This window comes from Etheostoma spectabile, unplaced genomic scaffold, assembly GCF_008692095.1.
Source record: "Etheostoma spectabile isolate EspeVRDwgs_2016 unplaced genomic scaffold, UIUC_Espe_1.0 scaffold00570090, whole genome shotgun sequence".
In the NCBI taxonomy this organism is placed as follows: domain Eukaryota; kingdom Metazoa; phylum Chordata; class Actinopteri; order Perciformes; family Percidae; genus Etheostoma; species Etheostoma spectabile.
The window spans coordinates 44,393-114,389 of record NW_022605524.1 but is presented as its reverse complement, the minus strand read 5'-3'; the positions used below and the strand labels follow the sequence as shown (position 1 = coordinate 114,389).

Below are 69,997 nucleotides of genomic sequence, written 5' to 3'. Positions count from 1 at the left end.
CTGAGTTCATCGATACCTCACACAAGCCTATACGTCATACAGTCATTATCTGGGAAGGGGCGTGGCCCATCATATGGGGGTGGGTCAAACATCAAAATGAAAAAGGAAGTCTCTGCTGAGTTCATTGATACCTACCCAAGCCTATACGTCATACAAGTCATTATCTGTGAAGGGGGCGTGCCGCATCATATTGGGGCGGTCAAAACGTCACCAATAAAAAAGAAAGTCCTGCTGAGTTCATTGATACCTCACACAAGCCTACACGTCATACAGTTCACTATCTGTGAAAGGGACGTGGCCGCATCATAAAGGGCGGGTCAAACATCACCAATGAAAAAGAAAGTCCCTGCTGAGTTCATTGATACCTTACACGAGCCTATACGTCATACAACTCACTATCTGTGGAAGGGGCGTGGCCGCATCATAAGGGGCGTGTCAAACATCACCAATAAAAAGGAAGTCTCTGCTGAGTTCATTGATACCTTACACAAGCCTATAGTCATACAGCTCCTTATCTGGGAAGGGGGCGTGGCCGCATCATAGGGGGGCGGGTCAAACATCACCAATAAAAAGGAAGTCTCTGCTGAGTCATTGATACATCACACAAGCCTATACGTCATACAGCTCCTTATCTGGGAAAGGGGGCGTGGCCGCATAATAGGGGGCGGGTCAAACATCACCAATAAAAAAGGAAGTCTCTGCTGAGTTCATTGATACCTCACACAGCCTATACGTCATACAGCTCCTTATCTGGGAAAGGGGGCGTGCCGCATCATAGGGGGCGGGTCAAACATCACCCATAAAAAAGGAAGTCTCTGCTGAGTTCATTGATACCTCACACAAGCCTATACGTCATACAGCTCCTTATCTGGGAAAGGGGGCGTGGCCGCATCATATGGGGGCGGGTCAAACATCACCAATAAAAAAGGAAGTCTCTGCTGAGTTCATTGATACCTCACACAAGCCTATAAGTCTTACAAGTCATTATCTGGGAAAGGGGGCGTGGCCGCATCATATGGGGGCGGGTCAAACATCACCAATAAAAAAGGAAGTCTCTGCTGAGTTCATTGATACCTCACACAAGACTATACGTCACTAAGGTCATAATCTGTTAAAGGGGGCGTGGCCGCATCATGGGGGGGCGGGTCAAACATCACCAATAAAAAAGGAACTCCCTGCTGAGTTCATTGATACCTTACACAAGCCTATACGTCATTCATGTCATTATCTGTGAAAAGGGGCGTGGCCGCATCATAGTGGGGCGGGTCAAACATCACCAATAAAAAAGGAAGTCTCTGCTGAGTTCATTGATACCTCACACAAGACTGTACGTTAAACGGTTCAAATGTTATGAAAGGGGGCGTGGCCTGAGTGACTGGGCGTGGTCATAATACAGGGGCCGCCTCAGCATCACATGTAGACCACATATTCTAAGTTTCATGTAAATCAGATGATGTTTGTCATATAAGGCATATTTCCTGTTGCCAGATGGTGGCGCTATCTCCAAAAGTCCATATTGGCCTGTAGGTGTCCTCAGGCCTGGACTCTTGGTGTTTGTGGGAAATTTCAAGCAGATCCGACAACGTACACTGTAGTTACAGCCACTTAATTCTTCATTGCTAAACACTCAAGATGGCCGCCATGCCACGCCCACACCGTATGACGAAACGTTTTTCTTTTAATAACTTTTCATCTTCAACATCTTATGATGACACAGACCAAGTTTGAAGTTGATCTGATGAAATCTCTAGGAGGAGTTTGTTAAAGTATAGCACCTTGTCTTTTAGGCCTACTTCCTGTTGCCAATAGGGGGCGCTATGACTTTGAGCAAATTTCGGCGTGTAGATGTCTTCAGGGGCGGACTCTGATGAATCCTGAAAAGTTTCAACCAGATTTGACAAAGTACACTGTAGTTACAGCCATTTTAACAGTGATCGCTAAACACTCAAAATGGCCGCCATGCCACGCCCACACCGTTTAACGAAAAGTTTTTCTTTTAATAACTTTTCATCTTCAACATCTTAAGATGACTCAGACTGAATTTGAAGTTGATCTGATGAAATCTCTAGGAGGAGTTCGTTAAAGTATAGCACCTTGTCTTTTAGAACTACTTCCTGTTGCCACTAGGGGGCGCTATGACTTTGAGCGAATTTCGGCATGTAGATGTCGTCAGGGGCGGACTCTGATGAATCGTGAAAAGTTTCAAGCCAATTGGACAATGTACACTCAAGTTACACTCACTTCCTGTCAGACGGCATATTTCCTGTTGCCAGATGGTGGCGCTATCTCCAAAAGTCCATATTGGCCTGTAGGTGTCCTCAGGCCGGGACTCTTGGTGTTTGTGGGAAATTTCAAGCAGATACGACAACGTACGCTGTAGTTACAGCCAATTTCATCTTCATCGCTAAACACCCAAAATGGCCGCCATGCCACGCCCACACCGTATGACGAAAAGTTTTTCTTTTAATAACTTTTCATCGTCAACATCTTAGGATGATACACACCAAGTTTGAAGATGATCGGATGAAATCTCTAGGAGGAGTTCGTTAAAGTATAGCACCTTGTCTTTTAGGCCTACTTCCTGTTGCCACTAGGGGGCGCTATGACTTTGAGCCAATAGCGGCGTGTAGATGTCGTCAGGGGCGGACTCTGATGAATCGTGGAAAGTTTCGAGCTAATCGGACAACGTACGCTCGAGTTACACCCACTTCCTGTTTCGGTGGCGAATCGCACAAAATGGCCGCCCCGCCACGGCCACGCCCTATGACGAAAATTTTTCTTTTAATAACTTTTCATCGTTTAACATGTTAAGAAGACACACACCAAGTTTGAAGCTGATCGGACGAAAGCTCTAGGAGGAGTTCGTTAAAGTACGACATGTGGAAATGGGCAAAATCGCACTAATTTCGCACGTTCAAACAAAATGGCGGACTTCCTGTTGGGTTTAGGGGGGGCTACCATGGAGTTTTATGTCCGCCCTGCCATGATACATATGTGTACCAAGTTTCGTGAGTCTACGATAAACATAGTGCAGGGGCTGAATTTTCGTAATATTGTAGGTGGCGCTAGCGAGCCATTTTTGTGCGCCTATTCCCGAAACCATTAAAATACGTAAATTTTCACCAGACCTGATGCGACCGCCAAATTTGGTGAGTTTTTGAATATGATAAGTCCTCCAAAAAGGCAATTCATTTGGCGGAAAAAGAAAGAATAATAATTCCTTCAGTTCCAATAGGGCCTTCGCCGCCTGTCGGCGCTCGGGCCCTAATTAAAGCTGCAAGCAGCGATGGAGGGCCCTCGCGAACCCGCGCAAGTCGGGGTTACTGGCGGACGCCTCTCCTTGCGACCGCGCATTTGCGCGTCACTCGTACCCTGAAAATCGTTGCCAATGAAAAGTGAACTCCCTGCTGAGTTCACTGATACCTCACACAAGCCTATACGTCATACACGTCATTATCCGTGAAAGGGATGCAGCCATCATCTTCACCACTCGTTGTCTCCAGTCAGCTGGCTTCACCACCCGGTCCCATTCCGCCTCCACTCCCGTATCAGGCCTTTGCTCCGGTCCCTGGCATCCGTCTCCTCTCACCCCCTCTCCCTCATGAAATGACAAATGAAACAACACATCCCGGCGACAAGGGGATGGGTCGCCACACGGAAAGAACTACCACACCCAGGACGCAAACTCCGGTCTCCGAGGTGAAAGTCATGTGCACGTTCACTGCCAATCTGGATGCAACTCCAGCTGAAAGCTAGCCTACATAATTCAAGGTAAGATTTAGCTTCGCTGTTTGTCCCATAGTTATATTACATATAAGAGGAACCACATTGTAAAATAAATGTATCTGAAGCTACCATGTAAATTGTAACGTTAGCTTGCCACTTAGCTATGGTAAAACATGCTAATGTTAATTTTTTGCAAATCAAAGTTTACGTTTTCCTAATTTAAACATAAACAAAACACTAGCAGATGATTTCCTCTTTGACAATGAGTTTAAATAGTAAAATAAATACGTAAGGGGTATCTAATGCCCGACAAGGTGTACATTGTCAGGTATTAACGGCCGCGTAGGACGGTTGCCTCCGCCAAAGTTCATTACCTTACAATGGACAACTCCTCGGGCAATAACCCGATTATACCATAGTCACTTGCCGAAATATATATTTTTTTAAACATTAATTTATATCTTACAATCAAAATCTAGCAAGTTTATCTAAATAACTGTTTCTCTGGTTACGCCTGAGGGTTGGACTAATACCTGGGACAATCATTCCTATCCTATACGGTTCGTATGCAATGCAAATGTTGTTCACTCCTCCAGGAAATAGGAAAGACCTTAGATACAACTTGCCTTCTTTGGCAACGGGAGATAGCTATAGTCCACTCAGCTCGTAGAACCGAGACAGAAAGCTAAGGCTATGCTAGCAAGATCTAAAGTCAACAACTCTGTGTCCTCTCTGGGAACCATTACCTTATCTTGGTGGAGAGGTCTGTGCGTCCCTATGAACCTGAGGGCTGTGTTGTCTGGAGTTGTGTGCTCTTGGTAGTGTCTCCCATGGCAAAGTGGTCTCAGGTGAGGGGCCAGACAAAGAATGGTTCAAAAACCCTATGAGTGAGCAAGGCAGAGAGGGAGTGACCCTGCCCGGAGGAAGCCCGAGGCCACCGTCTGGAGCCAGGCCCAGACGGAGGGTTCATCAGCGAGCGCCTGGTGGCCGGGTTTGCCATGGAGCGCGGCCGGGCACAGCCCGAAGAAGCTACATGGTACCCTTCTTTTCATCCCATCGGACCACCACCTGTGGGAGGAACCGCTGGGGTCGGGTGCATGTGGCAGCAAAGGCCAGGGGCACCGACGGACCAAACCCTAAAGCTGGCTTTAGGGACGTGGAACATCACCTCTCTGTGGGGGAAGGAGCCGGAACTTGTGTGGGAGGAGGAGTGCTACCAGTTAGATCTGGTGGGTCTTACCACTACACACAGTATCGGTTCTGGAACCATACTCCTAGATAGGGGTTGGACTCTGTCCTACTTTGGAGTTTCCCAGGGTGTGAGATGCCAGGCGGGTGTGGAGATATTCACAAGCCCCCGGCTGAGCTCCGCTGCGTTGGAGTTTACCCCTGTGGACGAGAGGGTCGCCTCCCTACGCCTGCGGGTGATGGGGACTCTGACTGTTCAATTCAATTTTATTTATAGTATCAATTCATAACAAGAGTTATCTCAAGACACTTTACAGATAGAGCAGGTCTAGACCACACTCCAAAATTTACAAAGACCCAACAGTTCTAGTAGTTTCCTCCAAAGCAAGCAACAGTGCGACAGTGGCGAGGGAAAACTTCCTTTTAGGCAGAAACCTCGGACAGACCCAGGCTCTTGGTAGGCGGCGTCTGACGGGCCGGTTGGGGTTAGTGGAAATAACAAAAATAGAAAAAATAGTAGTTTGTAGCAGTTCTTTGTAGTAGTTCATGGCATAGCAGGGCACTGTGCAGCATTACAAGGCACAGCAGGACGTAGCAGGGCACCGCAGAGTGTAGCAAGATGAACATGGCACCGCAGAACCTGTAGCGGGACCATGGCGACAGCTGCTACCATGATTTTGGAGCATCCCTGATCCGAGGGAACATGCTGGGGAAAAAAAGAACATAAGGACTCCGGGGAATGACTCCCCAGAGCTAGGTTAGTAACACGCATTTCTGGGACATGGATGCACATAAATGAAAAGATGGGAAGATAGAGGAGAGAGGAACTCAGTGTGTCAAAGGAAGTCCCCAGCTGTCTAAAACTATTACAGCAAAACCAAGAGAGACAAGGTAAAAAGAGGAGCCTTGTCGGGCTAGAACTCTCCCCCAACCGGATCGGGCTGTATGCCAAGTCTCCCTTTAGTTTTATTATATGCTTGATTATATGATAGATAGATCTAACAACTATGACGAGAAGCAGGTGAGCCGGGTTAGGCGGACGCTGCGACTCCTCACTCCCTAACAATATTAATTTCTATGCCCTAACTATAAGCTTTATCAAAGCATAACCAAGAGAGACAGGGTAAAGAGAGGAGCCTGGTCAGGCTAGAACTCTCCCCAACCGGATCGGGCTGTATGCCAAGTCTCCCTTTAGTTTATTATATGCTTGATTATATGATAGATAAATCAGACAACTATGACGAGAAGCAGGTGGGCCGGGTTAGGTGGACGCTGCGGCTCCTCACTCCCTAACAATATTCAATTTTATGCCCTAACAATAAGCTTTATCAAAGAGTAAAGTCTTAAGCCTACTCTTAAATATGGAGACGGTGTCTGCCTCCCGAACCCCAACTGGAACCTGGTTCCACAGGAGAGGAGCCTGATAACTGAACGCTCTGGCTCCCGTTCTACTTTTAGAGACTCAAGGAACCAAAAGTAACCCTGCATTCTGGGAGCGTAGTGCTCTTGTAGGGTTGTAAGGTACTATGAGCTCTTTAAGATAAGATGGTGCCTGACCATGAAGAGCTTTGTAGGTGAGAAGAAGGATTTTAAATTCTATTCTAGATTTTACAGGAAGCCAATGCAGAGAAGCTAAAACAGGAGAGATGTGGTCTCTTTTCCTGGTTCCTGTCAAAACATGTGCTGCAGCATTCTGGATCAGCTGTAGAGACTGTTGTTTGTGCATATGCACCAAACGAGAGTTCGGAGTATTCAGCCTTCTTGGAGACCTTGAAGGGAGTCCTAAATCGGAGTTATTGTCTGTTTTTGGACTTCAGTGCTAGTCATGGATTGTCCATAACAAACACCATGTTCCAACATAGGGATGCTCATAAGTGTACGTGGTACCAGAGCACCCTTGGCCAAAGATCAAGGATCGATTTTATAATTGTTTTATCTGATCTGAGGCCGTATGTTTTGGACACTCAGGTGAAGAGAGGGGCGGATCTGTCAACCGATCACCATCTGGTGGTGAGTAGGGTCACAGGATGGGGGAGGATTCTGGACAGATCTGGTAAGCCAGACGGACTTTGTAGGGTGTGTGCCAAATACAGAGGTATCACACTTCTCAGCTTCCCTGGTAAAGATCCTGGATACTGCGGGAGGTGCTGCAGGACTATCGGGGGGGGGGGTCCCTTCTCAGGGCCATCCAATCTCTGTATGACCATAGCAAGAGCTGTGTCCGGGTTCTTGGCAGTAAATTGGACTCGTTCCAGGTGAGGGTTGGTCTCCTCCAGGGCTGCGCTTTGTCACCAATCCTGTTAGTAATATTTATGGACAGGATATCGAGGCGTAGTGGGGGTGGGGGGGGGGGGTTGCAGTTTGGTGGGCTTAGAATCTTATTGATGCTCTTTGCAGATGATGTGGTACTGATGGCATCATCGGTCTGTGACCTTCAGCACTCACTGGATCATTGGAGATTGATCGGAGAATTGGAGCAGCAGGTGCGGTATTACATTCAGTTTATTGCACCGTTGTGACCAAAAGAGAGCTGAGCCATAAGGCAAATCTCTCAATCTACCGGGTAGCGTTTGTTCCTACCCTCACCTATGGTCTTGAAGGCTGGCTCATGACCGAAAGAACGAGATCTAGGGTAAAGGCGGACGAAATGGGTTTCCTCAGGAAGGTGGCATCTCCCTTAGAGATAGGGTGAGAAGCTCAGTCATCCGAGAGACGCTTGGAGTAGAGCCACTGCTCCTTTGTGTCAAAAGAGCCAGTTGAAGTGGTTCGGGGATCTGTTGAGGATGCCTTCTGGGTGCCTCCCTAGGGAGGTGTTCCAGGCACATCCAGCTGGGAGGAGGCCTCGGGGAAGACCCAGGACTATGTGGAGGGATTATATCTCCAACCTGGTCTGGGAACGCCTCAGGTTTCCCCAGTCGGAGCTGGTTGATGTGGCTTGGGAAGGAAAGTTTGGTTGTTCCCTGCTGGAGCTGCTGCCCCGCTAACGTTACTGGATAAGTGGATGAAGATGGATAGATGGATAACACTGTGTACAGTTGGTCATCAGTAAAATAATTTGACAGTAGTTATGTATGTTTAACATCAAGACAAGTTAGCTATCCAGATATGTCATTGTCCCCAAAACAATATAATGACTTTTACAAACAATTTTATCTGTGATGTGTAACGTTAGTCCGGCCACACACTGGCAGCGTCGCATTTGTCAGCTGTGTGGCGTGTCCGTTTTTATTTTGACTCCCAGGTTAGAGCTTACACACTGCCTGCAAAGACAATGTCAGCAGTATTGACGGCAAAATAAGCTTAAGAATATTTTGTTCTTTCTTAAAAATCAATAAATGATTTATTATTTTTTTTAAATTATATTAAAACTTGCTTCAGAGAAATACATGCTGTAACAGAAATTACATAAACAGAAAAACATTAGGGTAATGTATTAAACTAACATGATGATAATTTTAATTTCTGAAGGTTTCAACTATGCCCTGCAGTAAGGCAAGGCCAGGAGAAAAGAAGAGTAAAAACATTTTCTTTTATTTACAGGAAGATCAGCCACAACAAAAAAGAGCCACACAACAGACAGAAGAGCAACAGACAGAACAAACCGGACAGACAGAAAAGCAACAGACAGGACAGACAGAACAGCAACAGACAGAACAGCAACAGATAGAACTGCAACACGTACATTTGCTTGTTGCCGAATCTGATTCAGAACAAAGACAGACAGAACGACAGGCAGACAACCACCAACAGCAGCAGCCCGACTAGAGGTTGAAGCCTTGTGTGGAGCTGCAACAAACAGATGCACCTTCAAGAATGAGTGGACCAAAAAATGGGCATTCATCCCTAAAGGTAGCCTCAGCACACATTACTGGTGTGCTGTTTGTCGTGTGGAAAACACACGTTGCCACCATGGTGTTTCAGATATTGTGCAACACGTTAAGAGCAAGGGCCACCAGGAAAGACAACGGGCCATTGAATTCACCACTACACTCAACAGATTTTCAATTTCCGCTCCTTCTGTTGGGGGGATGTCAGACCAAGAGGCTAAGGTATGCTATGTGTCATGGTCCTGTCCGGGTTCAAGAGTTTTGTGGAATATACTGTATTGTCATTGTTGATAGTTTTGACTATTTTACCGTCTTGTTTAGGTTTTGTATTTCTGTGTTGTGTTTCAAATCAGGGTTTCTTACTTTTATGTACGTCTTAATTGCCATTGTGGTCACCCGTGCCCTGTTGGCTCTGGTGTCTATTTAGACTCACTTTTTTCTTATAGCCCAGAAGGGCTGAGGTTAAATGACAGCAACATTAGTTCAGCACAATGTGCTGCTTGCGTTGACTGACCACCTTGGGCCTCTTCTTAAGGAATTTTCAAGGATTCCAAAACAGCCCAAGAGTACAAGTGTGCAAGAACCAAGAGTTCATGTATAGTTAACGAAGCACTGACACCGCATTTTCATGAGTTGTTGGTACAAATGAGGGAAGGGCCATACACCTTCTTCACAGATGGATCCATTGACACAGGTATTTCCCAAACTATTGAACATGAATAGTTTCTCCTTTTCCACAATAATCAGGCATGATATAGTTTTCAAATGTGTATAATAAGAATGGGAGGCTTTATAAGCTTACATACTGTCATTGCAGGAGTAGAAAAGATGAAACCCCTGACTATCTGGATGTTTATCAATGATACGGTTGTCCACCGCTTCCTGGGGATATGTACTACTAGCAGAACAAGGTGTGGGACAGCAGACATCATCTTCAGCAAGATAAATGCCACCTTAGCAGAAAAGGCTATCCCATGGCAAAACTGTGTTGGTCTCTCAGTGGACAATGCTGCTGTGAACATAGGTTCACAGAATTCCATTGCCTCCAGAATTCTGAAAGAACACTCTAGTATTTACGTTCACGGTTGCCCATGTTATATAGTCCACAACACCGCTAAAAGAGCTGGGATTGGATTTTTTGACATGAGTATAGGCCTAATTGTACTTTACATGCAACTTTATTTTTTGTCTTCTGATTACATGCATTAACTGAATATTTACGGTCTGATTCATATATTGCAGGTGTCCAAATTTGATCTGGAGGACTTGGTAGTTGATGTTGGCTACTGGTTCAAGGGTAGTACAAACCGAAAGGGGTACTTGACAGGTATGCACTTTTGACAGTAACATTTATAATTTTGAAATGTTTTTGAATACATAAGATTTATATGAAATGTATGCTCCATGAAGCTGATGACTATATGGAGATTCTCCTGCATGTCTCCGTTCGTTGGTTAAGCCTTGAACGTTGTCTGAACCGGATTCTTAGGCTATATGAACCTCTGGCGGTCCATGCACGTTTTGATAGTTTGTTTTTTTGTTTGTTGTTTCAAACCAAAAACAAAGAAATGGTTAAAAAAAAGAGCCGTTCTCCCGTTTTGGTTTCTGAATTCCAAAAAATGAAAAACGACTAAACCAAATTCAAATAATGGTCCTTTTTTGTTTTTTTGAAATACCTATTTTCATTTCTCCGTTTGAAGATCTACATTAAAAGAAAGAAAGGTGGGCCTAAGTGATCCAGAAGTAATAGTAAATATAGCCTATATAAATAAAAGCCAAGCTTTTAGAACAGGCATAATATGCAGCACTGACGTTATACCACAGTAACATTAGAAGAAAAAAAATCAATCAATAAATAGGCTTATATAAACCTGGACCAAAAGAAATATCTTAGCAACAGTAGTATTTTACAGTTATTTAATATCGTGCCTTTCCACGCACACATCACCAGTCATGTTTAATAAGCGCATGGTTTGGTTCAATACAGATGGTAATATAGGTTAAACTAAGAACTTGTGTGTGCAGAGTTGTTACTGTTAGCGCTATGTTATTAGGGATGAGCGAGTACAGCATTATCTGTATCTGTTTACCACATGAATTATCTGTATCCGTATCTGTACTCGGACTAGGCGGGGCCTAACCCGGAAGTGGGTCTGGTTGTCTTGAAATGGGCGGTGCTTTAACCGGTATGTTATTTTAAGCATGCAATTGATATGGGTTGATCATAAATTGTTATATTTATTGCTGATACTATTTCCATGACAGCATCAGCATTGAGCTTCATTGGTGTTGTTATGTAACAAACAAACTATATAGGCCTACAGTATATAACAAGTTTTGCAACAATAAATACAACAATTTGCTTGCAATTATTAAGTAAAATGTAATAAACAAGAGTTTTCATACTCAACAATATAACTTTATTTTTTAACTTTTAATTTTTCTATGATCAGTGTGATCAGGGGGAGGGGCGCTGGGACTAGCCTATCACAGAAAAGTGTAAGGGAGAGGTGCTGTGACTAGCACTGTGACTAGCCTATGGAGACACAGTCAATGGAGACTTATTCAATCCGAGTACAGATATTGACTCGCATTACTCGTATAATACTACAAAAGTGCTTTATCCGTACCGGATACTTGTTTCAGCCGGGTACTCGGCTCATCCCTATATGTTATATAATTAAATTAATATTTATTGTGGTTTCCATGTAATAGACCAAACTGTTCCCCCTTTCTACTGTGCTTTTGGTAACTGTTTAATCAAGATTACTGATACAGATGTGTTTATTGTTGTTCTTTGATTTTCGATTTTATTTGCAACATAGTTATCAACATCATCATTCACCCCGAGCCCAGAGTTAAACCTGCATGCTCTGACTGATGACCAGGTAGCAACAGTGAGGTCAACTTTTCAGTGCTTATACCAGAGGTTAGTCAGTTGTAAGTTATCTACAAACAAGTTCTATTCTGCAGTAAAATCAAGTCATTGCATTACCCTCTTCAAAGTCGCCTGTCTCATTAAAGGGTTCAACATTATAAACGAACACTGCGCTGCCAAACTTTGTTCAAAGATTTATTTTAGATTCTACTACAGAACCCAGGGTTTCAGAAGAACAAACATGTACTGCTTAATTACAGCAAAATGTGCCAAAATATGTAATCCTTCAGCCATAAAACAGTGGCATATTGGATTTTAGTAATTTAATCAATATACTGTAAGTGTGATGTAGCTTCAGTGAAGATGTAACCAGCAGATATAAAATATAGATGTTACTGTCACACAATATAGAACAAGAGGCTTATGACACCAGAGATATATAGGGGGATACAGGGGAATGTTTAGACAGGTAACATTTAGGGGTGATCCGAGTATCCGGCTGAAACGAGTATCCGGTACGGATAAAGCACTTTTGCCGAGTACAAGTATTATCCGAGTATTATGTGTCAATATCCGTGCTCGGATTGAATAAAACTCCTCAGCTGGCCGCGCAGTGTTCTGTGATAATCACAGCGCCCCCCGCCTACAAACCCGCTCGGATCAATCACACACACACAGAACATGGAGAAATGCGCTCTCTCTCTCTCTCTCTCGCTCGCTCGCTCTCTCTCTCTCTCTCTCGCTCGCTCCCGCTCCTTCAGTCAATTCGGTCCGCGTATCTGTTCCGTTAACGTTTAGGGTTTCTTCAGGTTTGTTTTTAACTTCAGTTTATAGTACTTACAGACATAGTAACCAGTAGATTTCTGGTGAACGTGGGGTTTGTAGTCCTTACATAGTACCAGTAGATTTCTGGGCTCGTGGGGTTTCAGACATGCTGCTTGTTTTAAGTGCAACTCCCGTTGCATCTCTGCCATCGGAGATTTTTTTTTTTTACTGTCAGCTGCCCCCCGCCCCCTCTCTCTCTGTGTCTCAACACACACACACACACACACACACACACACACACACACACCTTGTCATACCCCCAGTCATATTAATACTCACATTCCTCGAGGCACAGGCCGAGGAGGTGGAGTTGCAGCTTTCTTCGATTCTAGTCTACCAATCAGCTCTAAACCTAAACTGAATTATAACTCATTTGAAAGTCTTGTTCTTAGTCTTCCACACCCAAGTTGGAAATAACTGCAACCAGTTCTATTTGTTATAGTGTACCGAGCACCTGGTCCATACTCTGAATTCTTATCCGAATTTTCAGTTCTTGTCAAATTTAGTGCTAAAAACAAACAAGTTCTTATTGTAGGGGATTTTAATTTTCATGTGGACGATGACAATGATAGCTATAGTACTGCGTTTATCTCTCTTTTAGATTCTATTGGCTTCTCTCAGAGTGTTCATAAACCTACTCACCGTTTTAACCACACCCTCAATCTTGTTCTGGTGTATGGTGTTGAAATTGAACATTTAATAGTGTTCCCACAGAATCCCTTTTAATCTGACCACTGTTTGATTACTTTTGAGTTTATACTGCTGAACTACACGCCATTAGGCAAAACCTTCTATACAAGATGTGTATCTGATAGTGCTGTAGCTAAATTTAAGGATGTGATTCCATTAGCATTTAATTCATTACCAAGTCACAAAGTAACGGAGGACTCCTATGCTAATTTCAGTCCTTCCCAAATCAATCATTTTGTTGATAGGGCAGCAGGCTCGCTGCGAACAACACTCGACTCTGTTGCCCCTCTAAAATAGAAGATAATAAAACAAAGACGGTTAGCTCCATGGTATAACACTGAAACTCGCAAATTAAAGCAAATATCACGGAAACGTATAGGAAGGCCTCCGTAATGTGTTGGAATTTAAAATGTTATATGTGCTTAAAAATTGTGTGTGATTGCATTATACATTTAAGCTACAAAGGTAAAAACATTATTTCAGCATAAATGAAGACATGTTGGTCATGTATTAAGTTTGTTGTCATAAGTATATAGTTTGTTGTTTGTTACATTAAGATGTTTTGCAATACTTAGGTTTTATAATATAAGATGTTCTGCTACATTTTGTTATAATCCAGCTCTACAAATGTGTCAGAAGTTGAATTGATGATGTTAGAGAGACACATCTTGTCTCTGGTTCCAGTCCCTCTTTATGGCCCACTGATCTTTTGCTTTGCCAGTCGTGAACTGAGGGTCATAAACTTTAAGTCACATTCCAATTGAAAGATAACGAATAGGCACACACACACACCACTGTGGCCAAGAGACCCCACCCTTTGTGAATAAGACCAGGGGGTCCAGGAGTAGAGAGTCAGACAAATTTGGGGGAGAGCCGTGTTAGGTTGACTCTGTATTTGTCTCTAGGATATCCTATGTAATAAAATGGATTCACACATCCACATCTGAGATTTTGATACTAATTGAATGAACCCTGAGATGGAGCAGGATTTAGCTCCAACAATTGCCAGAGCAGCGTACTACTCGTCATTAATAGAGAAAAATAGGAACAACCCAAGGTTTCTTTTCAGCACTGTAGCCAGACTAACGGAAGGTTATAGCTCTTAGTAGTAAAACTTTATGACATTCTTCAATGATAAAATTATTACTAGTAGAAGCAAAATTCACCAAGACCTGCCTTAAACTGGCCCTGACTCTCTTAACTCAGGATCAGAAACAGCTGTAAAACCAGATATATGTTTAGACTGCTTTGCTTCACTTGATCTTTATCAATTATTTGTACATCCTGACTAGGCTACTTAATAGGGATGAGCCGAGTACTCGGCTGAAACGAGTATCCGGTACGGATAAAGCACTTTTGCCGAGTACAAGTATTATCCGAGTAATGCGAGTCAATATCTGTGCTCGGATTCAATGAAATTCTCCATTGACTGTGTCTCCGTTCTGTGATAGGCTAGTCACAGTGCCAGTCACAACGCCTCTCCTTCACACTATTCTGTGATAGGCTAGTCCCAGCGCCCCTCCCCTACACTATTCTGTGATTGGCTACTCCCAGCGCCCCTCCCTACACAGACAGACTCCCGTTGCTGTGTGCCTCTCACTCGCACACGGGACACGGAGAAGTGAAAAGCTCTCTCCCCTCCTGGTCCGCGGGGATTTTTCTGTTAATATTTAGGGTTTCTTCAAGCTTCAGGTTTGTTTTATACTTCAGTTTGAACTAGTACCTAGTAACCAGGGGACTTCTGGTAACCGTGGGGTTGGTTCAGACATAGTGCTTGGTAGAATGTTACTCGTGTTGCATCTCTGCCGTCGGAGTTTTTTTTTTGTTTTTTTTAACTGCCTGCTGGCTCTAACCAATTTTTTGAATGTCTGAAACTTTCTTGCTGTGTTTTATAAAAAAAATAAAAGGGAGTTGCGGTATAAATGAATAATATTACAAATTAAGATACACAAACACATTCCAACCCCCCGCCCCCCTCTTTCTTTGTTTCTCTCTCTCTCTCTCTCTCTCTCTCTCTATATATATATAGTATATATATATATATATATATATATATATATATATATATATATATATATATATGTGTATCTCTTACTCACTCACAGGCAAAGACACTCACACTCCAAAAAATTGATCACACTGATCATAGAAAAATTAAAAGTTAAAAAAATAAAGTTATATTATTGAGTATGAAAACTCTTGTTCATTACATTTTACTTAATAATTGCAACCACATTGCTGTATTTATTGTTGCAAAACTTGTTATATACTGTAGGCCTATATAGTTTGTTACCATGACAACACCATTGATCTGAAGCTTGATGCTGTCATGTAAATAGTTTTCTAATCAACAATAAATATAACAATTTCTGATCAACTCATATCAATTGCATGCTTAAATAACATACCGGTTAAAGCCCCGCACATTTCAAGACAACCAGACCCACTTCCGGGTTAAATCTGACCACTTCCGTTTTAGTCCGAGTCCGAGTGTGGATCTGGATACAGATAATTCACGTGGTAAACAGATACAGATACAGATACAGATAATGCTGTACTCGCTCATCCCTACTACTTAACACTCTGGGCCCTGAGGCCATTTTTACAGTTTAATTTCCGTCTGGATTTATTTTATAAAAAAGCTTGTAAAACATCAACCCTGTTGTCTACAGTCAAGATATGAACATCATTTTTTTTAGGACAAACTGGGTTATTGGAATATTGGGGTTGCAGTGAGGTCCCTTGCATGTTAAAAATGGTTGTAGGGCCTTAAAGATAAATAAATAAATAAATTAATCTTCCAGATATGTATTGATATCACAGACATATAAGTAAAACCTAAGCCATTTTCCATTCTAAAACACTTCTCATATGTCTTGGGAGTCACACTGTGAAGAAATAATCATTATAACTTATACAGTTGACAAATACATGCATTTTTTCCAAAAAAGTCAAGACGTTTTGCTCTCATGACATTTAGTAGTAGCCAATAATACATAATAATGTCATATTTATTGATATACACCCACAGCAATGTTTACAAGCAAATACGTATGTGTCTAAATATTGCATTATTTGGCATTCAATAGAGTCTATAGGCATTTTTGTCCCCTCTGGCCTTCCATACAAGAGGGTAACTTTATCTCCCATATATGGGCATGTACTTCCTGAAACAATAGACGGGACAGACAGGGCAGACGCGGAGGAGCAATCCAGCGGCAGAAAATGAGCCAAAACGCGATGAATTATGGACATAAAGTGGATCAATCTTGGATATAACAGTATGGATTTAAAGCCCAAAGAGGCTGAAGTTCCAGGCTGGATAGAAAACCCCCTGTAGAGGCTAGAAAGACCCGGAAAAGACCTCCGTAAAGCCGAAAACGTCAGGATTCAAACGAAACCGAAAGTGAGTAAATCGCTTGTATGTTTCAAAAGTTATTAAAGAGGTACTTTTTTACTCGTGGGCGAGTGTCTCGGGCTCAGAGGGTTAAAGAAGTGTTACCATTAGTCAACACCTCTCTACTAGATATAACCAATCTATCTTTCTAAACAGACTATGTACCACAGCACTTTAAAGTAATTGTAATTAAACCTCTTCTGAAAAAGCCCAACCTTGATCCAGATGTTTTAGCCAACTATAGACCTATATACAATCTTATCATTTCTCTCTAAGATTCTTAAACACATGGACATACCAGTATTCACCTCATTCAACCTCCTACTCCAGAGAGAACAGTCCTCAATATTTCTGTTACATGATGAGGTACAATGGGAGGGTGGGTGGGATTTTGGGGGCTTCTTCTTTTTTTGCTGCTTCTGAGAGCTTATGCAAGTTTCACACACCTGTGCCACCTGCTCATCAGATAAACATTCACACACACTCACACTCCAATGCGCAGCACCGGGGGCAACTCGGGGCTCAGTGTCTTGCCCAAGGACACATCGACAATGACTGCAGGGGCGGGGATCGAACCACCAACCTTCCGATTGGCAGGCAACCGCTCTACCACTGAGCCTGTGATAGGAAGAAAGCTGAATATTGGATTCACCACCAGGGTGAAGCTCAACAAGCTACTGGATGATGGAGAATTCACGGCAGAGCAGATGGAGCAATTGAAGCTGCCTTGGCGTTTCTGACCTATGCTGAGGACTATGCTCTAAAAAAACTGCCTCTACAAGAGCCACTGCTCAAGCATGCCAAGTTTGTTGATTTTCGGCAGAGGTTGGAATGTGGCGTAGAAGATGCCCCTTACTTTGTTGAGAGGTCAGGTTTTTTTTCCAGCAATTTCTGCTTGTTATTTGAGATTAAATACACCAAATTCAATACAAAGGCATTAACACCATAATTTTGACTCTAAGCACATGAGCCAAGTGCCTTTTTTTTCAAATACTTATTTGCTCCTTTGGGTTGATGACCATTAAGGATGAGCGAGTACAGCATTATCTGTATCTGTATCTGTTTACCACATTAATTATCTGTATCCGGATCCGTACTTGGACTGGGCGGGGCCTAAAACGGAAGTGGTCAGATTTAACCCGGAAGTGGGTCGGGTTCTCTTGAAATGTGCGGGGCTTTAACCGTTATGTTATTTAAGCATGCAATTGATATGAGTTGATCAAAAACTGTTGTATTTATTGCTGATTTGAAAACTATTTACATGACAGTATCACGCTTCAGATCAATGGTGTTGTCATGGTAACAAACAAACTATATACAGAACGTTTTGCAACAATGAATACAACACATGCGGTTGCAATTATGAAGTAAAATGTAATGAACAAGAGTTTTCATACTCAATATAACTTTCTTTTTTTAACTTTTAATTTTTTTATGATCAGTGTGATTTTTTTTTTTGGTTCTTTTTTTTCTTTCACACCAGGTATGTGTGTGTGTGTGTGTGTGTGTGTGTGAGTAAGAGAGAGACACAGAGAGAGAGGGGGCGGGGGGCAGCTGACAGTAAAAAAAAAAAATCTCCGATGGCAGAGACACAACGGGAGTTGCATTTAAACCAAGCAGCATGTCTGAAACCCACGTTTACCAGAAACCTACTGGTTACTAAGTATGTAAGTACTATAAACCGAAGTTAAAAACAAACCTGAAGCTGAAAAAACCCTAAACGTTAACGGAACAGATCTGCAGACCCTATTGACTGCCTGCCTGACGGAGCGGGAGCGAGAGAGAGAGAGAGAGAGAGAGTAAGTAAGTAAGTAAGTAAAGTTTATTTATAAAGCGCTTTTCTCAGATAAAAATCACAAACTGCTGTACAAAAGAGTAAGTAAAAAACAAGCAGTAAAAATGTATATAAATATATAAAATTAAAATGACACTAGCAAAAACCCATCAACCAAAAGCCTTCTTAAACAGACATGTTTTCAGATCTTTTTTAAAAGAGACGACAGTGTCTGCAAGACGCAAGGACAGGGGCAGGGCGTTCCACAGTCTGGGAGCAACAGACTGAAATGACATGTCCCCTCGGGTCTTATAACGGGTCTTAGGGACTGCAAGTAGGTTCTGGCCAGAAGACCGAAGAATGCGGTCAGGGGAATACAGCTTCAAAAGGTCCAGGATGTAATGTGGGGCCTGACCGTTTAAGGCTCTGAAAGTCAGCACTAAAATCTTAAAATCAATCCTGAATTTTACAGGGAGCCAGTGGAGGTCCAACAAGACAGGGGTAATATGAGACCTTCGAGGGGCACCTGTTAGAAGTCTGGCAGCAGAATTTTGAGCAATTTGCAATTTGTTTAAAGCAGACTTATTCAAACAGGTAAAAACAGCGTTGCAGTAGTCGAGTCTTGTTGATATGAAAGCATGAATTATCATTTCCAGATCCTTCTTTGACAACATTTTGCGAATTTTAGAGATGTTCCTAAGGTGAAAAAAACAATTTCGAACAAGCTGTTTTGAGTGTGTCTCCAGGGACATGGCCTGGTCAAACACAACCCCCAGGTTTCTGAGGCTGGATTTGACAGAAGGACCCAGGGAGCCAAGCTGCTGTTTGATAAGAGGGATCTTATGGTTTGGGGCAAAAATCAGCATTTCAGTCTTGTTTGAATTTATCTGTAAATAGTTTGTGGCTAGCCAGTCTTTGATGGAGGACACACACTCTAGAAACAGAGGCCAACGGTGAAATTCAGCATCATTAAAAGAACAATACAGCTGAACATCGTCAGCGTAGAAGTGATATGATACATCTTTGAAACAGCGGATAATTTGACCAAGTGGCAAAATGTACAGTAAGAACAAAATAGGGCCCAAAACTGAACCCTGTGCCACTCTGCAAGACAAATTTGTCACATCAGACTGAACATTATTTACAGCAAGATTGAAGGTTCTGTCACAAATACAGGATGAGAACCACTGAAGGACAGATCCTGATAGTCCCATCTCATTGTGAAGCCTATTGATCAATATACCGTGATCCACAGTGTTAAAAGCCGATGTCAAATCAAGAAGTACAAGTACAGTGTAGCGGCCAGAGTCTGCTGCCATCATCACATCACTAGAGACTTTGATTAGGGCTGTTTCAGTGGAGTGAGATTTTCAAAAGCCAGATTGAAAAGTATCAAACAAGTTGTGCTGCTCCATAAAGGAGGTCAGCTGGCATGCAACTACTTTTTCCAAGATTTTGGAGATAAATGGAAGTTTAGATATGGGCCTGTAGTTTTTGGGTTCTGAAGGGTCAAGATTGGGCTTTTTAAGGACCGGATTTACCACTGTGTGTTTGAAGTAATTTGGAACTGTGCCAGATTTAAGTGACAGGTTAATTATATTTTCCACACAGGGGCCGATGATATCAAATATTTTCAAAAATAGATTTGTTGGGACGATGTCAGCAGGGCTCGAAGACGGTTTCATATTTCTTGTTATGGTCTTCACATCCTGTAAGCTGACAGGAGTGAAGGACGACCAAGACGACACTGAAGAGAACTCAGTGAAAGAACCACGAATGAGTGGAGGATTAACACTGGCCCTAATGTCATGTACTTTGTTCAAGAAAAACATCAAAAAGTTGTTACAGTCCTCATGTGTGTACACAGGCACAGGAGGAGATGGGGGTGCAGTAAGCTTTTCAATGGTGTCAAACAAGACTTTTGGATTTTTCTCATTTCCTGACACAAGGTTAGAAAAATAAGCTGAGCGGGCCTGCTTTATAAGTTCATTTAGATCTAGCATCATGTCTTTTAAATGGAGTCTGTGTACCTCTACTTTAGTGGCTTTCCACAGACGCTCAGTCTTCCGGCATTTTCTCCTAAAGCTACAAATATTGTCATTTATCCATGGAGAGGCCTTCTTCTGTGAACCTGAAATCTTTTTAACCAGTGCTACCAAATCCAAAACCGACAGACAGTGGTCGTTGAAAATTTGCACAAATGAATCAACATCATCACATTCAATGACGGAGCAAGTTTCAAAAGATGCAGAGAAATCACTAAGTGTTGTCTCACTGATAATGCGTTTTCGTGTTACAACATTAGAGACGGCGGGCATGGTGGTAAGAGACAAATTAAATGAAACACAACAATGGTCACTAATTTGACGATCTTCAACATTCAGTTTATCAATGTTTAGGCCACAAGAAAATACCAGGTCCAACGTGTGGCCTTTTTTATGCGTGGGGCCGGAAATGTGCTGCACAAAGTTGAAAGAATCCATAATTGTCAACAGTTCAACTGCAGTCGAACACGAGAGGTCATTAATATGCAAATTAAAGTCCCCAAGGATTAAAACGCGATCTAGTTTAATGATAGATGTTAACAGCTCAGAGAAATCATCAAGAAATGTGCGTGCAGGACCAGGGGGTCGGTAAACTAAAACACAGTAAAAGGGGTGTAGTTTCCCAATCTTAAACATCTGCAGCTAAAGGCCAATAGAGTAGTTAAACACTATTTTGATTATAGCTACGCTATAAGGTTTTATTATTAAGGTATCGGGCTTTTATTTTGACAACCAAAGAAACCGGAAGTATAGTGACGTAAATGAACCGGGAAAACGACGGAAAAGACAAACGACGGAAAAGACGAACGACGGAAAGGACGAAAGGAAAGTCTGAAAGGAAAGTCTGAAAGTGTTCGTGGTTAAAAACAGTAAAAGGTCACGGAAAAACAGTTAAAACTACAAGGTTTAGCTTCGGTCAAATGGGGAACAAGGTTTGTAAAGTTAATGAGAAATATATATGTGCTAGCCTACTTGAAATGTAACGTAACATGTTTAATTTAGTAATGCTATCGTGTTGAAAGTAATTTAATGAGCTGTGTAACGTTCAAAATATGATGGTAATGCATGGTTTATTTGTGTTGTACACAGCTCTTACGTTGGTTGAGGACAAGGAAAGCATTAAAAGTAATCAAACCATCAGTTCTGGCCTTCTCAATATTGACTGGATGCTACAAGGGGTGTAGTTTCCCAATCTTAAACATCTGCAGCTCAAAGGTGTCGGGCGAAGCGGTGTCCATCAAACTGCAGCAGAAAAAATCCCGGAAGACCAACGCAAGGCCGCCTCCTCGACGCGAAAGCCGGGGAGTTCCAAACACGGAGCAGTCCGGGGCGCATAGTTCTTTAAGATGAACGTTTTCGTTCTCACGCTGCCATGTCTCTGTAATGAATAGGAAGTCCAAGTTTTCCTTAGCAAAATGGTCGTTCAGGGTAAAGGCCTTGCTTGCAATGGAGCGCGCGTTTAGAAGTGCAATACTGGTAGGGCAGGTGTGTGACCAAGGCTGGTCTGGGACAGGCTGGATGGCAAGATCCATCCGACAGACAACCGGACTCAGGACACGCTGACTGGGCGCGCGGCGGCAAACAGGCCGGGTGGGAAAGATCCAGTCGGAGATGCTCCACACAGGCGATGACACACAGACCACGTCCTGATCAGACTCGCAGACCGGGACCGGCCTCAAGCATCGCTCACTCCCAGGAGCTCTGGATCCATTTGGCCCAGATGGGAAACCACGGGATCGCCACTTTCTCCTCCAGACCTGGGCCCCAGCCCTAGATCCCCGCTTCCTTCTCCTACCGCGGCGCCAAGTAAGCAGCAGGTATTCCGGTGATGACGCGTGGCACTCCAGTTTAGGAGGGAAAAACTCAGAAAATCTGTCCCAGGTAATACAAAAGTCCTGCATATGTACCTTAATGCAGAGCAATGAGTCCCGGTCATACTGTATGAGAGAGAGAGAGAGAAAGAGAGGCCAAGGGAGCGCATTTCTCCATGTTCTGTGTGTGTGTGAGATTGATCCGAGCGTGTTTGTAGGCGGGGGGGAGCGCTGTGACTATCACAGAACGCTGCGTGGCCAGTTGAGGAGTTGTATTCTATCACGGATATTGACTCATATTACTTGTATAATAGTTGTACTCGGCAAAAGTGCTTTATCCGTACCGGATACTCGTTTCAGCCGGATACTCGGATCACCCCTAAAATAAAAAACTGCTTTCTTAAATTAGGTTTCTCAACCTGCTCCCCTGCCATGGCCCCCAGCAGTATAACCTACTCCGTGACAAGTTCCTGGAATACCAGACTATGCCAATACCACCCCTGCAGATCCCAGAGGAAATTGACATGGAGAGCTTCTGGGCTGAAATGACTACCCAAAAACACAAGGTTAGAATTATTCTTCACCAAGAACACAATGAACAGAACAGAATGGAAATATGCTCTAAAGCGTTTTTGTTTTTTTTCCTCCTTTTGACAGGTTTAAAAGTATGCTGTAGGTTGATGTATAATCAATTTGTTCTGTGTGTGTAGGATATACTGTATATACAAAGCATCATATAGAGGCATGCATTTTGTCTTAATCTATCAAAGACAAGAAATAAATTAAAAACAACAATACTTCTTAATATTAGCTTATTTTGACTGTGTTCTTGGCTCGTTCTTCACAGGTGACAGGTGTAACCCTGTCTCCGAGGTTGCCACTAGGGAAGAGTGAGTACAGCATTATCTGTATCTGTATCTGTTTACCACATGAATTATCTGTATCTGTATCCGTATCCGTACTCGGACTGGGTGGGGCCTAACCCGGAAGTGGTCAGATTTAACCCAGAAGTGGGTCGGGTTGTCTTGAAATGGACGGGGCTTTAACCGGTATGTTATTTTAAGCATGCAATTGATATGGGTTGATCAGAAATTGTTATATTTATTGCTGATTAGAAATGATTTCCTTTAAGTGATAATCTTTGAAGCAAGTTTGGGGGACTTGAAGGGCACCCAATTCAGAGAATCACCCTGCTACCATGATTTTGGAGCCTCCCTGATCCAAGGAAACATGTTGGGTAAAAAAGAACATAAGGACTCCAGGGAATGACGCCCCAGAGCTAGGTTAGTAACAAGCATTTCTGGGACATGGATGCACATGTAACCGGTCTGGCCTCAGTACCGGTCACCTGCGTTGTGTCTAGAGTGAAGACGACTGGAGACTCAGGCCTTGGCACAGGAAGTTTAATGCTGTTGAGTGTTTTAGGGAAAGAAAAACACAGCGTTGCTCATTCGCCCTCAACACACGCCGCTCTTGGCCAGATCCAACACCGTCTCACAATTTACATTCTCAATGAAATAAAAATCCCACATATTAAACAATAAATGCAAAAATACAACTAAAGAATCTAAGGAGACTCCGTTATATGTAGCCCAAATAAAACGTCTTTCAAATCCCCCCCACTTCCTCACAGCATTACAAAATATACACTTAATATATAATATAAGTTCAGTGCCAATAACATACCTGTTGAGTGTTTTAGGAAAATAAAAACACAGCGTTGCTCATTCGCCCTCAACACATGCCTAACAACATAAAAAGAAATACATACACTTATACAGGCGCAGTGCTGAATACAGATTGGAGAATGCTAACGCAAATACACATGGAAACATAGCATTTAAGCTAGCTCACTAAAACACTCAAAACAGAACAATACACAAAAATACACGGAAGGAAATGAAGCACAACAACTGTTAAAAACCTATACTAATCACAATCACCCTGCCTAACACTTAAATACACATTGAACATAGTATTTAGTACATTTGCCTCGCGCTACACAAGGTACCTACCGCTCTCGGCCAGATCCAACACCGTCTGACGAGAGCCGGGAAAACAAACCGTACATTCCCAAAGCGCCCAGCAGAGGGCGCATTTCCCATGTAAATTACATAAACAGTCCCTCCATTAAATTAAAAGCAAACAAATTAAAACCAAAAATACACAGTAAAATGAGGGATATTTGGTGGAATTCAAACATTTTTCCAAACCTGCTACACACACAAATGGGAAGATAGAAAGATAGAGGAGAGAGGGACTTGGTGTGTCAAAGGAAGTCCCCCAGCAGTCTAAAACTAAGATGAAATAATCCTTACCATGGGGTTCGACAGCAGCGACAAAGCAGTCTTCATCCTAACCCTTGGTAGACTGGCAACTTTTTTCCTTCCTTTGTTGACTGGGGCGCGAATATGTTGCTGGGCAGATTTCAGATTTACTGACCATCACATCAACTGGGTGTGTAACGTAAAGACATCCAGATGCTCAATGAACGATGCTTCCAAATGACCCGCGAACAACTGAGGAACTTGTAAGACATTTAAAAGACATAGGTAATACGTTGCTGCGATGTATAGAAACAATCATAATTAAAGCTGCAAGCAGCAATGGAGGGCCCTCGCTAACCTGCGCGAGTTGGGGTTAGCGGGGGACGCCTCTCCTTGCGGCTGCGCATTTGGGCGTCACTCGTACGCTGAAAATCGTCGCCAATAAAAAGTGAACTCCCTGCTGAGTTCAATAACACCTCACACAAGACTTTAAGTCATACAGGTCATTATCTGCGAAAGGGGGCGTGGCCGCGTTATAAGGGGTGCGGGTCAAACATCATCAATAAAAAAGGAAGTCTGCTGAGTTCAATGACACCTCACACAAGACTATACGTTATACAAGTCATTATCTGTGAAAGGGGGCGTGGCCGCATCATAGGGGGCGGGTCAAACATCACCCATAAAAAGGAAGTCTCTGCTGAGTTCTATGACACCTCACACAAGACTATACATTATACAGGTCATTATCTGTGAAAGGGGGCGTGGCCGCATCATAGGGGTGCGGGTCAAACATCATCAATAAAAAAGTAAGTCTGCTGAGTTCAATGACACCTCACACAAGCCTATTTGTCATAGAGGTCATTATCCGTGAAAGGGGGCGTGGCCGCATCATAGGGGGGTGGATCAAACATCACCCATAAAAAAGGAAGTGTCTGCTGAGTTCATTGATACCTCACACAAGCCTATACGTCATAGAGGTCATTATCCGTGAAAGGGGTTGTGGCCGCATCGTAAAGGGTCGGGTTAAACATCACCCATAAAAAAGGAAGTCTGCTGAGTTCAATGACACCTCACATAAGACTCTACGTTAAACGGTTCAAATGTTAGGAAATGGGGCGTGGTCTGATTGACTGGGCGTGGTCATAATATAGGTGCTGCCTCAGTATCACATGTAGACCACACATTCTAAGCTTCATGTAAATCGGATGGTGTTTGTCATATAAGGCTTATTTCCTGTTGCCTGGTGGGCTATCTCCAAAAGTCCATATTGGCCTGGACTCTTGGTGTTTGTGGAAAATTTCAAGCAGATATGACAACGTACACTGTAGTTACAGCCACTTAATTCTTCATTGCTAAACAATCAAAATGGCCGCCATGCCACGCCCACACCGTATGACGAAAAGTTTCTTTTAATAACTTTTCATCTTCAACATCTTGAGATGACTCAAACTGAATTTGAAGTCGATGTGATGAAATCTCTAGGAGGAGTTCGTTAAAGTATAACACCTTGTCTTTTAGAACTACTTGCTGTTGCCACTAGGGGGCGCTATGAATTTGAGCCAATAGCGGTGTGTAGATGTCGTCAGGGGCGGACACTGATGAATCGTGAAAAGTTTTGAGCTAATCAGACAACGTACGCTCAAGTTACACCCACTTCCTGTTTTGGTGGCGAATCGCACAAAATGGCCGCCCCGCCACGGCCACGCCCTATGACGAAAAGTTTTTCTTTTAATAACTTTTCATCGTTAACATGTTAAGATGACACACGCCAAGTTTGAAGATGATCGGACGAAAGCTCTAGAGTTCGTTAAAGTACGACGTGGAAATGGGCAAAATTGCACTAATTTCGCACGTTCAATACAAAATGGCGGACTTCCTGTTGGGTTTAGGGGGGGGCTACCATGGGGTTTTATGTCCGCCCTGCCATGTTACATGTGTGTACCAAGTTTCGTGACTCCACGTTAATCGAGCTGCAGGGGCTCAATTTTCTTAATTTTGTAAGTGGCGCTAGCGAGCCATTTTTGTGCGCCCATTCCCGAAACCATTCAAATACGTAAATTTTCACCAGACTTGATGCGACCGCCAAATTTGGTGAGTTTTTGAATATGATAAGTCCTCCAAAAAGGCAATTCATTTGAATTCAGGGAGAGCGGGCCGCATTCGGGGCGTCAATCTCTCCCCCGCCTATGGTCGGGCACGTATACTCTACCTGCCCCTACTCCCTCATTTGCATGAGGGAAGAGAGGGGAGAAGAATGGAAAAAGGTTTGTTTGAGGACACACTGAGTTTTGTGGTTAATTCTATCAAGTTTCCAAAAAGATAATTATTACTACTACTATTATTACTACTACTACTACTACTTCTTCTTCTCATTATTTTTTATTATTATGACCATCATTATTAATAACAAGTTCAACCTAAAGTGAAGATTTGGACGGGAACTTCTTTGGAAGAACTTTTCTTTACTGGCATTATCTGCTTTGAGTTGGTTTGTCCTAATCTTCATATAAGGTGGTTTGGCCGCAAACTGTGGGTTGTTTTTAAACCTTCAGTGGTGGTGAGTTTTCATGAAGGTTGCCACGGTTTTCATCATTGTATGGAGGTTGCATTAAAATTCAATCGGGTCCTTCATGGACGTATATCCAAGAGATCGTGGAGAAAGCGAAGTTGTGGTTGGATCATTGCATACTGGAATTAAAGTAAGTCATGTTGTCCGAAGGCACTGGCTGGGTTAGGATTTGTTAAATTATCTCGATGATCCCCCCCGCTTCGTCCGACGACTGGGCAGTTAGATAGGGGATCAAAGGCAAGTGCACGGGCCGGCGCACGTCAGTATGAACATCCAATGCCTGCAATGTCCTCTACCATATTCTCCATTTTGTTTTTTAGCGGACATGAATAAACTGGGGAACAGATAAACTCTTCACCGCATCCGAGATGACAGTGCCCCAGATATTCTGCATCCTTTGGTTGGTATCCCATGTCGGGGTGTCGGATATTATTGTTGGAAGTTTTATGGCGGACATGAATAAACCGGGAAGCAGATTGACTCTTCACCGCAGCCGAGCTGACAGTGTCCCAGATATTCTGCGTCCTCATTTGTATCCCATGTTGGGGTGTCGGGTTTGCTCTTTTCTGGCTTTGATTGGGAGGTTTTTTTGTGTCCCATGTCTGGGTTCAGGTTGTTTTTTTATTTTTTTAGGTGGTATGGTCGTAGCCTGTTTGGGCTTTAAAGTTGTACATTCCACTTAGTTGGTTTGTATCCCATGTTGGGATGTTGAATTTGCTTTTTTCTGGCTTTGATTAGGAGGTTTTTATGCCCCATGTCTGGGTTCAAGTTGTTTATTAGGTGGTATGGTTGCAGCCTGATTGGGCTCTAAAGTTGTACATTCCACTTAGATAGTTGGTTTGTATCCCATGTCGGGGCGTTGGGTTTATTCCGGTTTTAATTCAGGAAGTTCTTGCGTCCACTGTCTGGGTTTGTGTTTAAGCTATTAGAAAGCGGGTCCATATGTTTGGGTTGAGTTTGTATCTTTCTGATCAGGTAAGTATTTTTCTTATCACTATCGAGTCCGTTTCTGGATTATCTAGGGCTGATCGTCTTTCACGTATTTTTCTTCATCTCCATTTGTCGGGTAGGTCATGTATCACCTTGGAAAACTATTATTAATGTACGGCTGGCTTTGTTGGTTAATAACAAATGTTTTTCAGGTGGATTCGGATGGATCGAGGAGGCCGTAATTGATTCTTTTTTGAGGTAGGTTTTGTTTCCGATTATGTTGTTTGTTATATCGAAGCAGTATTGTCTTTAAGGTGAGATTTTTGTAGTTCTATAGTTTAAATGAATAAATTACAACAATTGAGGTGTCTATATTATTCCCCTGAGGGGAGCTTAAAATAAGAGCAAGGGATAGGGTGAAAACAAAAAGAGGTTGCACAGTTTAAAATCAAACCATATGTCTGGTCTCCTTCCCACAAGAGAGGGGAGTCGGAGGACCAATGCTCACATTTGTAGATGAAATTTTAGTCAGTGTGTTGAAGAGTTGTTTTTGATGAGACTGGAAGTGGTAAAAATAAGGTTTTACCGGGTTGAATTTAGGGTCTGGGCTCGATCTAAGTGCTAGGTTTTAAGGTTATGACAACGTAATTTATTAGGGTTAAATTCTCAAGGTTAGGTTTAAGGGTTAGGGTTAGGTTTCAATTAAACTAAAGGGTTATGGTTAAGTTTAAGGTTAAATTCTCAAGGCTAGGGTTAGATCTAAAGGCTAGGTTAGGTTACGGTCTACCTAAAGGTTGAGTTTAGGGTTAAATTCTCGAGGTTAGGGTTATAATTTAAGGTTAGGCTTAAGTTTAAGGGTTCCAGTAGGTTAAGTTTAGGTTTCAAATCTCAGGGTCAGGATTAAGTATTTAAGGTTACTGCAATGTTTCAGTTAGATTAAATGGTTAGATTAAAAGATTAAGATTTTAGTTAAATTTTAGGACACATCATCAGTAGTGAACCTCAGCATCATTGAGTGTTTCGGCCATTACCATCTAGACAGTCTCCACTGAGGGCGGCCCGCCCAGGATGGATCAAGTCCTGGTGTGTGTCCCATAGCCAATTAGTTTTGGTTTACAGAACAGTAAAGTAGCTGTAGGATCTTAGGTTTAGGAAAGCAATAGAGGGTATGGTTTAGGAAAGCAATAACGGGACTTGGGACAACAACGGGAAGGTTGGGTTTAGGAAAATAACAACGGGATGGTTTCGGTTGGGCTAGGGTTAGGGTTAGGATTTAGGTTTAGGAAAGCAATAGACGGTTGGGTTTAGGAAAGCAGTAATGGAACTTGGAACAACAACGGGAAGGTTGGGTTTAGGAAAATAACAACGGGATGGTTTCGGTTGGGCTAGGGTTAGGGTTAGGGGCATTAGGTTTAGGAAAGCAATAGAGGGTTGGGTTTAGGAAAACAATAACAGGACTTGGGACAACAATGGGAAGGTTGGGTGTAGGAAAATAAAAGGATGGTTTTGGTTGGGCTAGGGTTAGGGTTAGGGGCATTAGGATTAGGGTTTAGGAAAGCAATAGAGGGTTGGGTTTAGGAAAACAACGAGACTTGGGACAACAACGGGAAGGTTGGGTTTAGGAAAATAACAACGGGATGGTTTGGGTTGGGCTAGGGTTAGGGTTAGGGTTATGGGCATTAGGGTTAGGGTTAGGGTTAGGGTTTAGGAAAGCAATAGAGGGTTGGTTTTAGGAAGACCATAACAGGACTTGGGACAACAACGGGAATGTTTGGTTTAGGAAAATAACAACAGAATTGTTTTGGTTGGGCTAGGGTCAGGGTTAGGGGGATTAGGGTTAGGGTTAGGGTTTATGAAAGCAATAGAGGTTTGGGTTTAGGAAAACCATAACAGGACTTGGGACAACAATGGGGATGTTTGGTTTAGGAAAATAACAACAGAATGTTTTCGGTTGGGCTAGGGTCAGGGTTAGGGGCATTAGGGTCAGGGTTAGGGTTAGTGTTTATGAAAGCAATAGAGGGTTGGGTTTAGGAAAACCATAACCGGACTTGGGACAACAACGGGAAGGTTTGGTTTAGGAAAATAACAACAGGATGGTTTTGGTTGGGCTAGGGTTAGGGTTAGGGGGTTAGTGTTAAGGTGAAGGTTTAGGAAAGCAATAGAGGGTTGGACTTAGGAAAACAATAACGGGACTTGGGACAACAACGGGAAGTTTGGGTGTGGGAAAATAACAACAGGATTGTCTTGGTTGGGCTAGGGTTAGGGTTTGGGTTAGGGTCATTAGGGTTAGGGTTAGAGTTTAGGAAAGCAATAGAGGGTTGGGTTTAGGAAAACCATAACAGGACTTGGGAAAACAACGGGAAGTTTGGGTGTTGGAAAATAACAACGGGATGGTTTTGGTTGGGCTAGGGTTAGGGTTAGGGTTAGGGTTTAGGTTTAAGAAAGCAATAGTGGGTTGGGTTAGGGTTAGGGGCATTAGGGTTAGGGTTTAGGTTTAGGAAAGCAATAGATGGTTGGGTTCAGGAAAGCAATAACGGGACTTGGGACAAATAGGGTTAGGGTTAGGGTTAGGGTTGGGATAATTAGGGTTAGGGTTAGGGTTAGGGTTTAGGAGAGCAATAGAGGGTTGGGTTTAGGGAAACCATAACAGGACTTGGGACAACAACGGGAAGGTTGGGTTTAGGAAAATAACAACGGAATGGTTTTGGTTGGGCTAGGGTTAGGGTTAGGGTCTAGGGTTAGGGTTTAGGAAAGCAATACAGGGTTGGGTTTAGGAAAGCAATAACGGGCTTGGGACAAATAGGGTTAGGGTTAGGGTTAGGGTTGGGAGCATTAGGGTTAGGGTTAGGGTTTAGGAGAGCAATAGATGGTTGGGTTTAGGGAAACCATAACAGGACTTGGGACAACAACGGGAAGGTTGGGTTTAGGAAAATAACAACAGGATGGTTTGGGTTGGGCTAGGGTTAGGGGGGTTAGTGTTAGGGTGAAGGTTTAGGAAAGCAATAGAGGGTTGGGTTTAGGAAAACAATAACGGGACTTGGGACAACAACGGGAAGGTTGGGTGTAGGAAAATAACAACAGGATTGTTTTGGTTGGGCTAGGGTTAGGGTTAGGGGGGTCAGTGTTAGGGTGAAGGTTAAGGAAAGCAATAGAGGGTTGGGTTTAGGAAAACAATAATGGGACTTGGGACAACAACGGGAAGGTTGGTTGTAGGAAAATAACAACAGGATTGTTTTGGTTGGGTTCGGTTTCGGGTTAGGGGCATTAGGGTTAGGTTTAGGGTTTAGGTTTAGGAAAGCAATACACGGTTGGGTTCAGGAAAGCAATAACGGGACTTGGGACAATTACAGGAAGGTTGGGTTTAGGAAAATAACAACAGGATGGTTTGGGTTGGGCTAGGGTTAGGGTTAGGGGCATTAGGGTTAGGGTTAGGGTTTAGGTTTAGGAAAGCAATATATGGTTGGGTTCAGGAAAGCAATAACGGGACTTGGGACAACTACAGGAAGGTTGGGTTTAGGAAAATAACAACAGGATGGTTTGGATTGGGCTAGGGTTAGGGTTATGGGCATTAGGGTTAGGGTTTAGGAAAGCAATAGAGGGTTGGGTTTAGGAAAACCATAACAGGACTTGGGACAACAATGGGGAGGTCTGGTTTAGGAAAATAACAACAGAATGGTTTCGGTTGGGCTAGAGTTAGGGATAGGGTTAGGGGCATTAGGGTTAGGGTTAGGGTTTAGGAAAGCAATAGATGGTTGGGTTTAGGAAAACCATAACAGGACTTGGGACAACAACAGGAAGGTTTGGTTTAGGAAAATAACAACAGGATGGTTTTGGTTGGGCTAGGGTTAGGGTTAGGGGGTTAGTGTTAGGGTGAAGGTTTAGGAAAGCAATAGAGGGTTGGACTTAGGAAAACAATAACGGGACTTGGGACAACAACGGGAAGTTTGGGTGTGGGAAAATAACAACAGGATTATCTTGGTTGGGCTAGGGTTAGGGTTTGGGTTAGGGTCATTAGGGTTAGGGTTAGAGTTTAGGAAAGCAATAGAGGGTTGGGTTTAGGAAAACCATAACTGGACTTGGGAAAACAATGGGAAGTTTGGGTGTGGGAAAATAACAACGGGATGGTTTTGGTTGGGCTAGGGTTAGGGTTAGGGTTTAGGTTTACGAAAGCAATAGATGGTTGGGTTCAGGAAAGCAATAACGGGACTTGGGACAACTACAGGAAGGTTTGGTTTAGGAAAATAACAACAGGATGGTTTGGGTTGGGCTAGGGTTAGGGTTAGGGGGGTTAGTGTTAGGGTGAAGGTTTAGGAAAGCAATAGAGGTTTGGGTTTAGGAAAACAATAACGGGACTTGGGACAACAACGGGAAGGTTGGGTTTAGGAAAATAACAACGGAATGGTTTTGGTTGGGCTAGGGTTAGGGTTAGGGTCTAGGGTTAGGGTTTAGGAAAGCAATACAGGGTTGGGTTTAGGAAAGCAATAACGGGCTTGGGACAAATAGGGTTAGGGTTAGGGGGGTTAGTGTTAGGATGAATGTTTAGGAAAGCAATAGAGGGTTGGGTTTAGGAAAACAATAACGGGACTTGGGACAACAACGGGAAGGTTGGGTTTAGGAAAATAACGGAATGGTTTTGGTTGGGCTAGGGTTAGGGTCTAGGGTTAGGGTTTAGGAAAGCAATACAGAGTTGGGTTTAGGAAAGCAATAACGGGACTTGGGACAAATACGGGATAGTTGCGTTTAGGGAAACTACAACGGGATATTTTCGGTTGGGCTAGGGTTAGGGTTAGGGTTAGGGGCGTTAGCGTTAGGGTTAGGGTTAAGGTTTAGGTTAGCAATAGACGGTCGGGTTCAGGAAAGCAATAACGGGACTTGGGACAACTACAGGAAGGTTGGGTTTAGGAAAATAACAACAGGATGGTTTGGGTTGGGTTAGGGTTAGGGGCATTAGGGTTAGGGTTTAGGAAAGCAATAGAGGGTTGGGTTTAGGAAAACCATAACAGGACTTGGGACAATAATGGGGAGGTCTGGTTTAGGAAAATAACAACAGAATGGTTTCGGTTGGGCTAGAGTTAGGGATAGGGTTAGGGGCATTATGGTTAGGGTTAAGGTTTAGGAAAGCAATAGACGGTTGGGTTTAGGAAAACAATAATGGGACTTGGGACAACAACGGGAAGGTTGGGTGTAGGAAAATAACAGGATTGTTTTGGTTGGGCTAGGGTTAGGGTTAGGGGCGTTAGGGTTAGGGTTAAATGTAAATGTGCTGTATTTATATAGCGCTTTTCCAGTCTTAACAACTGCTCAAAGCGCTTTTACATCTACAGGAAACATTCACCATTCACACACATTCATACACTGTGGCCGGGGCTGCTGTACAAGGTGCCACCTGCTCATCAGATAAACACTCACACACATTCACACTCCGATGCGCAGCACCAGGGGCAACTCGGGGTTCAGTGTCTTGCCCAAGGACACTTCGACAATGACTGCAGGGGCAGGGATCGAACCACCAACTTTTCAATTGGCAGGCAACCGCTCTACCACTGAGCCACAGCCGCCCCGGGTTAGGGTTTATGAAAGCAATAGAGGTTTGGGTTATAATAAAACATTTAAAATACATCATAGGATAAAATCACACTGTTAGAAGCATGCATAAAACCAATGGTATGTGTATCATCATGTTAAAATCCAGAGGCAAGCAATTCATGTTGCAAAACAAGATAATAAATATTAATAATATCATTAAAATATAACATAAAAAATATAACATATTAAAGCCCAAAAATGAAAATTTATAAAGGATCACCAAGGCCTCTAGTAAATAGCTTTATTTAAAAGAGTGAACATATAAAGGTCTGTCTATATTTAGGTCGGAACCCCCCTGCAGGCAGAAATCAGTTACCTAAAAAGAAAAAAAGAAAAAAATAGTAATAAAATCTGAAAGGCATTACATAAAATCAGAGAGTTATAAAAATAGAAAGAAAGGAAAAGGAAGGAGAACATGTAAGGGGGTTAAAAGACTGGTTCTAGTGCACTGCAGTGGTGGTGTGTTGCAGGACCTGCCAAGGGCTAAAACCAGCTCGGCTGTGGGGGTTAAAAATGTGGGGGAGATGAATAAAACCAATATCCGAACCTCGAAGCGCCTCCCTAGGGTCCTTGTTCTTGTTTAAATTTGTGTGAACTAACATGTCTTTTAAGTTTTTGTTTCTCCTGTAGGCGGAGATCATGCGGCAGTCCCTCAGCAGGTCGCACTCTTCCCCCGCCCCCCGGAAGTTCCTCTTTATTGTTGGCATTAAGCTTCTCAGATTCTCCGAGTAGGTGACGACCAAAGGGACGAGGGTCGAGCTAGACGGCTGACTGGTGCTGGTCTGGTCTCTGTTTGTGAGACCGCCGTTGACCTCCGCCTTGATACCTCTAAGGAAGCGCCTCGAGTAACCCCTTACCCTCATCACACTAAAAGTGTCCTAGTGGCCTCCTCCACGTGCTCCGGGAAGGTGCAGATCCTGTGGAAGCGTACCAGCTGGGACTTGATGAGGCCACTGTACGTGTGCTTGGGGTGGTAGCTGGTTTTATGAAGGAGTGCATGGCGATCTGTGTCCTTGAAATAAACCTTGGTGGCTATTGTCTTTGACTGGACGCCGGGGCTGTGGAAGAAGACCCTCGTATCGAGGAACTCCACTGTAACGGGTTGAAGGGTGTGCTTAAGTTTTATCTTAGGGTGATGTGAGTTGAGGGTGTCCAGGAAAGTCAGGAAAGTCGGTTCTGAGTTGTCCCATAGGCCGAAGATGTCGTCCAAGTACCGGAAATAAAGCAGGGGTTTGATGGTGAGTTGATGGAAAGCCGTTTCCTCCCAATGGGCCAGGTAGATGTCTGCGTACGACGGGGAGTACTTCCGGCCCATTGCACACCCGCACAGCTGGAGATAGTGTTTATTGTTGAAGGTGAAGTCGTTCCGGGTGAGTGTTAGATGAAGTAACTGTAAAATATGGCTGTCTGGTCTGGATGGGTCAGGGTGCTTATTAAAAATGTGTCTTATGGCAGAGAGGCCAAGTGAAGTTTCAATATTAGTGTACAGTGAGTCTATATCTATTGTAAAGAGGAGAGTGTGACCGGGTACCTGGAGGTTCTTTATTTTATTAACAAATTCATATGTGTCTTTGATGTAGCTGGGGTGCAGTTTAGAAAGTGGGTTAATGAAGTGGTCTATGTATTCTGTGATGTTGTATGATTCTGATCCGCAGTCGCTGACTATTGGTCTGCCGACCGGAACAACAAGGGGGACCGTCCAAGTCCCAGGAGGCTTGTGGATCTTTGGGAGGAGGTAAAAGAGGCGAGACCTGGGCTCATCCGGACCGTCCAGGTATTTCTTCTGTTTAAAGTTAATGAATTTGTTTTGGTAAAGTTTGTCTGTAATATCCCTAATAAGTGTTTGTGTTTCTATTTGTAATGTGTTAGTCAGTGGTCTATAATATGTGATGTCATTTAACTGTCTGTTGGCTTCTAAAATGTAATTGTTCTTGTCTTGAATAACTATTTGGCCCCCTTTGTCTGCAGGTTTTATGACTATGTGTTTGTTATTACCTAATGAATTAATAATCTGTTTGTGTTCCTGACTAATGTTGGGTGCTTTGTGTGGAAAGGGGCGCCAATGTGTGAGTGCTTGGTTGTTTTTATTGATTAATTGTGCTATTTCTGGTGATATTGTGTCCAGGTGTGGTTCCCAATGGGACGGTCCGGTGAAGAGCACAGGTTCCCGCCTCTGTCCTCCCTGAAAGTGATCCAGGAGTTTAAGCCTCCTGTGAAAGGTATGTAGGTCCCCCCTGAGCTCCGGCCGGGTGGGAGGTTTGGGTGTGGGGATGAAGGTGAGGCCCTTCTCCAGGATCTCCAGCTGTGCAGGCGTGAGGGAGAAAACAGCAGAAAGATTAGTTATGTTTGACTGGGGGGTTGTACTGTGACAGTTGGTCCCCGTTATGAGTTTAATTGTTGTTTCCAGTACTTGAACAACATCTCGGCCGTGTCTGCTGTCCAGTGGATATTGTCTCTGGCTGTCTGGAAAAGAAGTGGATTGATTTCTGCAAGGAAGGTGTATTTTGAGGTTATTGTATTATTGAGGGTGGTTAGTAGTGCCTGCTGGCGTGGATTCAACCTGTTGGAAAAGTTTATTACAGGGATGTAGATGGTGGCGTTTGGAAAAGTAGTTTGACCAGTTTTTACCATCTGCTGTAGCTGTTTGAATATGGTAGTCTGTTCATGTTCTGAAAGGCAGTTGTTGAGTCTGGCTGAAAGGATGACGTGCTGTGTGTCTGGTTGTGGGTGTAGTTTTTTAAAGATGGATGTTATGTGGTGGAAGGTGGCTCCGGGGTAACTGTCAACCTGTATGTCTGGATCTGTGAAAGATGGGATGCGTGAGAGGTTGGAGTCCCCCAAAAAGAGGGTCCGCTTCCCCACCTCCAGCGACCAGTCCTGTATTTTTCTAAAAGTGCGTGGGTGTGTGTGTGGTTCCAGGCGCCCTAGGGAGCCAGGTGCCGCTGCAGAGGCCCTGTTTGGGGTAGAGGTGGATAACTCAGATGTTTGGGGTGTAATCAGCTTTTCGCTTTTCAGTTGTCCCTTTCTCATCACAGTTTTCACATCCACCTCAGTGGTTGGGTTTCCCCCACAGGGCCCTGCAGACAACAGCTCTGGCTCCCTCTGCTGCATGTGTGCTGAAGTGGATTCTGTAGGTGAAAGAGGTGAAATGGTGTTACTGCATGGGAGAGCAACATTGGTTATTACATTACTGTGGACAGTGTGGGTTGTGTCAGGTGGTGGAGGGGAGGAGGCAGGGGGGCAGGCAAGGGACCCAGCCCAAGCCAATCCATGCCGCCGGAGCTCCTTGACGGACATCGGGTTAATTTCAACCCTCACTTGCCGTCTCGGGTTCCGTTTGGGCAGCTGGATTGGAGGCCGAGTCACCCCGCCGGGCCCCCCGGGCTCCCCCACCTCCAACGTACAGAGGCCTGAAGAACCGGGCTGTGCGACAGAAAGAGCTGGTGGAGGGGGAGAGGAAGGAAGGGGAGGAAAAGGTTTGGGAAGTAAGGTGGGAAAAAGAGGGGAGGTAGGGGAGGAGGAAGGATGGGTGAGGTGCGGGGAGTGAGGAGGAGGGGAGGGGGGGAGGAGAGGGGAGGGTGATCTTGTGAGGGATGAGAGAGGGACAGGATGAGGTGGGGTAAGAAGGGGGAGGAGTGAGGAAGAGTGTTGGGGGAGGGGGGGACCTGCTGGTTCTGGGAGTGGTGGGAAGTGGTTAGGGGAGAGCTGAGGTGGCGGAAGAGGAACCTCCCCCGTCTGGGGACCCCTAGAGATCAGGTCCCTCAGCGTGGTGACAGAGGAGGTCGTAAGTTTCCTCCTGTACCTCGCCCTCCCCCACTGGATGGATTTGGTGAAGGATGCCTGTGTAAATGGTGGGAGGTCCTGCAGCAGTGTGGCAATAACTGTGTCATAATGTTCCCTAAGTATGCTGATGTTATTGTTCATCCATGTGTCCGTGTTGAGTTTAACCAAGTCCAGTGTGTTATTGTTGGGGGAGGAGGGTTTAATAAAGGAGGTGAGTCTAGTGATGTGTTTGATCATGCCTTGAGGAAAAGTGCCCGTGTTAATTGTGTGGTTGATGATTTCGGAATGATGAATGGCCTGTAACAGTTTGAAGTATGTCTTGGTGTGAAGATAGTTATGGTGAACTGTAGTAGGTGCAGGCTGGCTGTTGGCTCCCGAGGGAAGGGCAGGAGGGGAGCGATGGTTCGCCCCCCCCACCGTCCCGCCCCCCGGAGCCAACGCCAGCGGTGTAAACCTGTTGTGTAGTGGTATTGCCATATTTAGCCACAAAGCTGCAGGACGGCCCCAACCGGCAAAATCATTAGGGTTAGGGTAAGGGTTTAGGAGAGCAATAGAGGGTTGAGTTTTGGAAAACTATAACGGGACTTGGGACAACAACAGGAAGGTTGGTTTTAGGAAAAGAGTTAGGGTTAGGGTTGGGGGCATTAGGGTTAAGGATAGGGTTTAGGAGATTAATACAGAGTTGGGTTTAGGAAAATCATAACAGGACTTGGGACAACAACGGGAAGGTTGGGTTTAGGAAAATAACAACAGGATGGTTTGTTTTGGGCCAGGGTTAGGGTTAGGGGCATTAGGGTTAGGGTCAGGGTTAGGGTTTAGGAAAGCAATAGAGGGTTGGGTTTAGGAAAACCATAACAGGACTTGGGACAACAATGGGGAGGTTGGGTTTAGGAAAATGACAACAGGATGGCTTCGGTTGGGCTAGGGTTAGGGTTAGGGGGTTAGGGTTAGGGTTAAGGTTTAGGAAAGCAATAGAGGGTTGGGTTTAGGAAAACAACGGGACTTGGGACAACAACGGGAAGGTTGGGTTTAGGAAAATAACAACAGAATGGTTTTGGTTGGGCTAGGGTTAGGTTTAGGGTTAGGGGCGTTAGGGTTAGGGTTAAGGTTTAGGAAAGCAATAGAGGGTTGGGTTTAGGAAAACAATAACGGGACTTGGGACAACAACGGGAGGGTTGAGTGTAGGAAAATAACAACAGGATGGCTTCGGTTGGGTTAGGGTTAAGGTTTAGAAAAGCAATAGTGGGTTGGGTTTAGGAAAACAATAACTAGACTTGGGACAACAACGGGGAGGTTGGGTGGGTTAGGGTTAGGGTCTAGAGTTAGGGTTTAGGAAAGCAATACAGGGTTGGGTTTAGGAAAGCAATAACGGGAATTGGGACAAATACGGGATAGTTGGGTTTAGGGAAACTACAACGGGATTTTTTCAGTTGGGCTAGGGTTAGGGTTAGGATTTAGGTGTGGGAAGGGTTAGGGTTAGGGGCATTAGGGTTAGGGTTTAGTTTTAGGAAAGCAATAGACAGTTGGGTTTAGGAAAGCAATAACGGGACTTGGGACAACTACAGGAAGGTTGGGTTTAGGAAAATAACAACAGGATGGTTTTGGTTGGGCTAGGGTTAGGGGCGTTAGGGTTAGGGTTAGGGGGTTAGGGTTAGGGTTTAGGAAAGCAATAGAGGGTTGGGTTTGATGAAAAGTTTTTTTTTTAATAACTTTTTTTCTTCAACATCTTAAGACGACTCAGACTGAATTTGAAGTCGATCTGATAAAATCCCTAGGAGGAGTTAGTTAAAGTATAGCACCTTGTCTTTTAGAACTACTTCCTGTTGCCACTAGGGGGCGCTATGACTTTGAGCGAATTTTGGCGTGTAGATGTTGTCAGGGGCGGACTCTGATGAATCCTGAAAAGTTTCGAGGCAATCGGACAATGTCCACTCAAGTTACACTCACTTCCTGTCAAACGGCATATTTCCTGTTGCCAGATGGTGGCGCTATCTCCAAAAGTCCATACTGGCCTGCAGATGTCCTCAGGCCTGGACTCTTGGTGTTTGTGGGCAATTTCAAACAGATACGACAACGTACACTGTAGTTACAGCCAATTTCATCTTCATCGTTAAACACCCAAAATGGCCGCCATGCCACGCCCACACCGTATGACGAAAGGTTTTCCTTTTAATAACTTTTCATTGTCAACATGTTAAGATGACACAGACCAAGTAGGAAGCTGATGGGATGAAAGCTCTAGGAGGAGTTCGTTAAAGTATAGCACCTTGTCTTTTAGGCCTACTTCCTGTTGCCACTAAGGGGCGCTATGACTTTGAGCGAATTTCTGCATGTAGATGTCATCAGGGGCGGACACTGATGAATCGTGAAAAGTTTCAAACCAATCGGACAACGTACGCTCAAGTTACACCCACTTCCTGTTTCGGTGGTGAATCGCACAAAATGGCCGCCCCGCCACGGCCACGCCCTATGACGAAAAGTTTTTCTTTTAATAACTTTTCATCGATAACATGTTAAGATGACACACCAAGTTTGAAGATGATTGGATAAAAGCTCTAGGAGGAGTTTGTTAAAGTACGACATTTGGAAATGGCCAAAATCGCACTAATTTTGAACATTCAAAACAAAATGGCGGACTTCCTGTTGGGTTAAGGGGGGGGCCTACAATGGAGTTTTATGTCCGCCCTACCGTGTTACATATCGTCACCTTCCTAAAATAATTGCCTAAGTCATTTTTTCCCGTTTTTCAGAAAACACCAAAAACTGAACCAAATACTGAACATATTTTGACTTAGGCAGTTATACAAAGGCGTAGAATCACATCACCTGTTCAACTGAGAATGTAGGAAATTTTACCAGAGGTGGCCAGCACCATGAGGAGATGATTTAGGCAAGAAAATACTTTTTGTCAAAAAATTACTTAGGCAGTTATTTTCAGAAGGTGACGATATGTGTACCAAGTTTCGTGGGTCTAAGCAGCGATGGAGGGCCCTCGCTAACCTGCGCGCCGCGGGGTCACTGGCGGACGCCTCTCATTGCAACCGCGCTTTTGCGCGTCACTCACATGCTGAAAGTCGTTCCTAAGAAAAAGGCACTCCCTGCTGAGTTCATTGATACCTCACACAAGCCTATACGTCATGCACATCATTATCTGGGAAAGGGGGCATGGCCGCACCATAGGGGGGCGGGTCAAACATCACTAATGAAAATGGAACTCTCTGCCGAGTTCATCGATACCTCACACAAGACTGTACCTATAACGGTTCAATTGTTATGAAAGTGGGCGTGGCCTGAGTGCGTGGGCGTGGTCAAATTATAGGGGCCGGCTCAGTATCACATGTAGACCACACATTCTAAGTTTCATGTAAATTGGATGATGTTTGTCATAAGGCATATTTCCTTTTGCCAGATGGTGGCGCTATGACTTTGAGCCAATAACATCATGTATATTTCGTCAGGGCTGGACTCTGATGAATTCCGAAACAATTTCGAAACAATCGGACCATATACGCTCAAGTTACACCCACTTCCTTTTTTGGTGGCGAATCGCACAACATGGCCGCCCCCCAGTTTAATGACACCTCACACAAGACTGTACTAAATCGTCACCAGCAATGATAGGGGGCTTGGATTAAACACAAAATACAAAGTTTGCGAGGTAAAAGTCAGGAAATTTGTGTGAAAAAGTGTGAGCTCATAAGTCTGTAGTGAAATGCAATGGCAAATTTTCCCAAAGTAATGTTGTGATGCCTTCCTCTTGTTTTCTTTTTGTCGAGTCTACAGGTGTGTCAGGAGGCCTCATGAGCTGTACCTGTGTGCAGATGTCCAAGTAAAATGGCTGCTTGAGAGGGCCATTCTTACTACAACACAGCACTCAGACACTTCAACATGCAACTGACCTGGTTCCATCTCACTCTGTTTGTTTGGTTAATTAAGCTCTTGATGGGATGTCATTTAGACCTTTGGCCTTTAATTAAGGTGTAATTAATTATAAGAAAAACATTTGTAGTTACGGTGTAATTTGATGCACTGTAGGTTTGGGACAACAACTCTAACTCCAACCGAAACAATACCAAGTTAAACTCATCAATAAAACCTTAATTTTAAAAAAGTGCTTTCTGCACGTCATAGTTTTACAAAGTGAAACACCCCAAATTCCACCCAAAAGGACATACCATCTCTAGCGGAAAACACTAAATACAATTAAAAAACATAATATGATGTCTTTAAAGAAAAACTAAAAAAAGGTCTAGCCTCCTCCTGCTCTCCCTGCTCTGCCTCAGTCTGGGTCTCTGTACCAGCAACATCTGCAAAAAATCAAAGCATGCCCTGTGTATCACAATAATCTTTTAATAACCCTAACAACAAAACATTATATTTCACACACTACATGTGCTAAATGGTCGGTGAGTTCCAGATCCTGTATAGTGGTGTTTATAATGTCAATTTCTGGACGGTACATGTCTGGATTGCTGCTGGTAACATTTGTTGTTAGGCTGATTTTGAGCAACATTGCATAATAGCCTATCCTTTCAAAGGAGTAACAACCATGTAACATTACCTATCACTTGAGAATATAATGCACTATGCATAGTTATTCATGCATTACAGACCACAATTTACTGTACTTTAACTCTTTACTATATTTCAGAAGTGATATAGATTGTCTAGTCATGTTTATTCTGTAATTACATTATCACATTTAGATATCCATTGACTTACATGTCACCTAAGCCTATTAAATCTGTACATTATGTAGCCTATCCTATTGTATTCTTGTACTGTACTGTATGTGAAACTATATGTTGTCTTGTACGCTTAAACTTTTCTTGGCCAGGTTGCCGTTGAAAATGAGAAACTGTTCTCAGTTTAAATAAAGTTTAAATTAAACAAAAACTTTCATACTTTATGTATAATTTTCAAATGTTTATTTTATGTGTATTTGTCTTATTTTGATGTTGGTGAATTTGTCTTGAGCTGCTGTAACAAGTGAATTTTTCCCAGTGTGTGATTAGTAAAGTCTATCTTATGTTATGGTATTTGTCTGTCCACCCATTGACCTCACTCTAGTCTTTTAAGAAATAGTATTACACAGCCATACTATCACAGTCATAGCTATGGCAATATTTGGCACAACTAAACATTTACCATCTTTTTTAAAAGCTGCAGTCAAGTGCAACAGTTTGAGCATTGCATTTTGGCTTCCTCTTTTTTTTTTGTTAAGGTGCTAGGTGATTGACAGCAGCAGCAGAGAAATGCACAGAATTAGATTTAAAAAAAAAACGAAAAGAAAAGAAATGAAATTCTAAGAAGGTCAAATATTATATTAGTGTCCATTAATAAAAAATAAATTCATATTAATAAAAAAATTAATTAATTATTAAGTAATGTTCTGTGTGGTTTTCTGTCAGAAGAAAAAAATGCGTGCACCCGCTCTGTGGTTGATTTGAATATTTGATACGCGGGCTCGGGCGCCTAGTATAAATGCCCGTAGGTTCGGTTAAACCGTTGCTTTATTGTCAAACTGTGACTGCTATCGCATACACAGGGAGAGAAAATGGTTCCAGGCAAACTGAGAGAGATACGGAGATTGGGAGAGATAGAGAAAGGTATCAGCACTATTTTCACATTTTTCAGCTTTGAAGGACTTCTTGCCCGCACCAACAGTAAGTCTGCTTGCTAGCTTATTGAAGTTGCATGCTAACGTATTTCTTTGCAACTTGAATGTATGTAACGCACATTTATAATTTGCTCAGCAAATAACAAAGTCAACTAAGCTCTGACTAAAACGGAGTGTGTTTCCTCTTGTTTTTATGTAGCTAACATCAAGTTAGTTAGCTAAGGTTTCTATATAATTTGTTGGCTAGCTAACTCTAACACATGGTTTAGCAACGGGGCTAATAAAGCTAACGTGGCTAACGTAGGTAGGTAGCTAGCTGTAGCAGACTCTGTTTAGTCATTAAATTAAGCATAGCTGTTTTTGTAATTTCACACAGTATGTGATAATGCAAGCAATTGAATGTAGTTAAGCAGACATATTTCCATCTGGAAAAAAAGAGAATCATTTTATTCAGTCTTAACTATTAAGTAGGCACGGGATTATGTTAGCACGTTCGTTTTTTATTCTAACGTTACTTTGAACGTTTACCGTAGCTTGTTAGCATGCTAAATTATTTCTTTGCAAACAACATGAATGTATGTAACGTATATTTATAGTTTGCTCAGCAAAATAACAATGTCAACTGAGCTCTGAATGAAACGGAGTGCGTTACCTCTCCTTGTTATGTAGCTAACGTGATGTTAGTTAGCTAAGGTTACTATCAATGTTGGCTAGCTAATATTACCCAGAGTTTAGCAGTGGGGCTAATGAAGCTAACGTGGCTAACGTAGGTTGATACCTAGCTATAACTTACAGCAGACTCTGTTTAGTCATTAGGTTAAGCATAAATGATGAACTGTTTATGTAATTGCATACAATATGTGATAATGCAAGCAAATTAATGTAGTTAAGTGGACATATTTCCATATGGATAAAAGGAGGATCATTTTATTGTGACTTAACTGTTAACGGTTAGTTGTGTTTTTTATTCAGTCTGAACTACTTCTCTGAGCGCACGGTTCCTCAACCGGTACCGGTTTGTCCACAACGTGTTTTCTTTCATGAATTGCAAGCATTAAATCGTCACCAACACGGTCATGCAGCACACCATTAGAAAGCTTAAAGTCTCATGATTCCATCGAGCCCACACACAAAGCATAAGGTGACTCACAACGGTTATAATCATGTTCTGAAGTAAAGAAAGACCGAAAGATTTGAGTATAAAGTGAGCGTGCATCCCTACCTTTGTCCTCGTGTCTTTAATCACAGCGGTGAAAGATCGCCGAAAACGTGGTTTTCCTACTTCGTAAACACTCCAAGCTATTAGAATATCCAAGCCTTGTAATCCACAATTATCTGGTCCCCTCACAATCTTGTAGTTTCTGGCCAAGTTTCGACGTAGAGAAATCTAGATAGCTCATCATTTCTCGGTTTTGATCGCGTGTATCTTTTCCCCTGTGCGTCCCTGTGTGTCCGTCCAGGCACGGTCGGAATCTCTGGCTTCTGCCCTTTCCACTGATATCTGTCCCGACCAATAGCATAAGCCTATCTCAAGAAATCCTTCAGACCAGCCAATCAAATCCCACATTCCCATTGGGCCCACGTGGGAAAAACTGACAGCAGATCCGACCACTTAGAGAAAGAGGTCATAAAACTGGCATCCCTGTGTAGCCAATCAGAAGACGAGTCGATTGATATCAAACATGGCCAACAAAAACTTCCCTGAGAGGGTCTCCAGCCCATTCAAACAAAAATATTGCCTTTTTATGGCATTTCACCATTTCATCAAATTATAATTACTTATTCCTATAAATCTATGTATGTACTTCTTCAGGTATATGTGTGAGTGATGTGGATGTGTTTTTGTATTTCAGAAGTTATGTATTTAGCACTTTTTTGGCTTTTTAGAAATTAGAAATGAGACAAACGCACAGACATATCTGTAGAAAAACATCATATAAAATCCATTTTATAAGTAATTTTCTTCTGGATTTTTTCTGTTCTAAGTTGAGACATGTGGCTAGGGTACTATTTTAGTATATAGCAGTTGTAATATGCTTACAGTAGAGATTTTTATTAATTTTTCAGATGATTTACTTGGACGGAAATAGAAATTCTGTGTTCTAACCTCTGTAGCTCTGTGTCAGTAAGGCCTAGTGTCACAATGCCACTAGAAACAACAAATTGAGAGTGTTAGCTTCACAATGAACTCAGGGTCATCCCAGAGGGCCAAAGCATGTGGAAACTGCAGCATGTTTTAGGGGGTAAAAATTTAGGCGAGAAAATCATATATTTTCAAGTGTATTTCAACAGGTTTTAACAGTTAGTTGTGTGTTTTTAGAGGTGACAAAGGCTCAACATTCAAATTTTATTGAATGTGCACTGTTGGGGATGGGTAGCGTTTCAGTTAAATATGCCCCAGACCCACCTGGCGCTGAATTTACCGCTCCTTTTATTCTAACATTACTTTGAATGTTTTGTTAGTTGGTGGTAGTCTACACACCATTGTATTAACCGACAAGCAATTCTGTGTTCATGAGCTATAATTTATGAAAATGCTAACTAAGGGAAGACATTTCAGTAACGTTACTGTATTATTAAGACCTTAATAATACATAGCAGCAGCAGTCCATAGCAGCAATGAAACCACATAATGTAGATATAGCCAATGTAAGTGAGTGATCGTTGACCATTGGTTGCTGTTTGGATTTTCTTTAAATGAAAGGGGCATTAAAGTATTAGGTAATTGACTTATATGTTGCTTAACCATGTGGTGTGATACTTCACACTTTATCTGTTAATTGTGTAATTAATTAGGCTTTTTGCATGATGTATTTATAGAAATGTCATGCTGTGTTTATGATCTATGAAGGTGCCTAGGTGATAAATATAAACAATTAAATGATTTAACTTAAATGTACCATCAAAAACGGTTGTGTAGCTTGAATAGGCAAAGGCTATCTATAGCAGAGATAAATGTGTATATATATGTGTGTGTTTGTATGTATATATATATATGTGTGTATATATATATATATATATATATATATATATATAGATATATATATATACACTCACCGGCCACTTTATTAGGTACACCTGTCCAACTTTCTAAGCAGCCGATCACATGGCGGCAACTCAGTGCATTTAGGCATGTAGACATGGTCAAGAGAATCTCCTGCAGTTCAAACCGAGCATCAGTATGGGGAAGAAAGGTGATTTGAGTGACTTTGAACGTGGCATGATTGTTGGTACCAGAAGGGCTGGTCTGAGTATTTCAGAAACTGCTAATCTACTGGGATTTTCACGCACAACCATCTCTAGGGTTTACAGAGAATGGTCCAAAAAAGAAAAAACATCCAGTGAGCGGCAGTTCTGTGGGCGGAAATGCCTTGTTGATGCCAGAGGTCAGAGGAGAATGGCCAGACTGGTTCGAGCTGATAGAAGGGCAACAGTGACTCAAATAACCACCCGTTACAACCAAGGTGGGCAGAAGAGCATCTCTGAACGCACAGTACGTCGAACTTTGAGGCAGATGGGCTACAGCAGCAGAAGACCACATTGGGTGCCACTCCTTTCAGCTAAGAACAGGAAACTGAGACTACAATTTGCACAAGCTCAACGAAATTGGACAATAGAAGATTGGAAAAACGTTGCCTGGTCTGATGAGTCTCGATTTCTGCTGCGACAGTCGGATGGTAGGGTCAGAATTTGGCGTCTACAACATGAAAGCATGGATCCATCCTGCCTTGTATCAACGGTTCAGGCTGGTGGTGGTGGTGTCATGGTGTGGGGAATATTTTCTTGGCACTCTTTGGGCCCCTTGGTACCAATTGAGCATCGTTGCAACGCCACAGCCTACTTGAGTATTGTTGCTGACCATGTCCATCCCTTTATGACCATAATGTACCCAACTTCTGATGGCTACTTTCAGCAGGATAATGCGCCATGTCATAAAGCTGGAATCATCACAGACTGGTTTCTTGAACATGACAATGAGTTCGCTGTTCTCAAATGGCCTCCACAGTCACCAGATCTCAATCCAATAGAGCATCTTTGGGATGTGGTGGAACGGGAGATTCGCATCATGGATGTGCAGCCGACAAATCTGCGGCAACTGTGTGATGCCATCATGTCAATATGGACCAAACTCCCTGAGGAATGCTTCCAGCACCTTGTTGAATCTATGCCACGAAGAATTGAGGCAGTTCTGAAGGCAAAAGGGGGTCCAACCCGTTACTAGCATGGGGTACCTAATAAAGTGGCCGGTGAGTGTATATATATATTATATATGTTTGTTTGTGTGTGTGTGTATGTATATGTGTGTGTGTGTGTGTAGTTTCTGTTACAAGTACTTTTCAATATTATTTATGGTCATGGGTAAATATAATTTATATTATGGTTACCTACTTTTGCTTCATTACCTTAATTACATATTCAATTTAATTTTAATGTCACTTACACAAAAAATATTGTTTCTTGTACTATGGCAATTGCACTTTAGTAAATCTTTTATTTGACGTCACTTTACTTCCAGTCTACCTTCTGCTCATCGGCTGTTTGCCTGTTTTGTGTGTTTACTTGTTTTGTTTGTTTAGCTTTTATTGAAGGAACTGCTGCTGTAACAAGGAAATTTCCCCGCTGTGGGATGAATAAAGTCTAATCTATATATATATATATATATATATATATATATATATATATATATATGTACAGTGGTGTGAAACAGTGTTTGCCCCCTTCCTCATTTCCTGTTCCTTTGCATGTTTGTCACACTTAAGTGTTTCGGAACATCAAACCAATTTAAACAATAGTCAAGGACAACACAAGTAAACACAAAATGCAATTTGTAAATGAAGGTGTTTATTATTAAAGGTGAAAAAAAATCCAAACCATCATGGCCCTGTGTGAAAAAGTGATTGCCCCCTAAACCTAATAACTGGTTGGGCCACCCTTAGCAGCAACAACTGCAACCAAGCGTTTGCAATAACGTGCAATGAGGCTTTTACAGCGTCCTGGAGGAATTTTGGCCCACTCATCTTTGCAGAATTGTCCTAATTCAGTTACATTAGAGGGTTTTCGAGCATGAACGGCCTTTTTAAGGTCATACCACAACATCTCAATAGGATTCAGGTCAGGACTTTGGCTAGGCCACTCCAAAGTCTTCATTTTGTTTTTCTTCAGCCATTCGGTGGTGGAATTGCTGGTGTGTTTAGGATCATTGTCCTGCTGCAGAACCCAAGTTTGTTTCAGCTTGAGTACACGAACAGATGGTCGGACATTCTCCTTCAGGATCTCTTGGTAGACAGCAGATTTCATAGTTCCTTTTATCACGGCAAGTCTTTAAGGTCCTGAAGCAGCAAAACAGCCCCAGACCATCACACTACCACCACCATATTTTACTGTTGGTATAATGTTCTTTTTATGAAATGCAGTGTTCCTTCTACGCCAGATATACTTGGACACACACCTTCCAAAGAGTTCCACTTTTGTCTCATCGGTCCACAGAATGTTGTCCCAAAAGTCTTGGGATCATCAAGATGTGTTGGGGAGAAATTGAGACGAGCTTTGATGTTCTTTTGCTCAGCAGTGGTTTTCTCCTTGGAACTCTGCCATGCAGGCCATTTTTGCCCAGTCTTTTCCTGATGGTGGAGGCATGAACGCTGACCTTAACTGAGGCAAGTGAGGCCTGCAGTTCTTTGGACGTTGTTGTGGGGTCTTTTGTGACCTCTTGGATGAGTCGTCGCTGCGCTCTTGGGGTAATTTTGGGCGGCCGGCCACTCCTGGGAAGGTTCACCACTGTTCCATGTCTTCGCCATTTGTGGATAATGGCTCTCACTGTGGTTCGCTGGATTCCCAAAGCTTTGGAAATGGCTTTATAACCCTTTCCAGGCTGATAGATCTCAATTACTTTCTTTCTCAATTGTTCCTGAATTTCTTTGGGTCTCGGCATGATGTGTAGCTTTTAAGGCTCTTCTGGTGGACCTTACTGTGTCAAGCAGCTCCTATTTAAGTGATGCCTTGATTGTGAACAGGTGTGGCAATAATCAGGCCTGGATGTGGCTAGAGAAATTGACCTTAGGTGTGGACAACCACAGTTATAGTATGTTTTAACAAGGGGGGCAATCACTTTTTCACACAGGGCCATGATGGTTTGGATTTTTTTTCACCTTTAATAATAAACACCTTCATTTACAAATTGCATTTTGTGTTTACTTGTGTTGTCCTTGACTATTGTTTAAATTGGTTTGATGTTCCGAAACACTTAAGTGTGACAAACATGCAAAGGAACAGGAAATGAGGAAGGGGGCAAAAAAAAAAAGGCAGCATGAATGTCTTCTTTTTTGTGTTGCTTGTTATTATTATTATATAATTATTTGAGGGTAAACGTGTCTTGTAATGTCATTATTAATAAATTGTCTGTACATACTTAGATGCCGCGTGGCAAGAATTACCGGCGCTCACTGGCAGCCCAATGGAGAATGGCAGAGCGGCGGACGGTGGTTCTTGGCAACCAGCGGGCTTCCAATGCCAGTTTTGCACGTATGTAGCCAAGCATTTTTTCACAATTTTTTTTTATTGATAAGTGTAAAGTGTATATCATTGTTGCACAATTGTAAACTAATTCTTTTAATTTTGTAGTTTTTTTAGTATTAAGGTGTTGATTGTTGTGCTTACATAAGTTATGCTTGTTATATGTTTATTATGTTTCATCACAATATGTTTGTGTTTGTTTGTAAATAGGCGGTGGTACAGGCTACCGCCATAAAGTGCATGAATGGCCAAAATCTCCCTTCACTGGGAGGCAGCACAAGTTGGTCATTCCAGCCGATTCTCCAGACAAGAAGGTACAGTTGTTGAAAATTATAGTTTTGAACAAAAGTTTTACTCTGAGGTATTAGGATGATGATTTTAATTCTAAAAGTCTCTTTTATTGTTTCAGTTTGTGCTCCTTGTAGGTGACTCCCATTTGCAAAGCATCGCAGATGGAATTGTACTGATGCCAGAAGGAAGTCTTTCTTTTGGTGTCATGTCTACCCCAGGGGCTTGTGCAACTGAGTTGAAGACCGAGGTGATGAATGCTTCTCTCTCTCGGACAACCGAAGCAGTCTGTCTCATCGCCCCTAGCAACAACTTAACATCCAGCCAGACCATTGAAGAGGCCGGAGCAGACTTCAACTTGCTCCTGCGCAGTGTCTGCAGTTGCTGGTCTGAGGTAATCTCATTTTCTATTTTATTTGTTATCATTGTTATAGGTTTGGTAACCTATTATGCGGTACATGCTGTTGCTGATAATGTGATAAATTGTTTTTTTTTGAATTGGTATGAAAAAATTAACTGCTTTTGTAATGAACAACTACTGTTTTGTGTAGGTGTTTGTCTTTGATTTCCCGCTGCGCTTGAACTTCAACGGCGTTTGGCAGGATCACATGCGGCAAGAATTTCATCGTGTGGCAGCTCGTTTAGGTATGTTTAACAATACTGTTTATATATTCTCAGGCAAATTGATTGGATAAATAAGTAATTTCTATAAAATTAACAATAGTTTTCCAAATTGCAGAAAGTGAAAAGACAACTATGAATATTTCAATAAGTAATGTTTTTTGTCCCCCTAAGGTGTGAAGTACTTCTCAATTGCCGAGTACTTTCCTTTTGAAAAGCTCGAACTTTGGAGCAGAGATGGCGTAAGTAGAATATGTGTTGTGATATACACTTGTTTGTAGTTGATATGCCACCGTCAGTTCATGGCAGAGACATATTGAGAGTAAAAGTTCCAGTGTTTACTACTCAGACTAGTTTGTGGCGGTGCACCACCCAGTCAACACTGGTTGCCACTTATTTGTCAATTATTTTTTTATTGTTTTCCAGATCCATTTGAGCGACAGCAATGGAATGCCCATCTTTGTGGAAGTGTTGTTGCGTACTGCTATCCAGGTTAGCTTTTCATAGCATTGGAGAAAATACTAGTATTTATCATTGTTTAATTAGTTCAGCTTGTTAAATTCCTATATGTAATGCAAATAATAGCTATTTATGTACACTTTTATTTGTATGTGTATTATTGTATATGCAGCACACTTTTTGACTCTTTTAAAAATTCAATATTATCAAAATGTTTTATTTTTATTAGCAACTTGCCACACCAGCAGTCACGCGACAGGTAACACCACAGGTTTCTTGGAGGCCGCCAAGATTCATTCCTAAAGTTGTGGTGAAGGAAGATGTCACTGGTCCACGTCAGCCGCGTCGGCCAGAACCTTCTGGGTGGACGCTTGTTGGACAGGGTCGCAAGGTAATAGATGCACACTGTAATTGTAGGCTTGAGACATTTTGAAAGAAGTTGAATTACCTAAAGATTTTACCATTGTATCTATTTGTTTAATACAAACTGTATTTCATTACAGAGGCACCAATCTGGGGAACTTGAGCAGTCCTTTGGTGCATCTAAAAAGAGGATGCTTCCACAACAGGTTAGTTATTTATGTGTCTTGAAAAGCTAAACATGTAGCTTTTTCAACCTACTACATTATGCTTTAATTTAAACAAATGCCATATGTTTATTTATTTTTATACAGGACAAATTGTCAACAATAGTGTTTTTGCGTTTTTGTTTTACAGGTTATGTTGAAGGAGTGTTCCATCCCGCTAACACCAGTCACGTTTAGCATTGCGATGTTGGATGCGATGGATAAAGTTGTTCCATCCAATTCCACCCCTGTGGAGAGCACAGTTCCACCAAGCTCAAAGGTAATTTACATGCTATATGTTAGTCGAGGCCTTGTTATAAACTGTCTCCGCTCCTGACGCCCTATAAATTATAAAAGATCAGACTACTGATATTTTTCTAAAGGAGCTACACCCCACAGTGGTTACAAAGTGTGTTTTGATTTTCTTACATTAGAAACCGAATGTGGAACGTCCTCGGAGGGCTGCTGCCTCCAAGACAAACCGGTCCAAGCAGCAGGTTTGTTTTTAATACTTTTTGTAACTGTTTGAATTGATTGTTCCTTTTTAAATTGGAATCATAACCCAATATTTTTTATGATGTATTATTTACTGTGTACAATTTGTTTTGATAGTGTTGACAGACAGCAACAACATTTTAGTTTTATTTGTTTTGTTCAATTTTTCTTTTTCTAGGTTGGTGCCGCTGTTGTGGAGGTGTCTTCCATCCTGACACCTACCAGTGCTGTTGAAGTGATAGTGTAGGAGGAGGAGGAGGTAAGAGTCTGGTGATTTGTGTGAAGTTCCACCATTTCACAATGTTTATTTTGTTATTAATAGAGAATGCACAACTATTTAACTGTTAATGCACTGTAAATTAAAATTTAAAACAACTACAGATATGCGATCTCTATCACACTTAACAATATATCTCAAAGTTCATTCACAATATCAGAAGACAAGATCCAGATTTGTACCCTGCAGTTCAGTGTGGATCATTGTGGCTTTGATTAATGTTTGTACACACCGAAAAACATTTAATCATTGATTTATTTTAATTTTTTTAACTTCATATTTATAATAGAGTAAAACAAACATAGTTTAGTTAGGTCACAAACATCTTCAATCCGAAGTTAGAAGCGTATACCCTAAATAAATAAGCAACAGTCAAGACAGCATATGTATTTTGCTTTTTTTATTTTAGAAAATAGTTTAAAAAATAAAGAAAGAAAGAAATATACATGATTTTGTTACTTTTTTTTATTCGTACAGGTAACACCAGTGGCTGTGTCGTCTGCAAAGGCTTCAATTTCCAGGGCTGCAGAAGTGGTTGCGCTGGACTCAGTAAGTGTCCCACATACCGATTGATTGAGGAATATAATAAAGTTCTTTTGTGATGATGGAAGTTGATTGCTGCATGTGTTTTTCCTTATTGTAGGGTTTCCCTACACTGCACACTGGGTCCAAGAAAGGTAAGGGCAATGCTGAAAAAAACATCAAAGGTAAGAGGGATGTTGATCCTACTGCTGGCATGTGTTCAGAAAAGTTGCAATCCTCCGTTGTTGCTGGGACTAAAGTCAGGGCTGCATCATTTCCTTTAGATTATAATGCATTGATGGCATGTAGTGTTGCGGCTGTGATCAAACATGGAATTGCTCCTGTTTGTACATGGCAAAAGTTAGATGTTGATGACATACATGCAGAAGGGATGAAGTTCAATGCTTACGTCACTAAAGCAAGCCAGGAAAGTGGTAAACATAAGGAAATGTGTAAATTGATTGAACAGCACTGTTTGTTTGGCAGGAGCTCTAAAGTACGTATTGGAAAGCCAGTTTACGGAGATTTTGGGTTGTTGGAAGATGAGACTGTGCTTTACGAAAAGCTACAAGAACATCTGTTGAGGGATGGAATGTGTCTGTTGAATCTCCAAGGTGCAGTTTGTGCAGTTATTCATCACGGAGATCTTTTTGATGTAGTCGATTGTGGCACACGTGACGCATCTGGTTTGGCAGCCACTTTTGGCACATCTGTGGCTGTTTTCAACACATGCCTCAATGACCTGATGCTTCACATCTTTAGTTTAAAGAATTCTTTGAAGGCACAGTTGTTTGGCGTAAGTAGCATTTCTGTGACGGCGGGGCAAGTTGATCTTGACAGGCAGAATGTTGCGGTATTTACAGACAGTGATGCTGAGATAGAAGTTGCAGCTGAGCTTGAGGGTACTAGCTCTGTCGGGATTGAACATTACATAGGATCTGTCAGGGGATCATTCCATCAGGGGGATTCTCGGTTCCAATACGGAGGACTTCAGTGTATGGCTATAGGTTTGGTAGGCCTAGCAAAACATACAATTGACAGTGTGTTTTCATGGCAGTCGGACAACTTGGATGAAGTGGTAGTTTTAGGTGACAACTTGTACACCTCTTTGCGGGACAGCAACTTAATTGCTGATGTGTCCAAAATGCTGTGTGTTCCAGATTTGCCCAAACAGTCCGTTATTGACGGGCACAAGTTTGAGTTTGAATATGGTGACTATGTCACTGGAGAGGTCGATGTTGTTGAGGGAGAGCTTATTGAGGCAGGTGTGTACACAACTTTAAGAAATGGGTTAGATAAAATATGCATGAAATATAACACATGCTTTCTGACATTGAATGGTAGTACATGTGCAATCATTGGTCAAGATGGACAGTACGCTGTGGTTGACTCTCATGCACGCAGTGTGACTGGGTTGATTGATGAGAAAGGGCAGAGTGTTGTTGTGTATTTTAGTTGCCTTGAACACGTATATGATCACATTTGCAAATTCACAACTATTTTTAGAAAAACTCAAAAGCTTTTTGAGATTGCTGGTGTCCGTGTTTCTGACAAAGGTTCTGTTTTTTCCTTGGGTCTGAGCGTGAATCTTGAATCAACAGTGAGTGGTGAGAGTAAGTTGGGTTGTGCTTTACCTCAAATGAGTACTCTTCAGCCAACACTTGGCTACACCAAGAGTCAGAGACGTTCAAAGCGGAAGAGTTCTTCTGGAACTTCTACATTTAAAAGCAGGGATGTTTCAGATGTGGTATTTACAGGTTTTGATGCAGATGTAGAATGTGTAGGTGATGTTGTGAGCACCACGAGTCATAGAGGTTCAAAGAGGAAAAGATCCTCAGGAACATTTACATCTAAGAAAATTAAAAGTAGTGATGTTTCAGAGGTAGTACATGTAGGTGATGATTCAGATGTAGAGTTTGTAGGTGAGGATGTGAGTAGCAAACTGCAGTTTAATCCTCTTTGTAAGGAAGTTGCACAAGCTCTGTGCACACAGTTGAATGTCGAATCAGAGAATCAAGTTGATTTAGTATCTACAAATGTTGGTGAGTTAGGGCCTCCATGTAATAATGACAAAATTGTCGGGGATGGAAGCTGTTTCTTTAGAGCAGTCAGTCAAGCTGTGAGTGGTACACAGAGTTATCACAAAGAAATTAGACGTTCTGTGGTGAAGCAGTTGGAAAGAAATAGTTTGTTATATGAGGGAATGTTGAGAACTGAGTATTCATCAATGGCAGAATACCTCAGCATTTCTAAAATGCACTTAGTTCGCAGTTGGGCGACAGAAATTGAGATTCAAGCAGCAGCAGATTGTTTAGGAGTAAATATATTCACATATTGTAATGGACGCTGGCTTGAATACAATTGCAAGAATAGGCAGTTGTCAAATCAGGGAGTGTATTTGGAAAATTGCAATGGTAACCATTATGAGACAGTAGTCTGTGTTAAACAACCCCAAAATCAGAGTTGTTATGGCTATTGCAAAGTAGTGACTCCTTATTCTAGGGTGTACAATTTTAGAACACAAAGTAGAAAGCAGAATAGTGTTTGTTTAAATAGTTTGAGTTCAGTTGCAAGTTGTGTAGTTGAGCCTGTTGAAGATGTCATAGACCGGGAGCATAGTATATTGTCTGGAATGGACACAGATTGTGTGGTAATGTCTAGGGATGTGAGTAATGTGGCATTAGAATTTAATCATTTGTCTACTAAAGTTGCAAAAACATTGTGCAGTAAGTATAATGTGGATTTTGTAAAGCAGGATGTGCAAGGGCCAACAGTGTCTGGTTCTTTGGGTAATGTATGTAAGACAGTTAAAGTTGTAGAGAACGGCAGTAGTTTCTTTGGAGCAGTAGCTCAAGTGATCAGTGGTTCCCCAAAGAGTCATAAAAAGATAAGACTTGCTGTAGTTAAGTATATGAAAAGTCACAGTGAAGAACACGTGCAGTTAGTTGGAACAGGATATGCTTCGATATCAGAGTATATTGAACGGATCGATATCGCGGATGATGTATGTTGCCACTTTTGCCACAGACGTAGAATTCCAGGCAACAGCAAATGCTTTTGGCGTGGACATTTTCATATACAAAGGTGACAGATGGCTTACATACAGCTGTAAGGGAGCGATATTTTCAAATCAAGGCATTTACTTAAAACGCAATGAGCTAAATTATTTTGAGTCAGTGGTTTGTGTCCAGCATGTTGATGAGCAGAGATGTTATGAGTTGTGTAAAGTGGGTAATTCATCCAAGACTAGGTACATGTGTACAAGTAATTCAGAAAAACAGCAGCCGAGTACTGCAAGTGTTTGTAGTTCAGATAACTATTGTTTTTCCAAGTATTTGAAAAGGAAAAAGTATTTCTAATCTAATATGCAATAAAATGTGTTGCGTAGTCAGAAACTTAATGAAATGAGATCACAGAAACACAGAGATAATGTTTTATTTAGGCAGAAAGTTAAGCAGAAAGCTAAGGCAAGGGGTTTACAGAAGTACAGGGATAGTTTGTTATTTAGGTTGAAAGTTAAGCAGAAAGCTAAGGCAAGGGGTTTACAGAAGTACAGGGATAGTGTGTTATTTAGGTTGAAAGTTAAGCAGAAAGCTAAGGCAAGAGGTTTACAGAAATACAGAGAAAGTGTGTTATTTAGGTTGAAAGTTAAGCAGAAAGCTAAGGCAAGGGGTTTACAGAAATACAGAGAGTGTGTTATTTAGGCAGAAAGCTAAGGAAAAACGTTCACAGAAATACAGGAGTAATGTGTTATTTAGGCAGAAAGCTAAGGAAAAAAGTTCAAAGAAATACAGGGATAATGTGTTATTTAGGCAAAAAGTTAAGAAAATGAGTTTAAGGAAGTATCTTGGTAGTAGGGGAGAGCCGGGACGATTGAAACGCGGGACGGATGAAACATTCCAGTTTTCTCCGAGTGTAATGATGATAGACAGACTTCTTTAGGTCTGAACATAGAGCATGTTAACCTCCTTCTATCAGCCAAATATCTTCCTGTTATTTTCTTTTATCACGGAGTTACAGCCGATAAACGCGTTTTGATGGTCAAAAGTAAACTTCATTAGCGGTCACATTGTTTTGATTATTAACGAGTGTTTTTCATTTAAAGGTTTGATTACATGCTTATTCAGTAGACCAGTTAGTGTTCTCCACAATCCCAGACTTTCATATGTCATGCTTGTTTACATGAGAAGCAAAACAGGCTGTAATGTCATATGTCCGTGTCGGGACGGTTGAAACAGCTGTTTCAACTGTCCCCGACCTGGCTGTAACTACATGGATTTTAAGTAAATGCACAAATATCTGTGTTCATACAATTATTTATGGAGGTGAGACATGGAAAAGCAGTTTTAGAATAATGAAAATATATTTGAGCCCACCAGGTAAGGGGGGTCGAGTTTTCCCATGTTATCCTATGGAGATGACGGGTTGGGGCGCGTTTTTTTGGATTTCCAGTGGTCTAACCCATGTAAAAACCTAGTTAAATGACATTTCCCACAATAGAAACATGATATAAATAGAAAAACTTACTGTTCTAGCTATAAAAATAGCACAGTCATCCACAGTGCATGATATTTCAATAACCGCTTCATACGCGCTTCAGGATGACGGCAATTAGTTATTAACAGACATTCACAAAGACGCATATTCCTGCAACAATCTATCTATAAAAACACCTCTTGGAAGTACCATCCATGATATACAGTAAAATATTAAAGTTTTTGGAAGTTTATATGGCTTAAACTGTATGTTTCATTCGTCCCCGCATGCTGTTTCATTCGTCCCGTCCAGGAGGGACGGATGAAACATTACGCACGTCCCACTTTTGCTGCAATAACTCCTGAACGGTATTGTCCAAAGCTAAAAATACAACTGTATTTGACAGAAGACACGTGTAGGTTGCTAGTGACAAAATATCAGCTTTCAGTGTGATACGACCGCTTTGTAAATTACGTTCAATTAAAAAGTGTTTCAACTGTCCCGGCTCTCCCCTACTGAGCATAAAAAGCGTGTTACAGAAGGTAACAAATTGAGGATGAAACAAAAGAGAAAAATGGCAGGGCAATTTGATTATGTTATGGAGCAGTTTTTAGATAAAGTAAAAGATGGGCCGTATTTTGTGTGTTGCGTTTGTCATAGATTGTTGTTTAAACATCAAGTCTTGAACTGTAAAAGCGATGATTGCAAGATGAAGGAAGGTATAGCGTTAATTGCAGATAAATGTATTTCTCAGGATTATTTACACACGTGTAGTAAAGATTGTGTATTGCCATGCCAGTGGTTGGATTCGCCTAGAGGTCAGCTGTGGATTTGTCACACATGTCATTAGATAAATAGAGGTGAAGTGCAACCTGAATGTGCACAGAACAACTTGGCAGTTCATCCTATTCCTAAAGAATTGGAGTGTTTGAATAGTTAAGAGGGACATTTGATTGCGTTACACATTCCATTCATGAAGATGTTGGCATTACCTAAAGGTTCTCAAAACGGGATCCACGGGCCGGTGACCTGCGTTCCAGCAAATATTGTACAAACTAGTAACTTGCTGCCACTGTCTAACATGGAAGGATCTTTGTTGCCTGTAAAGTTAAAACGCAAGTTAACCTATAAAGGACATTATGAATATCAGTATGTTGATACTATGCACATTAGGCAGGCTTTGCATTGTTTAAAGGAGACAAATCTTCATTATAAAGATGTAGTGTTTAATGAAGCATGGTTAAATAAGTTTTGTAGGGAAGCAGATGCTGATGCTTTAAACAACAACAGTGAGTCTAATGTAGAAAGGGAAGAACAATCTGACTGTGGGGAAGATGAACTTCTACATGATAGACAGCAACATTGTATGTTTCAGGACACGTGTCTCATACCTGTTGATATTGGTCAGGAAGCGTTGGATCAATATTTTGATGATATATTGAATTTGGCTCCCGCAGAAGGAAATAGTCCTGTGAAATTGTTGACTGATCATACCAATGAAGCCAAATGCTTCCCAGTGTTGTTCCCAAACGGGTGCTCTACATACCATGATAGTAGACAGCATCGTTTGACAAGGTCGCGTTATTTTAACAACAGGATTTTACATGCTGATGGTAGATTTGCAAAAAATGTTGAGTTTATCTTTTTTGGGCTGTATAGTTATGAGCTTGAACAAATTGTGTCAAATGTATCTATAGCTTTACGGAAAGGAAAATCAGGTGGTAGATCTCAAAAAGTTATTGATGTTTTGAGCAATGAGGAATCTTTAAAGAAGTTGTTGGAGTTTGATGATGGCTACCGTTTCCTTAAACCTATTAGAGGTACCCCAGCTTTTTGGCAGGGAGCACAGCGGGACCTGTTGGCTTGCGTTCGTCAGCTCGGTGTCCCGACATGGTTTTGTTCATTTTCCTCTGCTGATATGCGGTGGAAAAGTCTTCTTAATAGTATTTTGAAACCGGAAGGAAGAACACAGACAGTTGAGGATTTAGAATGGGCAGACCGATGTGAGCTTTTACGTTGTCATCCTGTCACTGCAGCAAGAATGTTTGATTTTCGCTGGCATTGTTTTTTGAGGGAAGTGCTGATGTCTCCATCACATCCATTGGCAAAATTAAGGACTACTTTTATAGGGTGGAATTCCAGCAGCGTGGTTCACCACATGTCCATTGTCTATTTTGGATTGAGAATGCTCCCTTAATTGATAAAAACACAGATGAAGAGGTAATTCAGTTTATTGATCGGTATGCTACTTGTGAATTACCGTCACAAGATGAGCTCTTAAAGGACATTGTGACATCTGTGCAACAGCATTCAAAGCGACACTCAAAAACTTGTAAAAAGAATAAAACGGTTTGTCGTTTCAATTTCCCCAGGCCAGCGTCCACTCAAACATTTATATGTCGTAGCATCGTTGAAGACGAGAGCAAAAACATGTGTACATGTACAGTTGATGCAGCTCATGGGATGGCAGATTGTGCATGCAAGAAACAGGGGCAGGAACAACCTCCAAAAATGGAAAAAGAGAAAGCATCAAAGATTTTGACAGCAATTAAGGATGCTCTATCAGATGTGCATGCTAGCTATGATAGTGTGGAAGAGTTGTTTAGGCATTTAGGTATAAATCAAACGGTTTTTGAAGCTGCATATAATCGTTTTGGTAGGAAAACACATGTCGTGTTGAAAAGGCAGGTTAATGAGGTGTGGATTAATCAATATAGCAAACTACTGTTAAAATGCTGGAATGCAAATATGGACATCCAATTTGTTGATGTGTATAAATGTGTATAAATGTGCAGTTTTTATCATTTCTTATATGTCAAAGGATGAAAAAGATGTGGGACTATTCTTGGTCAATGCACTTCGGGAAGCAGCTAAGGAAGGAAATTTAAGTGCAAAAGATGCATTGAAAAATTTAGGTAGTGTGTATTTACACAACAGAGATGTGTGTGCTCAAGAGACTGTGTATAGGTTAACAAATATGCATCTGAAGGAATGTTCAAGGAAAGTTGTGTTTGTGCCAGTAGGGGATAATGTGGTGAAAATGAGTTTGCCTTTAAGTGTGTTAAAACAAAAGGCATCATCACAAGATCTTAGCACAGAAGAGATGTGGATGACTAGTTCTGTGGATAGGTATAAGAAGAGGCCAAAAGATGCTTGTTTTAATGAGATGTGTATGGCAACGTTTGCATCGGAGTACCGTGTTCTGTCTAAAAACGAAAGGTCTGTTAACAGGATAAAACTTGAAAATGATTGTGGTTTTATTATGAAAAGAACGCGTACACAACCTGCAGTTATTCGTTCCGTGCGCTTTTCTGAGACAAAGAGCCCAGAGTTGTTTTATCAGAGTATTCTGCAATTGTTTCTGCCATATCGGGAAGATGTGCAGTTAAAACCCAGAGGTTTTGAGAAGTATGAAGAGTTTTACAGTAGTGGTCGTGTGAGATTAAGGGATGGATTGTTACATTTGGTCAAGTCTGTTGTTAATTTAAATAGAAACAAATTTGAAATAGATGCAGATGAGTTGGACGATATCCAAAATGCAGTTGATAGGGATGGTGTTGAAGAAGATGCCTGGTGTGAGCTGTGCCCAGAGCAAGAAATGGAACGTTTAGAGTGTAAACAGCTGATTGAGGATAACATTCAGATGTTGGATGAAGACATAGAAAATATTCCGGATTTAGGGGTGAGTAGGGATCAAGTTGCACATTTGGAAAAGAAAAATAACATCCTGTGCAGAAGTGATGGTCTGGCGTTACTACGATCTCTGAATGAGACACAGATGTGTATTTTTTATCAGATTAGACAGTGGTGTTTAGATAAGGTAATTGGGAAAAAGCCAGACCCATAACGTGTGTTCATTACAGGTGGTGCAGGGACAGGAAAGAGCCATTTAATAAAGGCTATCCAGTATGAGGCAATGAGGTTGTTGTCACCCAGAAGATACTTGTGTTGTGTTAACTGCGCCAACAAGGATAGCTGCGTACAATTTACATGCAGCTACTATTCATAACACATTTAGTATTGGGAAAGATGTACGCTTACCGTACACGCCTTTGAGTGAAGAAAAGGTTAATTCCTTACGTGCTAAATATAGTAGCTTGCAGATTTTGGTAATTGACGAAATCTCCATGGTTGATCATAAGATATTGGCTTATATCCATGGTAGGTTACGACAGATTAAACAAGCTGTATAAATGTGTCACTGGTGTTTTCAGTGATATACCGTTTTCTGATTATCTTTGTTTGGACACTTTTGGGCACAGAGATAGTGCCGTTGAAGAAAACACAGGAATAATCTGAGAGAGCAACGTCAGTCACCAAAACCTTGGAAATTTTCAGACCCTTGGAGACAAAAAAGTCCAGAGTGTATCCCTTATTGTGAGTGGGCTCTGTCACATGCTGAGTCAGTCCATAGTTCTCAAAAACACAACACAGTTCTTTGGTCCCCCTGTCCTGGGGGTTGCCGCACTTTGTTGTGTCTTCCTTTTGTTTTGTTTTGTCTTGTCTCGTGTCCTTGGCAGAGGGAGCAGATGTGTAGCGCAGAAAGTAAAGCAGATTAGAGGTGAACAGCTTTACTCCTGGGTTGTTAAGGGAAAGTCTATCTGCTTTAAAAAGATGTGTGCGCTCCCAGAAAATGTTAAAATTGTCAATGAACTGCAGAGAATGGACGGTACATTCAGTTGAAAGCCATTTGTTTAGTGCCAACAGTCGGCTGAATCTCTCATCTCCTCTTCTGACTGACGGTATGGGGCCACTGATAAACACATTTGCGTTTAGGGGGGTGACTGTGTCAAGCAGTTCCTTAAAGTCCAGTTTCTGCAATTCAGACTGTTGCTTTACAACATCACGTGACCCGATATGCAGTATAATGTTCTTCACAGTTGGGTGTGCTGCCACGATATCTGGGATTTTTTGGGTCAAGTCAGACACCGTGTCTTTGGGAAAAAAGAGTATTTTGGTGTTCTTACTGTTTTTAAAATATTTTACAGCAGAGTCACCCACAATCAGGGTTTGAGGCCCAGTTGTTAGCTTTTTACTTTTTGAATTGCACTCAGTCCTTACCCTGCTGTGTGGCGATGAGACACAGTCCCGGTCATCAGATGTCTGTCCAGCATCCTGCAGCAGAGGAGCAAATCTGTTATCCAGTTGCACACCAGGTTGTTGGGGGGGCATTTTGTTGCTTATTTTCCCTTTTGCAGCTGTCCACGGCTGTGTCCTACTAGGTACAGGGGTTGAAGAGGTGCTCTGCCCGGATGATAATGCAGGTCAGCCGGTCATATCACAAATCTCAGGGCGCTGTGCCCTGCCCGTTAGTCGTCCTCCCATTTCCCAGGAAAATTATTTAGTCTTAGGTTTTGCACCAGACGAGTTCCAGGGAGGACTGCCACTTGTTTATTTATTACCAGTTCCACCCTCCTGTTTCTTTGTAGTCTTGTTGGTGCTAATTAGCCGTGTGTTAGCATGCTTTTGTCAATTGTTATGGGTCCATGGTAAAGTGGTGTCATTTCCACAAGATCCGTTAACTTCCACGTTCACTTCTAGTAGGTGAACCTTGGTTTCCAGAAGTGCAATCTTCTGAAGGAGTTTGTAGTAGTCTTCCACAGAGAAAGGAGGCATCTTGCTGCTCATTAGCTTTAGCTACAATCACTGTAGGACAGGCTTGAGCTATTGGTAGGCCACACTCACGCAGAATAATGTTAAAATATGGCAATAGCCTACTATGTCTACAAAAAATGTATAGTCCAGTGTTTTTTAAGTGTCCAAGCTGCTCATAGTTTCTCTCAGAGGAAAAGCAAGATTATCAGCAAAAATATTCAAGCAGAGGCAGGAGCAAGCAGCAAAGCGTCTGCACTGTAAGAAGCAGGAAACAAGAAGTTTAGGGTTTCTTCAAGCTTCAGGTTTGTTTTATACTTTGGTTTGAACTAGTACTTAGTAACCAGGAGACTTTTGGTAACCGTGGGGATTGTTCAGACATAGTGCTTGGTAGAATGCGACTCGCGTTGCACACACCCGTCGCTATGGGCGGGCCATAGGGGGCCGGGCCCGCCCCCCAAAATGCTTGTGCCCCCCCACTTGAGGCACAGATCTCTTTAAAAAATACAGTAGACTTCCGCTTCCGGCATGCCTGAGTAGAGAGCTCGCAGACGACGCTCTGACCGAAATAACTCTTAATTTGCCTGTTATTAGAATTTAATTCCACCTACTTATCCAGAAGACGCTACCACAATGACCTCGTCACAAAAGACTACAAGAAGAGAACAGAAGACGGGGAAAAGTGACGATGCGAAGACGACACAGAAACAGCTAACACTTGATGCTAGCTTAACTCAGAATGAAACAGAGACCGACTTGCTAATGCTAACAGAGCTCCGCAAATTTCGAGAAGAATCTGGAACGGCGCAACGAGACATTTTGGAATCCCAATCCCGGATGGAGGCATCGATTGCAGAAATAAAAAAGAGAACCGAGGCACTGGAAGAGAGACTGAACACAGCGGAAGAGAGAGTGAGAAACGCAGAAGACCGTGGCCTACAGCAGGAAAGGGTGCTAGCTTACTTGCTCAAAAAAGACGCCAAAATAACCGCAAAACTGGATGATATGGAGAATAGGATGCGCAGGAACAATATAAGAGTGTATGGGATAAAGGAAGACTCAGAAGGAAAAGAGATGATCCCGTTTATTACAGATTTTTTTAAATCTGCGCTGGAGCTTCCTGAAGGTACAGATATTTGCATTGAGAGAGCCCATAGAGCCACAGTTCCGAAGCCGGGGTCGACATCTCCACCAAGATCCATCATAGTTCGCTTTTTGGACTTCAATGTCAAGCAGCTGGTACTACAGTGTGCGTGGAAGCAGCGGAATACAGAGTTTCGGGGATACAAAGTGTTCTTTGACCAAGATTACTCCACCGAAGTGCAGAGAAAAAGAAAACAAGTGCGTGAAGTCATTAAAAAGCTGAAGGAACGCAATATAAAGGCACAGTCGCCATACCCGGCTCAACTGAGACTGTTTTTGGAAAAGGGTGTCAAGACCTTCTCCTCTCTGTTGGAGGCCCAATCCACTCTGAAGGAACTCGGGATCCCGGTGGAGGTGGATGAGCGGGACGTCATGGAGAGAGAGTTGCTACACAACAGCTGGCAGACCCAGGGGAGACGTGGAAGGGCTGACCCAGGCCTGGATAACATGGACATCAGGGCCATACTAAACTCGGTGGATCAGCACAAGCAGGGTTGAGACGGTAATGTTTTACCTGATTCTACCCTGGTATAGCAGACATTTTATTCAAAGGTGGATCTTGTTAAAAATATAAATAAGGACATACAGGTATAATATTATATTAATACTTATAGACTATCGGTTGGCGTATTCGCAGTGAGTGTTTTGCTTTTTCCCTTTTTTCTCTTTTTTTTCTTTTTATCGGGCATTTGGTGCAGTAGAATAGGAGACTATGGGGTCTACTGCTTACACACATGGTGTAATCCGCCCAGGGGGACCATTATCCCTGTCCAATTTACATCAGGAGTGGGCTGCCTATGTTTTCCAAAAGGGCAGCACATGGAATACTTGGAAGTTCTGTGAAGATGAAGATCTGACTACTTGTTCACTATATTCATTGTTTTTCGGCGAACTGATTTTGATTGTTAAAGACACTTACATAGAGATCAACATACTACTGGAGGGATGTAATTTTCTTTGTTTTCATATAAATATGACTACTTTGAAAATTGTTACTTACAATATTAATGGAGTAAACCACGTTATAAAAAGGAAAAAAATTCTAACACAATTAAAAAGGTTGAATTGTACAATTGGGCTTCTGCAAGAAACTCATTTAAATGAGATAGAACATGCTAAACTAAAGAGAGACTGGGTGGGACAGATATTTAGTGCATCTTATGGAAACTACAAAAAAAGAGGAGTAGCAATACTGTTCCATAATTCTTTATGCTTTGTAGCAGAAAACGTACTTAAAGATAAAGAAGGCCGCTGGATAATGGTGGTCGGTTCAGTTGGAGGAACCACTCTTACAATTATGAATATTTACGCCCCAAATGAGGATAATCCGGGTTTTTTTAAAGAGCTAGCCCAAATTTTAGCGGGTCACTCAAAAGGAATGATTATCTTAGGGGGAGACTTCAACTGTGTCTTGAATCATTACGTGGACAAATTCCCAACAGAACAAAAATATCAACTATCAAAACAAAAGCGTTGAAGAGTCTATTAGTGGAGTTGGGGCTGGTTGATATTTGGCGTGCAAAACACCCAAAGATCAGAGACTATACTCACTTCTCAAGGGTTCATAGAAGCCACTCGAGAATAGACTTCTTTTGTGTTCCCAAACAAGCAACCCACAGAGTGGTGGATTGTCACATTGAACCTCAAACTATTTCAGATCACGGACCTATGATAATGTCTTTAAATATCGACCTGGAGAAACCTTTTAAGCTATGGAGATTGAACGTATCACTTTTAAATAACCCAGAGACAATCCGATATATAAAGACGAATTAAATTTCTTTTTAGATATTAATGATACGGACGAGATTTCGCCATCTATTCTATGGGACACAGCCAAAGCATACTTGAGGGGTAAAATTATTTCATTTTCTTCGAAAGTTAAAAAAGAACGTGAGAAAAAACAAGAAAACTTACAAGAACAGATTAAGAAACTTGAGATTAAACATAAAAGAACAAATGAAGACAATGTATTACAGGAACTTAGAAAATGTAGACGGGATCTGAATGAGTTACTAACTTATAAAGCAGAGGGCGCTTTACGTTTCGCAAACCAAAAATACTATGAACAGGGAAATAAAGCAAGTAGACTATTAGCGTTTCAATTAAGAAAATCACAAGCAAATCGAACCGTTCAAAAAATTACGTGCCCAGTATCTAAAAAACTAATATCGCATCCCAAAGAAATTGCAAACGCATTTTAAAATATTATAGACAACTATATAATTCGGAGACTAATCCTACCAAATTAAATAAAATTAGGCAATTTTTGCAACAAATTAACCTTAATAAACTTGACGAGGAGGAGGCTAAATCATTAGTGGGGACAATTACAAAAGAAGAGATAAAATTTGTAATAGGAAAGCTTAAAAATAATAAATCACCAGGAGCAGACGGATTCCCAGGAGAATTCTATAAATGCTTTCAGGCTGAACTTATCCCACTCTTATGCAGAGTGTTTAATCATGCTTTAGGCTCCAAAGACCCACCTAAAACATGGGCAGAAGCAATTATCTCGGTTATACACAAAGAAGGTAAAGATCCTACACAATGCGCCTCTTATAGACCAATAAGTCTGCTGTGTAATGACGTTAAGATTTAAGTGCCATTTTGGCCAAACGACTACAAAAGATTATTAATAAACTTATCAATCCTGATCAGACAGGCTTTATACCCAATAGACTCGGAATAAATAATATTAGACGTACCCTAAATATAATTTCAATTGGTCAACAAGGCCCTTGCACATCCATGCTTCTTGGCCTAGATGCCGAGAAGGCATTCGATCGGGTGGACTGGTTATTTCTGAAACAGGTTCTATTGAAGATGGGCTTTAATGAAAACTTTATCAGTTGGTTTGAGGTGCTGTACTCCAGTCCAACCTCTAGAGTACGCGCTAATGGTTATATGTCAGAAAGTTTCCCCTTGAAAAGAGGAACTCGTCAAGGTTGCTGCTTTCACCAATCCTGTTTGCTATCAGTATAGAACCCTTGGCAGAATTAATAAGAACAGACACATCAATTCTAGGCATACCGGATAAAATCAGGACTCACAAACTATCACTGTATGCTGATGATGTTATTCTGTATATAAGAGACCCAATAACTTCGATTCCAAATATTCTAAAATGTTTGAAGGACTTTGGTGTGGTCTCAGGATATAAAGTAAATGAATCAAAGTCAGAGGCCATGATGCTGAGTGGCTCCTGGCCCTCAGAACTATCCAAATCAGTGAATTTCAACTGGTCACCTAATGGATTCCGATATTTGGGAATCAATATTACCGTGGATGTTTCCGAATTATATAAAGCAAATTTTGGGAAGCTATTGGACCAAATTCAAAAAGACTTGGACAGATGGGATATTTTACCGCTTTCCTTTTTTGGAAGGATTGAATCAATCAGAATGAATGTTCTCCCCAGATTGTTGTATTTGTTTATGGCCCTTCCTATTTGGATTCCAATAACAAAATTAAATAAAATGCAAAAATGATTGCTACATTTATTTGGCAGAAGAGAAAGGCCAGAATAAAATTTACTCAATTGACCACTGGTAAACCTTTTGGAGGTCTTAATGTGCCAGACTTAAAATTATATTACTGGGCGGCACAACTACATGCAAGTGTAGGCTGGCTAACACAAAATAAAGAAACAACATGGCTGACATTGGAACAGAGCGCAAGCCCTAAATTTTCTTTACAGGCCCTTGTATTCTGCTCAACCGAAATCTGGAATAAACACAAAATTACGAATATATGGATGAAAAGCACTCAAAGGACTTTGAACATGATTAGAAAAAAAATGAAAGCTCCCCAATCTATCTCCAGAGCTTCAAAAATTTTGGATATAATAGACTTTAAACCAGGGCAACAAGATCTAGGATTTCGAACCTGGCAAAACAAGAATTTAATTTTTATTGATGACTTGTTTGAAGGAGAGATTCTGAAATCTTTCAACCAGGTTAAAGAGAAATATGGGTTGAGCACACCTGATTTTTACAGATATTTGCAATTGAGAAGCTACCTGACGTCCCACAACGAATGGTCCCTTCTTCAGTCAAGACCTACTGATTTAGAATTATTCTTTATAAAGATCACCAAGGAAAAAGAATCTAAGAACACTGTGTCGAATCTATACAAATGCTTACAGTCATGTCTGTCGAAGGGACCTCCTGGGATAAAAGAAAGATGGGAACTGGAAATGAATGAGGTGATTGAAGATGAAGAATGGGAGCAAGTGTGTGTAACTGGACATAAACTGACTAACAGTCCAACATGGAAAGAATTTTATTGGAAAATAATCGTTAGATATTTCAAAACCCCGTATATTATTTCCAAATTTGATCAAACTAAATCAAATTTGTGCTGGAGACAATGCGGACTAGTTGGAGATCATACTCATGTCTTTTGGGATTGCCCAAAGATTAAGAAATTCTGGGAGGGAATTAGAGAGGAAATTTCAAATATCTTACACACTTATATTGATTGGAACCCCCGGATCTTTGTTCTGGGAATTCCCCCAAATAATTTAAGTAAAGAAGAACAATACCTATTTGGTATCCTTGTTCTCGTAGCCAAAAAAATGATAACAGTATGTTGGTATAAACCTTTACCCCCTACTGTAAATCAATGGAAAGATAAGCTAGTGAACGTTTATACGATGGAGAAAATAACAGCAAAATTAAACTTGTCCACTGGTCTATTTGAGAAAAGATGGAATCCTTTGAAGACATATTTCCAATTAATATTGTAGTAAATAAGATAATTGTAAACACACAGATACATACTTTAGGTAGACTTAACATATATCTCTGTTAAGATAAAAAAATAAGTTACTCGAGAAAGATTTTCCCTTTATTTCATCCCCCATGTAAAAAATCCTGGATTTTCAGCTCGCCGACTTGTTTGGTTGTTGTTGTTCAACTGTTCATATGGTTGTATTGGAAATTGTTGTTTTCTGACTTATTGTATTAATCATTGATTTTGAATATTGATCTGATAAAATAAAGTCTTTGTTCAAAAAAAAAAAATACAGTAATTTTATATTATCATAGTTGCTAATTTTGTCTTGCATTAATGTTGCATTCTTTATCATTAAAACATTAATATATAAAGAAACAATGGTGTGATTTTGTTTGATTGATGGGAATCTACACTGCAACAGCCTATCACGGCCTTACTAAAAAGAACGTTAGGTTACGTACGTGACGTTGCCTACGTCCATGTAGCCACTCAACAGTTACCGCGAATTTTTAAAAACTGGATGAGTTTTCGCTTACTCGCTTCAGATCATAGACACCATATAAGAAGATGGATATCCGTAAGTGGTTGAAACCAACAGCCTCTGCCACAATTGAAACGACACCGACGCCTGATGTTGGAGAAGGAGACCCTGGACGACAGTCTGAGCCTGATGCTAGCTCCGTGGAGCCCGACCCGGGGGCAGGTCAAGTGCAACCGCGACTGGGGCAGCATTTGGGCCACAACAACTGCCTGTTGAATCAGTGGGTGTGAGTGACCTCGGCACAGACAAACCCAAACAGGTTGTGTTGAAGAAATATCCAGTTAAAATGTTTGGTTCAAAAAAGCGATCATTTTCCTCTAGCTGGTATTTGAACAGGGCCTGGCTTGAGTACTCAGTGGAAAAGGACTCTGCATTTTGTTATGCCTGCAGGAAATTCAAATCTGCATCATCGGACGCGACCTTCTCCATTAAGGGATTCAATGATTGGAAACATGCAATCGAAACAGGCAAGGGCTTAAATAAGCATGCAGCTTCAAAAGAACATTTAGCATGTGAAGCAATGTGGAGAGATTCAGAAAAACGTAGAGAGACAGGAAAAGAGATTTCCACTCTCTTAAATTCAGAGCAACTGGCTCGCAACAGATACTACATGTCAGCCGTAATTGATATGCTGGAGTTTTTAGTGGTGAATCAGTTGCCGTTACGTGGAGATAATTCTGGTTTTGCCAGTGTGCTAGATGATAATAGCTCCATGGGGCTGTTTTTGTCTCTCTTTGAGTACACCATGCGCAAAGATCCCGAACTGACAAGGATTACAAAAACAATCCCACAGAATGCACGCTATACCAGCCCACAGATACAAAACGAGATTATCGAAATGATGAGCA

The 69,997-nt window shown here is 41.9% G+C and overlaps 1 protein-coding gene and 1 long non-coding RNA gene across 2 annotated transcripts; both read left to right on the top strand.

Moving 5' to 3' along the window:
• The first annotated feature begins 25,504 nt into the window (after positions 1 to 25,504).
• On the top strand, positions 25,505 to 40,627 carry LOC116685625 (uncharacterized). Its single transcript, XR_004330998.1, has 4 exons — positions 25,505 to 25,548; positions 28,771 to 28,776; positions 30,373 to 30,377; positions 40,477 to 40,627. It is a non-coding gene; the product is annotated as an uncharacterized LOC116685625 (long non-coding RNA).
• Positions 40,628 to 49,329: 8,702 nt separating this feature from the next.
• On the top strand, positions 49,330 to 61,326 carry LOC116685624 (uncharacterized). The gene is given in 20 exon segments (XM_032510593.1): positions 49,330 to 49,438; positions 49,640 to 49,743; positions 49,839 to 50,111; positions 50,269 to 50,362; positions 50,513 to 50,580; positions 50,765 to 50,830; positions 51,027 to 51,188; positions 51,301 to 51,366; positions 51,515 to 51,643; positions 51,798 to 51,860; positions 52,613 to 52,684; positions 52,779 to 53,504; positions 53,559 to 54,342; positions 54,472 to 55,197; positions 55,255 to 55,649; positions 55,651 to 55,950; positions 57,654 to 59,232; positions 59,235 to 59,905; positions 59,907 to 61,060; positions 61,062 to 61,326. Coding segments are annotated over 20 exon segments (7,806 nt in total).
• The last annotated feature ends 8,671 nt before the right edge of the window (positions 61,327 to 69,997 follow it).